Below are 71,683 nucleotides of genomic sequence, written 5' to 3' on the forward strand. Positions count from 1 at the left end.
AAATACAATTTATTCGTATACTAAAATATCTTTCTAGGTAAAAATAGTTTCTTGTAACTCAATTTATCAACATTTATCAACGCATAACCTTTTTTTTAATAGTCGTCAATACATATTTTTTCTCTTGAGATATCTACAAAAACCATTGTGATGAATAATACAAAAAATATATATCATATGCACGTGTCCATTAAATATCAACAATAAATAAACAACTTACACAAAGCATATCACCTACACTAGTTTTAAGTACAAACACGTATAACATATACAAAAACATGCAATCTACACATGAAATTTAACATCAACAATTATATAAAGTATACAAAAAATACATATGTTTTACACGTGGACATTAAATTTTAAGAAAAATATACAACCTATACAAAAATATATAATTTACACTTGTATCTTTGCATTAAAAACATATAATGTACACAAAAACATCTAACAAAAATATGAATTTAAACATCAACAGGTATATATAAGTTACACAAATGCATATAATTTACACATATGTGTTTTAAAATAAAACCTTCAAATGTTTTTGTTAATATTAAATACACATGTGTAGGTTATATACAATTTTAATTTTGAAAGACAAGTGTATGTTTATGTTTTTGTGTCGTTGTATATTTGTATAGATACTTAATGTACACATGTGTAGTTATATGTATTTTTCGTTACTATAAAATAAGATTGTATTTGTGTAGGATAAATTAATTGAAAAAAAAATATAGCAAATTTCAAAAAACTATATAATAAGATTCAAATCCATACTAAAAGAAATTCTAGTGTATGAATAAGTTGTACTTGTGTAAGATAAATTAATTGAAAAAATTTAGTTTTTGATGGCTATGAAAATAATTTCATGTTGATGGATATTGAGTTAAAAGAAATTATAGTGTATGAATAAGTTGTATTTTTGTAGGATAAAATAATCAAGAGAGAAGAAAAAGTAAGTTACAAAAATAGAAGATTTTTTTTATATTTTTTAAATTATATTTAGTTTGACTGATTATGTTAATTGAAAAAAGAAATTAATGGTTTTATTAGTTATATTAACCGAAGAAAACAATATATTTAATGTTATAATTAAAATATATACATTTGTTTTTAAACAATTAAAACTTATAATTAAATTTTTGGTTCATATTGATTTCTCGCGTTAAGATGACTTCTCGCCTGAAACATCCCATAATCACTCATTTAATTTTAATATTAAATTTTAAAACATAAAATGACATAAAAGTAACATAGTTGTATTCTCTCTCTTGACTTTCGATAGCGAAAAGATATGAAGAGGATTAGGGTTTTGATGATTTTTAAATCACACAATTGTATCACACAAAACGAGCATGGGTCATGTACGAGATCAACTTGTTTTTTCATATGGGTTAAAGGGCGGGAAAACACCTCCTAGAGTGGATAATATAATGACATGTGACATAAATATTAGAATAAATATATAAGTGCACCATAACTGCCAAAGGCAACCCATGCACGTGATGATCGTTTTGGACGGCTTGACGATTTTAAACCAAACTGTGAACACACCTATCCTAATACCCTACTCAATTAAAGATTAGAGAAGATTAATATTGACCTAACCCTTCATTTCTTTCAGTTCTCCCAGTATCGTCTCCTTAATCAACATTTATAGGGAATTTGTTAATTCATATTCATCGATTTATATTTGCACACTTTTGCTATTCTCAACCCAATATATAGGATGTTATACTATTGTGGGTTTTTAAAGGTTTTTTCATATAGATTTATCTCTTATTGGCCAATGTTGATAGTAATGTTCATACGTTCCCATTTTAACTTTCAAACTATTGTTGATAATAACGTTGAAACCTTTTAATTTGTGCTTAGTTATTTAGTTATAAATGTTCCGCATTAGGTTTCTTAATTTCATATGAGATTTCAAACTTAATGATGTACGAAAAAAATCCAGCAGCATGTCGAAAACACCTAAAAATGGTATGCTTATGCTATGCACAGTGCTTATCTTGGGCGTCGCTTTAATTTCTAAGCACCTTGCACCTAGGCCCAAGGCTCAACTTTGCGCCTTGAGCGGGCCTTTGATTTGACAACTATGAATTGCACACATGTATTAGCTGACTACAAGCCGAGGCATGCAACATGTACCCGATGAGTTGCTCTATAACAAAATATAATTCATTTAAAACCAGAAGTTACGTATCTCTTGTCAGTTTTACATAAAAATCTTTTATCATGTTTAGTCCTTTTTAATTATTTTACTTCTATGGGCGTCGCTTTATGCTGAGAATAGAAGAATATCGCCAATATAGACCAGTGCATTACTGAGGATTGACTCAAAATTGTGATGGTGCATTTTTTGGGAAACAAATGGTGCATTTTTTGCCCGAACAACATTACTTTCCATTGGTGATGATTTGGAATGCAGAATGTTGTTTTGTGTTATCCTTACACCGTAATGCTCCAGCGCGCAAGTTACGTTATCAAAATACTAGTGTGATTATATTATATCTATTAAAAAACATACATATTCCAATTTTAAGAGCCAATGCAATAAAAAAAGGTAGAATTCATGTCATTTTATAAATCATTTCAAGTAGTAATATCATGATAAAATGTTTCTAAGACTTATTTAATAAACACATAAGATACATTACCAGCCATATAGTTTGGTCAAACTTTCCGGATTAAGACTACTCCCCAAATAGAATCCATCTTCTTTAACTAACCAAAAGCATCTTCGTGATTTGAAAACTTTCCATTTCGAGCAATATTCATCACTTGTATCTATATCGAAAACATTAAAAAATGCTTTCTTTGAATTCCAATAAAAGTGGGCATAAAATACAGTTTTGAGCGTCTCGCAAAAGCCCCAATTTTCATTGTTGTTTAGCGCAATTGTATGATTTCCAAGATCATCGTCACCAGATTGTACATGCACGGTGATAGGATCTTTTATTCCGTTGTAGATATAAATGGTCCAGTAACTGAAAAAGCATACCGTTTTTGTTGTATCGGATATCAAGGTTGTTGTTTGATTGTTTGTTATCGAAGATGCATTAGTTGTGATTATTAGAAGATATAAGAACAAGCAAAACAAACTCTCCATAACTATTGTTGGTTTTGTATTGGTATTTAAGCATATGGAAAGTGGAAACATTTCAATTAAATAGATAAAAAAAAAACAGTTACTTAATTCATATAGAATAAAAATACTTCAAAAATGGTTTCAAAGATAAACATATATCTTTGTTATGAAACTCTTAATTAAATACAGTTAAATGAATATGTTATACTCCCATAAGTATCAAATTCATTACATAGACTGTTTCAATCTCTATGTCAATCAGTGACAGACCCATGAATTTTCGTTAATGGGCTCACCTTTTTTCGGTTTTCAAATTTCTCAAAACTGACTATTAAAACTTTTGGTCCCGTCAGGTCGGATCAAGTTATAAACACAATACAATACGATATCATAACAAAATATAACAAGAAAACACACAAATTCTAGAATGTTGATAACTTTATTTTATGTAGTTCTTTCATTAGACCTAATTATCAAATTTTAGTAAATCTAAATCACAAATTCTAGAATGGTATTCATAGAACACACGATTTTAATCTAAGAATCAACTATTCAAGTATAAAAAATACAAAATAAACAAAAGGTTTAAGCCTTTTAGAGTTTTATGTTTACCTTTTAGGATTTGTCGAAGGATTGAGATAGAATTAGAACTTTTGAAGGATTATTGGAGATGAACAAATGATACAGTGGTCGCCAGATCTATGGTGACAAAGGATGGAAGAAGAGGATGACGGTAAGATTTTGGGGAAGGCTTGAAGAAAAGAGGCCGATGGATATTTTTTAAGGATAAAACCTTAGTAAAAGTGAGAAAGAAAAAAAAAGAAAAAAAAAACGTAGAAGAAAAATGTAACAAGGGAGATTCGAACCCGGGTTCTTTCAGAATAGATGGACAAAGGAAGTTATAAGGTATGATTTACTACTAGACCAACTCTTAACTTGATAATATGGGTTCACCTCTAAAACTCTTATGGCCTCACTAAAAAATTTTCTATATCGTCTCTATGAAATTTTCAAAAACCGTTGGGTGCCCGTGCACCCGAGGGTTCCTTAGTGGGTCCGCCGATGATGCCAATACATTGTATACGTAAAGTAAACCCGATATACATGAATGAAATGATCTTCCTCTTTATTCTCTCTATAAAACTATAAAACGTGAGTGCTGAAACTCGAGCGTTGGTAGGACCTGAGCGTTATGGTGTTGAGTCATCGTGATTAATTCAGTTGGTATCTAATATGTTCGTTACGGTATAAAAAACATTCAAAGAGAAAAGGAAAACAAGAAAAATACATTCATCTTGCAAAAAACTATAAAACAATAAAAAAAATCAGTGGCGTCACATATTTGTCATTTGACTATTTTTTTGTTTTTTTTAAATCAATAAATTCCAACATAGGACACGTGTCCCTGCACTACGTTGCGACGTACGCAACGTATGTAGATCAACTGCGCCAAAGGTATTGAATCGATGCCTATATATTTTGGATTAGATAACTCGTTGGCAGTCCACAACGACATTCTTTAAGTCGATTGCAAGCTCTTGCATCATGTTATATATCATTCATATGTTTTCTTTTACATAATCATTTTCACCTCAAGTTCAATATTCTCCTCTTTGCCGTATAATTATTGATGTGTAAACCAGTTTCAAGGTTTCTACAACCCTTCGGTTTTGATATTTTGCAACTCGGTTTGTAAGTCTTGGAGATGTAGTAACACTCGGTTTCAAATGCTTGAAGCTTAGGACCACTCGGTTTTAAGTTTTCAAAGGTTCATACTTCATATCCACGTACTCGATCAGTATTAAGTTTTTTTTCTAGTTGTAGGACCACTCGGTCTCAAATTTTTGTAGTTGTATGAACACTTAGTTTCAAGTTTCTAAACTGTAGGACCGCTCAGTTTTTATACTCGTGTAAGTGTGTAACTCCCGATTTGTGTGTAGCCATCTGCCTTCGTTCATCATCAAGCTTCGGTTTTATAATCTTCGGGTCGATTCCAGATTAGATTTCGTTTGAGGCAACACCAGAACCGAAACCAACAGCTAAAACCTTTGTACTCTTCTTTGGTCAACAAGTAACTAGAGCACTCGGTTTTCTACAATATTATATATCCTTGATATTGTGTTAATTGATGGTCGAGTGTAAATCATGCATCTTCGGACTTCGATAACAAACACTCTAATAGCAACTCCGATATTTAACACAACAAAAAAAAGTCTGTTTTTTCAGTTACTATAGTCTAGAGTGTTTTTATCTGCAATAGAATTAAAGACCCTATCACCGTTCTTGTACAATCTTGTGACAATGATCTAAGAAATTGTTGGAATACCGTATGCCCGAGACACATAATTAGGTTAATGTGGCTAGTTGTGTTTGATCCAAGTCGGGTCATACCCAATAACGAGTTAGACACACACCAATTATGTATTTGTTAAGATAAGATCTATGAGACAAATACAGAACACGATACATTCAGAAAATCGGGTTTCTGAATACTTACTTGAAAGTGTTAAATAAATTAATTGGTTAATTTATTTATTCAAATAATTATTATTGGAATGATTATTTAACTATGTGTTCTTTTATAAAATGGTTTATAAAAGATGGGGTGTTTATATATTTTATAAAGTATAAAATAAATAAAATAAAAATATATATATATATATATATATGGGGCCGGTTTTGGGTGGGCCCCACACCCCAAGATTTTGGTCAATATTTTGTCATGGGTTTGGTAAAGGTTGAGTATTGGTTACTTGACTAAAAGACCTAACACCAAAATGATTTGATTGAAAGATTTTTATAAAGATCAAGATCAAGACACTTTCAAGTAACTTTTTAGAAAGCCACTTTTCCTTCTTTCTTTCTTTGTTCTTGGGTTCGGCCGAGAATTCAAGAAAGGAGGTTCGGGTCTCGGTTATTCGTGTTCAAGCTCCCTAACATAGCTCGGTGTGTGTTGGAGGCTCGGGGTATATTCCGTTTGAGGATTTTTCCTTTGAAAGTCTAGCATCAACATCATCATCTTCTTCAACATCAACTACACTCTTAAAGGTTTAAGAATGTAAGTTTTACAAGCTTTGATAGTTTAGTTTTTCCCGTATTATTTGATCCTTTGTCTCGGGTTTCTAATCTTAAGATTAATGGTAATCTTGAAACAAGAATAAAGGGTTATTCATAGATTAACATACATATGAACTTGTAATGTATATATTTGGATATATGTACATAAAGTTCAAAGATAATCACGCTTCCGCCTTAATTGTGACTAGTTAAATGGTTAACTAAGTTTAAAATATCCATAGAAACTCAACAAATGGCATCAAGAGCCGGGATACGGGAAACTAGGCTTCGGGTTTTCGGTTTTATTTTTTTCCCTTGAAAGATTTTATACAAAAAAAAATTAACATGCATAATTTTTTTTGTATTTAATCTTATTATATTTTTTGGCTTTGTTCAAAAAAAAAAAAAATAAAAAAAAAAATAAAAACCGAGTGAAATGGGCCGAAGCCCATTTTGGATGAATGGGCCGAAGCCCATAAGACTTTTCATTGGGCCGAAGCCCATGTGTTTTGACATGTGGGCCGAAGCCCATAATCATGTTATTGGGTCAAGCCCAAATGGGTTGGGCTAGGCCCGATAAGGTCGAGGGTTTTTGGAACGGGTTCCTAAGACATAACGGGTTATGTTTGTTAAAACTAGACCGAGCCGTAGACCAAATGGATGTTTGTTGTGATTGTTATTAATTATTCAAAGTTTCGGTTTGTAATAATTAATTAGGGGCAGTTTTGTATTTATTTATTCATATGGGTATGTAATAAATAGTTTATTTGTAATATCTTTATTTTATAGAAAAAATGTATTAGGACATTTGTTTTGTAAATTTAAAGAAGATTGCAAAATTGGAAGTTTGGGCCTTATTGGGCCGGGTATGGTGATAATGGGTCTCACAAGCCCATTAAGGGGATTCAAGCCCAAAAGGACCTAAGCCCACCCATTGAGCCCAAATGGAAGCTTATGGAAGCTAAGGCCCAAGTTCAAGCCCAATGGATCACAACGGGGTTGAAGAAGATGCTCGAAGCATTTGGATGCGGGATCGAGTGGGAGCTACAACATCCATGTGTCATGTGTCCCTTAGGATCGGACCTAAGACACACACTTGTTTCGGCTAACAAGTGTGGTCTAACTTAGTGGCTCGTGTCTAGTATAATTGTGTATGCTTGTTAATTGATTGTTTGATTATGTGGTTGCTAGATATTAGGATATCAACTTCGTCACATAGAATTAATTAACAAAGCATAAAACGGGTTCTAATAATTATCGGTAATTACGTGACACGTAGTTTAATAAAATGGATTTATTAACTAGCCGTCTCACGCCCATAATAAAATGGTTTTATTATAAATTAGAATTTTGAAAATGGTTTCAAAATATCATGTTACTAAATGCATGTTAGAACATGATTTAAAGTTTTATAACTAGAATTATTAAAACCAAAAATCCCTTTTTTAAAATTAAGGATAACAAGTCAAACACCATCCTTTTGTATAACGCTTAACATATTAGTAAGCTCTTAGTGGGAAAAAGGTCACCTAACCGCGTAGAGTAAATTAATATGTTGAGGTAATATTGGCATATAAATGGGAAAAAGGTCACCTAACCGTTTGTATGTTAATATTACAAGTTGATACAAGTAGGACGACTTAAATTAGAACCATGTGAAGAGGGTCACCCAAGCATGGGGTCTAATAGGTGTTGATGGGATAAACATGCCGACACGAAATATGATTTCGAACCGGTCCCATAAACTCTAGAAGTTGCAAAAGGGTTTGCAATTGTTATGAATAACTACCTTGATAAACCGACAATGGGAAAAAGGTCACCTAACCGGAGTCGGGTTTATCGTTGGATTCTAGATTTTAATTATTAATTATATTTGGTATATATAAAAGGGTATTAATAATTAAAAAGGTAAAACACTAAAATGAACTTAATTAAAATTCTGCAGATGGCCGCACACGTCGACGACAACATAATCCCTAACGTCCAAAATGTATCTCTCCGATCTATTCTCGCTAAAGACCGTCTTAACCACAATAACTTTTCGGATTGGTTCCGAAATTTAAGGATTGTTCTAAAACAAGAAAAATTATATCATGTTTTGGAAACACATATCCCCAATGAACCGGAAGAGGGAAGTGAGGTCGAATATATGAATTGGGTCCAACACACGGAAGATTCCATTCAAGTGTCATGCCTCATGTTGGCGACTATGGTTCCCGAAATCCAAAAGGATTTCGAAAACCATAATGCGTACGACATGATTACTCAACTTAAGGAAATGTTCCTTAAGCAATCAAGAGTTGAAAGGTTCGAAACGGTTCGAGCCTTGCATGCATGTAGAATGGATGATAATCAACCAGTTTCAACTTATGTACTTAAGATGAAAAGTTACATTGATCGTCTCGCCAAGCTCAACTGTCCCATCTCAAAAGAGTTAGCAACGGATTTGATCCTTAACTCTCTGTCGAAAAGGTTCGACACTTTCGTGTTAAATTATAACATGAACGGGTGGGACAAAAACATTGGAGAACTTCACTCAATGCTTAAAACAGCCGAGGCGAGCATGGGTAAAAGGGTTTTACCCGTGTTTGCGATCAATGAAGGTAGATCCAAGAATCGATCTCAACCCAATCCTAAGGCTAAGGTAGCAAAAAGAAAGGGTCCTCCTGTGCATCTTAAGGGTAAGGGCAAATCACCGGTTATGGCAAAGAAACAAAAGGTTGTGGAACCGAGGGGTCATAAGGATGATCCTTGTTTTGGTTGTGGGGAGACCGGACATTGGAAACGCAATTGCCCGGTCTACCTAAAAGAGCTAAGAGACAAGAGGAATGCGGGGCATGCCTCGGGTAATGTCTTTATGATTAATATTGAGCTAAATCTTATTTCTTCTAACACATGGGTATTGGATACCGGATGTGGAACTCATATTTGCAATTGGTTGCAGGGGTTCAAAAGGAATGAAGACTTAAAGAAGGGCGAAGTGAGTCTTTTCATGGGCAACGGTGCAAGGGTGCACGTGGTCGCTAGAGGAGACTTCACTTTATCGCTTCCAAGTGGTTTGGAAGTTGTTTTGAGAAATGTTTTGTATGCTCCTAGTTTGACTAGGAACATTATTTCTGTGCACCTTCTTAGACAATGTAACTTTGACTTTAAATTTGTAAAATCAGAAATGCATGTATCATCTAATGGTATCTTTTATTTTAAAGCTGTACCAAACAACGGTATTTATGAATTGGTTCATGACAATACCTCAAATAGCTCATTATATCAAACTTCCACTAAAAGACTCAAAAAGGATTTGAGTGATTCCTACATTTGGCATTGTCGTCTTGGACACATAAACAAGAATCGTGTAAATACTCTCCAAAAGAATGGTCTTTTGAAAACAAATGAGTTAGGTTCGTTTGATGAGTGTGAATCTTGTATTCAAGGCAAGATGACCAAAGAACCTTTTAAAGGTACAAATGAAAGGGCTAAGGACTTGTTAGGTATCATACATACGGATGTATGCGGACCTCTCAAGCCCACTAGTAGGAATAGTGAAAGGTACTTCATTACCTTTACCGACGATTTTAGTCGATATGGGTATGTGTATCTAATGAAACACAAAAATGAAGCATTTGAAATGTTCAAGGAATTTCAAAATGAAGTACAAAATCAGCTCGACCGAACAATCAAGGTACTCCGCTCCGATAGAGGAGGCGAATACCTAAGTGATGCTTTTCAATGTCATCTTAGAGATTGTGGAATTATTTCACAATTCACTCCTCCTGGAACTCCTCAACATAACGGAGTATCCGAGAGGAGGAATAGAACACTGTTGGACATGGTTCGATCAATGATGGCACGAAGCTCACTACCGCCATCATTTTGGGGATATGCGCTACTTACAGCGGCTCGTATTTTGAATATGGCCCCTACCAAAAAGGTGGATCGAATACCCTATGAAGTGTGGCATGGAAAGGTTCCATCTTTTTCATATTTAAGGGTATGGGGATGCATAATTTATGTTAAACGTGACACCCCAAATAAGCTTGAGGCTCGATCCATCAGGTGTATCTTCATAGGATACCCAAAGGATGATATAGGATATATATTCTATGATCCTAGTGAACAAAAGGTGTTTGTTTCACGCAAAGGATACTTCTTAGAAACTAAGTTCCTTATGGAAGGACCTAGTGAAAAGAGAGTGGAACTTGAAGAGGTTCAAGAATCACTGGATGATACACAGTTGGTCGATACTAGTTTTCAACACGAGGATGTTGAAGGTGATCAAATGGTTGATCATACACACGTTGCTCGCAGATCTAGTAGGATTAGTCGACCTCCCAAGAAATATGGATTTCTCGTGGATGATTGCTACTTGGTCGATTCGGATGAACCAATCTCCTACAAAGATGCTATGTCACAACCTGATTGTGACAAGTGGCTTGAAGCCATGAGCGCCGAGATGCAATCCATGCAGGATAACCAAGTTTGGGAATTGGTTGATCGTCCACTTAACTCCAAACTGGTTGGATGCAAGTGGGTCTTCAAGAAGAAGACCGATATGCATGGAAATTTAGATACTTACAAAGCACGACTTGTAGCAAAAGGTTTCACGCAAACTCAAGGGATTGATTATGATGAAACCTTCTCGCCGGTCGCGATGCTTAAGTCGATCAGGATATTATTTGCCATTGCAGCTCATTTTGATTATGAGATATGGCAGATGGATGTCAAGACCGCTTTTCTTAATGGATATCTTGAGGAAGATGTCCATATGGTTCAGCCTGAAGGTTTTGTCGATCCATCTAATCCTGACAAAGTATGTAAGTTAAGGAAATCAATCTACGGGTTGAAACAAGCATCACGGATGTGGAATCATCGTTTCAATGAAGAAATCAAAGCGTTTGGTTTCGTCTAAAACGGTGATGAGGCGTGTGTGTATAAATGGGCTAGTGGGAGTATAATCATGTTCCTTATTTTGTATGTCGATGATATACTTTTATTTGGAAATGATATACCAAATATGGAAAGCGTTAAAGCGTGGTTAAGTAGTCGTTTCTCAATTAAGGATCTTGGAGAAGCGACATATATCTTGGGAATAAAGGTCTATAGGGATAGACAAAGGAAATTGATCGGACTCAATCAAAGTGCATACATTGATAAAATCCTGAAAAGGTTCAGGATGGAAAACTCTAAGAAAGGTTTGGTACCTATTCCTAGAGGAACCGTGTTAAGCTCATCCCAAAGTCCTAGCTCTAAGGAAGAGCAGGATAGGATGAAGCATGTTCCTTATGCTTCGGCAATAGGATCTATTATGTATGCAATGATGTGCACTAGACCGGACGTCTCGTATGCTTTGAGCATAACGAGTAGATACCAGCACAACCCAGGTGACAGTCATTGGATGGCTGTCAAGAATATATTAAAATACCTTAGAAGGACTAAGGATATGTTTTTAATATATGGGTCTGGTGAGGAGGAACTCGTCGTAAAGGGTTACGTGGATGCGAGTTTCCAAACTGACCGAGATGATTCTCGGTCACAGTCGGGATATGTCTTCATTTTGAATGGAGGCGCTGTCTCTTGGAAGAGTTCGAAGCAGGATGTTGTCGCGTTATCCACTACAGAATCTGAGTACATCGCCGCTTCAATGGCAGCCCAAGAGGCTGCATGGATGAAAAAGTTCATCATGGATCTAGGGATTATCTCTACCATTCAGGAGCCCCTAGAGATATTCTGTGACAATGAGGGTGCTATTGCACAGATCAAGGAGCCTCGTGCTCATCAGAAAACGAGGCACATTGAGCGCAGATTCAACTACATAAGGGATGAAGTTGAAAAAGGAAAGATATGTATTCATAAAGTTCATACCGATCAAAATATTGCGGATCCACTCACGAAGCTCCTCGATAGGCCAAAGCATGAGGGTCATGTTTGTGCATTAGGACTTCGGTATTCTAGTGAGTGGATTTAATCTGTATTTAGTGTTTGTATAAGAATGAATGTAATGGGTATCTCATGAAAATTAATTATGTTTTAATTATTCAATGAGTTATGTTCTATATTTGCATGTTTAATCCATGAATAACTTATGTTGTTCTAAACGTCCGTAGTCGATCATACTTGTGGGAACAAGTATGAAGGTAAGACTATTATGAACCCGGATTGGTTGATATTCATGTGATGAATATAGGGCATAGGTTTGCCACCAAGGTTCATAGATATTTGTGGGATACAAATGTTGGACATGATCCGCTCTCAATGATCACTGCATGGAGTTAGTGCAACTGATCATAAGTAATCCTTGAGTAAAGGCGAGTATCATTGTGTCCTTTGACCTGAGATGCATATTGGATCTGGTTTTTCATCAAGTCTGATATCTTGACTCTCTTCTTTGTTATTTCGGTAACACGATGACGTGTAAGAAAGAGCTCAGATATCATATGAGATGTCAACGAGGATGTATGCAGTCAAGATGGAATTTGTTCCTCTTATGTGTTGAGAGTTTAGATGTCTAAGGCCTGTTAAGTTAAATCATTGAGAGAATGATCACTCTGTGTCTCTTCGATTTGACAGGACATCTGGTAACAAAGGGATATAATGATAAGACTTACCTATATCATATCAAGTATGGACTTGAAGGGGATGATGTTATTGAATGGCACTTAGTCAAACACACTAGGGGTGGTGACCTGTTGTTAGGCGGTATTCACCATTAGCATTAACTTCTTATGAGTCACGTGCAAGTGGGAGATTGTTGGAATACCGTATGCCCGAGACACATAATTAGGTTAATGTGGCTAGTTGTGTTTGATCCAAGTCGGGTCATACCCAATAACGAGTTAGACACACACCAATTATGTATTTATTAAGATAAGATCTATGAGACAAATACAGAACACGATACATTCAGAAAATCGGGTTTCTGAATACTTACTTGAAAGTGTTAAATAAATTAATTGGTTAATTTATTTATTCAAATAATTATTATTGGAATGATTATTTAACTATGTGCTCTTTTATAAAATGGTTTATAAAAGATGGGGTGTTTATATATTTTATAAAGTATAAAATAAAAAAAAAAAAAAATAAATAAATATATATATATGGGGCCGGTTTTGGGTGGGCCCCACACCCCAAGATTTTGGTCAATATTTTGTCATGGGTTTGGTAAAGGTTGAGTATTGGTTACTTGACTAAAAGACCTAACACCAAAATGATTTGATTGAAAGATTTTTATAAAGATCAAGATCAAGACACTTTCAAGTAACTTTTTAGAAAACCACTTTTCCTTCTTTCTTTCTTTGTTCTTGGGTTCGGCCGAGAATTCAAGAAAGGAGGTTCGGGTCTCGGTTATTCGTGTTCAAGCTCCCTAACATAGCTCGGTGTGTGTTGGAGGCTCGGGGTATATTCCGTTTGAGGATTTTTCCTTTGAAAGTCTAGCATCAACATCATCATCTTCTTCAACATCAACTACACTCTTAAAGTTTTAAGAATGTAAGTTTTACAAGCTTTGATAGTTTAGTTTTTCCCGTATTATTTGATCCTTTGTCTCGGGTTTCTAATCTTAAGATTAATGGTAATCTTGAAACAAGAATAAAGGGTTATTCATAGATTAACATACATATGAACTTGTAATGTATATATTTGGATATATGTACATAAAGTTCAAAGATAATCACGCTTCCGCCTTAATTGTGACTAGTTAAATGGTTAACTAAGTTTAAAATATCCATAGAAACTCAACAGAAATCACACGCTTGCATTAAACGAAAATGAAAACTGGAGTTAATTTTTGTGGCATGTTCCGTACTTTATTTTTTGCTCATTTTTATATGAACTCAAAGACGGCATTTGATGTTTTCGATGGTTATACAAGCGCAAATTATTGCACTTGATGGAAATATTGCAAACCACCACGAAGATGTTTTTGGTTAGTTAAAGAAGATGGATTTTATGTCGGGAAGCATATCTTAATTCGAACAGTTTGACCAAACTATATGATTGGTAATGTATTTTAAGTGTTTGTCAAAAAAGTCTTGATCGAAAACTTAAATCCAGATTATGCTATTTGAATTAACTAATGAAATGAAATGAAATGAAATGAACTCTACCCTTTCTATTGCTATTTGGTTCTTAAAAGTGGAATGTGTATTTTTTTAAGGATATAATATAGTTGGACTATTTTTTTATGTAGTAACCACTAACTAATAAATGTCACCCGTTCGATGCGACTGGTACAAAATTTGGCTTAGTTGCGGTTTTGATATAGTATTTAGTCACTCTTGAACCGTGAAACCACCAGCCGGTAACAAACTTCGTCCAAGACGCCCATCTCCTCCAACACACTCTCGCCTAGTCATTATCTGGCAAATCCAAACACAAAATTAGCCCCAAATCTAGGGTTTTATATATACTAATATACAGTAGACTTTTGTGAGTAATTGAAACTTCACAATTAGTATAATGATAACAGTTTTGTACAAAATTTAATTTTTTAATTTCCTCTTACCATTCTTGATATATAAATTATTATGTGAACTAATCAACTTTTTGTCTATTTATATGCTCAAATGCCCTAACAATAGTTATCACAACCATGACTAGCTTATTTTTCCTGTTCTTTTGTCTTGTTATCACAACCAATGCATCTTCGGTTACAAATACTACGATAACATCTATAGTTACCCCGGTAGCACCTACAGCCAACGCAACTAAATTGAAATTTTGTTTTTACAATTACTGGCAGATTTATATCTACAATGGAATCAACGATCCTATTTCAGTTCATGTACAATCAGGTGACGATGATCTTGGATTTCATAGACTTGCATTTAACGATAACCAAAATTGGGGCTTTTGTGAGGCTATCTCATTCAGGACACAATTTTATGCGTATTTCTATTGGAATTCAAAAACAGCATTTTTTGATGTTTTCTATGGGAGAACAACCGGTAGATACTGCTCACCGTGGAAATTTGGCAAAACACGACATTGCGCCTGGTTAGTTAAAGAAGATGATTTTTATCTGGGATACTCACTTGACACATTTCCAATAGGATGGGTCAAATTACATGATTGGTAATGTCTTTGATGCTTTTGTAATAATCTTGAAAACTAAGTCAATATTATTATATTGTCTTAAGTAAATGTTCTTTAGTAAAATTACACATACTATCGCCAAAAGGTTTTCAGCTTAGCGATATCAATGTATGTAGTACGTTCTTCCATAGTAGTCGAGGGTTAAAGTCCTTAACTCCTTATAGAACAAAGTTGTTCTAAAGAAAAAAAAAACATATACACTATCATTTTATGACGTCGTAAATAATACGATACATTTTTTCTTTTTACTGATGCTTTTATTTAGATATATATACCATTTGGTGATTTAGAGGAAATTGGTGTGATTTTATTTTGTTTTGTTTTTTGTGCCACTGCCCCTATAACTGGTCTAGCGCTTTTGCTTGTTTTGTATTAATATATTGGATTGTTGGGTTGGTAACTTGTGTAATACACTGAATGAATAATAATGCATTTTAAATAAAAAAATGGGTTAAATTGGGTATGCGTTAAAACTTTAATTGAATTCAATAACATTTCAAATATAAATATCTAATTCAATAGCTAGTCAAAAGTTGTTTACTAAAGTGAAAGTCAACTATGTAACTTTCGCATTAATGATAAATTTGAAAATTAATCTGTTAGGCTATGTGTAATGGAGGGGCTACAATTGGGGGCGAATTGTAACACGTGGCAGTCAGCATGGAGTGAAAATTTGTTTTTGGGGTGTAATGGTGTAGGGGCTACAAGTTAGGCCCACAGTGTGTTTTTTATTATTTTCTTTTTATAATTAAACTAATTAAATAAAAACCAATTTATTTAAATAATTAAATAAAAATGCATTAAAATTAAAAAGAAATACAAAAAAAAACATAACTAAAAAAAACACATAACTAAAAATATTAAAAAACATAACTAAAGAAAAAAAAACATAACTAAAAAAGAAACTAATATCCGTAATATTTGCGCATTTTTTCACGTCGGCGTTGCATCAATAATGCGACATCCTCGTGAAACCCCTCCGCTTTGAGGGATTCGTAGTCGTCTTTCATTTGTTTTAATTCGAACGTCTGGTTCAGCTTTTCTTGTTGTTTGTTGGATGCTCGAATGTCGGCTCTAATTACGGTGGCATTTGTTTCCAAACGACCGACCAACTCGTTTATTTAAACGGGCTCCGTATTGAATCGTGTTGACGACGAACCTTCCCCCTTATTTTTCCTCGATCTCCCGCGTGGTCGAGACAACTCCTCTACCTCATCTTCGTCGGGTATATTCAAATCATCGGAGTTGGTAGTTCGGTTGGTTCGGGTTGTTTCTAAGATTCATTTTGTTTATTTTTTGTAAGAAATTGCGTATGATTTGTGTATAAAATGGATATAAAATGGAGAAGAAGAGTGTATGTTTATATATATATATATATATTGTTTAATTTTTTATTTTTTTTAAATTTGACCGTTTCACAACGGTTTTCAACAGGCGACAAATATACCTCGCCCCCGCCCATTTTCGCCCAATTATCGTCGGGGGGGAGGGGGGGTTCCACCCAAAAAATCGCCCCTTTTCGTCCACTATTCCCGCCCACTACACTTAGCCTTATGATTTAACTATATTTGCTACAATATTAACTTTTATAATATGTTACGGTTTAACTATTTACTACAATATTATTTTTTTATTGGAAAAATCCAATATTAAGTGTCCTTATTTAATGCCACGTAATATCTTTTGGCATGTTGTTATTTATCATCTTGCTGACTTTATACATGCGCTAACCGGAGGGTTTTAATCCTTGCGCAACTGGTGTTAAAAGGCATTAGGGAAGAAGGTTGGACCGGAAAACCAAGCGTTATGCCTTTTGGGAGAAAATCTCTAGGGTTCACACTAGCATCGGCCACAAGCCGACCTACGACCACCCAGTCATAACGTAAATTGTCACCATTCTAAAAAGAATAATAAAAAAAGAGGTGAACTTGAAATTTAAAAGAAACAAGTTTGGTCATGGGCCTTGAAGGTATAAATTGAAAGGGGAGGGGGGATGGAGACCATTCTCCATTTTTACAACATAAAAAACACACATGAGCTCTCATCTCTCTTAATAAAACAAATCAAGATTTCCTTTTTAATACAAATTCAAGAAAGGATTTCAAATACGTTTACATCCCATCAAAACAAGAAGAAAACGTAAAGGGATCAACACCAAACAACTTCGGATCTAACTCATTTAAGATACATTTTCATTAAAAATGTCTACTAAACGAGATTGTTTATGAGTGAAAGTTTGTAGTATTATAGATTGGGTCATGATGATTGATAAAGTGGCAAAATTTTTTGTGACAACACTAATTTTCAATTTGTTAATATTATATTTTAATATAAAAATGACGAGAATCGAATGTGACATCATTGTAACAGCTTCCGGAAGCATACAATAAAACACGACACGACTTACCTTAAACATTAAGTTATCAAATTCAAAAATAATAAACTTTATGTATCAAACAACTCGAATTATTTGAGGTAATTATACGAGACATGATATTTAAATTCAACAAGTTCGTTCGAATACGCTGTTTACTACTGTGGTATTGTTAAAGATAAACTATAATATTTCGCAGCACCTACTATTATTTAGAACATGAACGTCAATTACTAAAATATTCTGATGAGCGACACGTTTAAAATAAAATGAATTAGGAACCGAACGTTAAACACGCGAATACCTTATCCTCTTGCAACCACACTTTGCCACAAAACCTTAAAGAGATGAAGAGAACGCAACCGCTACCCCCCCCCCCCACCTACGACCACCACCACCAAAACCGGACGACGGCGACTTTAGGGTCCGGTCTACTTTCCTCATTTTCAAATCTATGTTTTGTGATGCTTTTCCGGTTGATTTGGTCAACCCTTTTCGAAACAGAAAACAAATCCTGTGGTTACCTTTGTAACGAGATAAAAAGTAGTTTCATATATATAAAGTGCACACTCATTTAAAATTTTAATTGTTTATACTTAACTATAAAATTTTTCTACTTAAGATCAAAAATTTTTATCGCCCGACCAAATTTCTTTTCTCACGATTTTCATAGACGCCCTTGTCTGAGACATGTGCAAACAAAAATTGAAAATGCAAAACGTGCCAAACACATGTAACTAAACGTGTTTTTAAGCAAAAGGATTTTGCCATGACATAAATGCATCGAAAGTTATTGTTGACTGAAAAATGCTTTGCTGGCAACCATGTATCCCCATTTCGGCCACCGCTTGGCAGCCCTCTCTCTTTCCCTTTGTAAGAGTTTTATGTGAAAAGTGAATTCCAAAACTATTATGTTACATATATTATTATGTACACTAGTAGGCGGCCCGCGTATTACAGGTTTTCTTAAGAGTTAAATCTGAATCAGCTGGTCTTAACCATTAATTATTTTAGGATAGTATTATTGTTTAAATAATAATATATAGTTATACTTATTAGTGGTTACATTAAATAATCTACTAAAATAAATATGCATTAGTTAATATAATGAATTAAATAATGTATACTAATTATTAATAATTATAAAAGTTAATTTTACCTTTTAAAATTGCTCAAAAGGAATGCATCAAATGTTGTGCTACTGGTATATGAATATAAACTTGTAAAGAAATGTCCTTAACATACGATTGTAAATTGTATTATAAAAGTACGAACAAAGTTAGAACCAATTACAAGAGAATAGTAAGCTCAAAAAATGAAGGAAAAAAAAGTGCCCTTGATCTAAATAGTTTAATATCTAAGATTAAATAGATGATATTTTTGTAATTAATCATCTCTATTATATCTTATTTATAATTAAATAATATTTTTATATCGTTATCATTGCATTTTCTTTCTCATTCATATTTTTATATCTCACAACCACGTTTAAAAAATATTAAAAAAATTATAGATTATGAACAGTGTCTTATCAAATTTACTGAAAACACTATTTCTTATCTTATCAACTCACAACTATTTCAGAAAATATAAAAAAGTCACTCACATAAATATAAAGTACCTACGTGAATAGTAGGAAAGTTAATTAAGGTTAGAGATTCTGGTCTTCTGTTGACTTCTGTTCATTTATCATTACCGTTTTTTTTTAATTCAGATAACTTATAGTCTTATACATCATTAATTTTTTTAAAAATATATATACCACAAAATCAGGCATTATTTTCTCTTTAATACATGTATAATATTCATATATTTTTATATATACAATTAAGTTATGAAAGTGCACGTAAGATCTTGTTTGTGCACAATCACTAGCTTGGTGTGGTGATAAAGCTATATGAACTTCAACTAAAATGATATAAATAGGTATTAAAAAAACCAACATTGTCCAAGTACCGATGTTATGCCATTTTTTCATAGTCATATAATATTATGTTTTGTCTAAATCTGATTTTCTTTTTTATTACGAAAAAAAGAGGATACCATCAAAGCAACATTGTGAATTGCGATGTTACCGAAATGTTATTTATGAAAAATACTACCGTTAGTGTTAATTGTTTCTTAATCAAATATTCTATTACGTCATTAGAAAAAAGGAAAACTGGATTTAAATAATCTCACCTTTAATGGGTTGACTAATAATAATCCTGCCTCTGGTATTTCCCGCTGGCAGTCTCACTTTTTCACTGTTTTTTGTTTTATAAACCAGCGTTAAAAAAACTTAACGGGGTTAAGTTTTTCCTGATGTGGCTTGTGAGTTGGCAGTCTCATAATCCTACATGGCTTTTCCCTTTTAATCCTAAAATGCAATTACTATATTAATCCTAAAAAAACGGGTTGCAGGGGATTCGAACCTGCGCCTCCAGCCCCGCAGTCAAGACCCACATGCATAAGCCAACTGATCTAAGTGATCCTTTGATAAAAATCCAGAAACAGAACCTATATAACCAGACATTCGCAACCCATAGAGTATTATGAACCCTAGATCATCAATCGGCCAGTTCGTTATTTGATTGGCCGATTGAAATTAGGGCTATTAAAGAGTGAATGACGACGAACACAAAGGTATAATTAGTTACCTATAAAGATAATTGGAAGAGGGTTAATTTGATCCCGGCAGTGACGGCGGAAAGGGCTCAAGAACATGCATCAAAACATCAATGATAATATATTCATTATAGGGTAACTGTAGGTGATGTATGTGAGGTTCTTTCTGAAAGTTTAATTGAATTATTATGAACAATATAAAGTATATTGATTAACAGGTTACGTCGGTTCATTCAAACGAGTAATACGAATCAATAATTGATCTCATTCCATGTTTATGGTGTCGGTGGGCTCGTTATGGCATGCATAAGGATATGCAAGATTCAATTTCTAAGTTTAGGACGAGAATTATGGTGCAAGCTAGTGATTTGGGTATCCGGGTCTAATTGGGTCGCGGGTTTGGGTCAGATCCAAGTTAATAAATCTGGATAATAGGATTTAATATAATAAAATATAGTAATTGCATTTTAATCCAAAGGGAAAAGCCATGTAGGATTATGACACTGCCAACTCACCAGCCAAATCAGCAAAAACTTAACCCCGTTAAGTTTTTTTAACGCTGGTTTATAAAACAAAAAAACATTGAAAAGGTGGGACTACCAGCGAGAAATACCGGAGGTGAGATTATTATTGGCCAACCCATTAAAGGTGGGAATATTTAAATCCAATTTTCCTAGAAAAAATAGGGGGAAAGTTTAAGATAAAAGGTTTAACAACGTGTACACTGTCAATACGACTAACTAAATTTATCTGGACAATATGTTTTAAAAAAACTCATAGTCTCATACTAATTATACATGCATATCTTTCAGAATTTGAACTCTCCATCTTACGAGGAAAGATGAACACCTTTATCCGGACAATTAATTAATGGGAAATAAGATTATTTTAATAATTATTAATTATATTTCCATAACATTGTGAAAGATTAATCAATTAATTTTTAGATGGTAGAAAGATTAATTTGTATTATATGATTTACATCACTTCATTTAATTAACATTTTAAATATATCACATTATTAATAACTATTAAATACTAATTAATGATTAACAGTTTTGTACAAAAATTGATTTTTTTTCTCCTACAATTCTTGATATATTTATTATTTTATCTTTTATATAAATTAATCAACTTTTAGTCTACATATACACCTCATTACCCAAACAATAGTAATCAACTTATCACAACCATGAATAGCCTATTTTTCTTTTTCTTTTGTCTTGCTATCACAACAAATGCATCTCCAATTACAAACACTCCAATAGCATCTGAAGTTAGCCCATTAGTAGTATCTCAAGATACCGAGCCAAACATCAAAGTTTGTTTTTACAGTTATTGGTATATGTATATCTACAACGGAATCAATGATATTGTTACTGTTCGTGTACAATCAGGTGACAATGATCTTGGATATCACAGACTTGCATTGAACGATAATGAAAACTGGGGCTTTTGTGAGGCTATCACGCTCCGTACAAAATTTTTTGCGCACTTTTATTGGAATTCAAAATCAATTTCTTTTGATGTTTTCGATGATGCAACAAATAAGAAATATTGCACACCGTGGAGATTTCGCAAATCGCGAATATGTGTTTGGGTAGTTAAAGAAGATGGTTTTTACCTTGGGCAAGATTTTAACTCATTTCCATTAGGATTTATCAAATTACATGATTGGTAATGCATGTCTTCCATGTTATTGTTAAAATAATCTTGAAAAATAAAGACAATATTATTGTTTAAAGTAAATGTCATTTAGTAAATATACATACACTATCATCAAAGCCCTTAGAGCCTTTCCAATCCGTTTACTATTGATATCCATATAATTACATTAAAAATCACTACGTTTTCTTTCTCTTTTAATTAAATAATAGTATTTTTTTATACTTTTATCTTTATCTTTTCTCTCTTATACACTCACAACCACTTTTAGAAATATTAAAAATTCATACGACGTGAACAACGTAAACCTAAGTTTAACTTTCTCATTATGTGTTCACTAGTAACTTCATCTTTACTTCATTAGTAACACAAATAATTGTATGAGCAGCAAGGTACTATTTCTATAGCAAAAACTTGCATCAGTTAGTTTTTCGTCGGGTCAGACATAATATGAGCTTATAGCCTTATACTACCAAATAAGTTACAAAAACTGTTTTTCTTCGTCCGGTCATATGTATTTCAACAAAACCGATAGTTTGAGACATTCATTCTACTTCAACATATGAAACACTATATAGTGTCTGTTAACTCCATCCCTTTGGTCTCAAATGGAAGAAACACAACACTTAGACATAACAAAAGTAATATAACCTCAAACAGAATCACCGGCAGCGTTTGGTGGCACCCGCTACCCATCCCAACTGCTATCAACGGGCACACCATACCCCCGATTTTGCCCATTGATGTTGCTATTCCAACTCCTGTTGCTCTTAAGTTTGTAGGATACACCTGTGCACATATAATAAAAACTTAATATTATGATTGGAGTAAATTAGTATTAACTATTTACTATTAACTAATAAACATTAATATAGGACATACATGCATACCTCTGGAGCATATATACAGACAACAACAAAACTTGCTGAAACGAACATGCGAGCTCCAAACAAAAAGATGGTGGTCATCACTTCATTTTGATGAACGATTAATGGAAGTAATAGAGCGAACCCTGCAACTAACATGATCTCCATGGAGATCTTACGACCAACTCGGTCCAATATAAAAGCTGCTAGACCGAGCCCAAGAAGCTCTGCCAAGCTAGTGACAAACACGTTTACATACAAACTCGTATCCTTGATGTTGTCCGAGTGTAAAGTAGGCAAGTCGCATTCACTTTGCGACATGCTTAATTGTGAGGTTAACAATATAATGCCATAATATGAAAATGTGATGCCAAAGAACAAGAACCATACGGGAAGCGTTGTTTTGATCAGCTTTGGTGATAAAAGCATGCGTATGGATGACAAGTTTGTTCTAGAACTGTTGGTTTTGGTTCTCGAGGAAGAGATAAGTAATACGGTACTTTCTAAGGATTCGTCCTCGTTGGTTATATAATCAGAAACGAGTCGGCCAACCGGGAGTTCTTTTTGGTTGAGTGCAGCTCCGTTCACGAGAATCTGTTGTGCCTCGGCTAACCGTCCTTGTGTTAAAAGGTATCTTGGAGACTCGGGCACAAGACGGTAAAACAGTAGTGTAACGAGAGATGGAACCGCAGATAGTCCAAGGAGCAACCTCCAACCATATGTAGGCATGATCCACTGCAATAGAATGGGTCGGGGCAGGTTGACCCGTTAGAGATAAAAAGATGTTTCTTATTTAATCCGTTAGAGATAAAATATTTTCTTTTTAACCTGAATTAAATGGGTTGAAGGTGTTTACCCATGCGAGCTAAGCCTCCATTATCGTTCCAAGTGACCAAAAACATGTAAAAACAACCATCCAAGCCCCTCTATTTGGAAGAGGAACAAACTCGAGAAACCATGATGCAAACACATGCGCACACCCTAAACCGACACCAACCAAACATCGAAGAATCAGCAACGATATATAATTAGGTGCGAAAGCACTCAAAATCCCAGCTATGCTTGTTACTAAAGCAGCACCAAGAAACCCCCTCCTAAAACACCAAAACAATATTATTATCCATTAACTAACAGAAATAACTAACAAGGGCAATATGGTCAATAATAATATTATTAAAGAAACTTACTTTCTGCCATAAGTATCAGATACAACTCCACATGAATATGCACCAACAAGCATTCCAGCAAAAGCCACAGTTGATATCATACTTTCTTGATTCGCCGAAAGACCCCACTCGGGTTGAATGGCGGGTCCAACAAACGACAGAAGCATCATCTCCATGGCTTCTGCAACCCAACCCAGACCCGAATAAGCAAGTACAACTACTTGGAACCTTCCGAACCCGATTGCGCATAGTGCTTCATCCAGTGTATACTGATCTCTCATCTTGTAACAACTGAAAACTCGCAGTTGACTTGATCGATTGATTGAATCAAATTTCACGTTAAAGACAAAATGTTAAATGTGTGGACTAAGAAACTAAGAATAGTTGTAACTAAATCATGTTTCACGTTAAATATTAAATATTTTATGTTGGTTTTGTGACTTTATCTAATGGTGGGATCATATCATATTCTTTTAAAAATATTATATTGTATCATATTATGTGGTATCTTGTTGTATTATAACATACAAATAATACTTCATGACTGTGACTGTGAAATCGATCAAAAACCAACATTCAATGGATTTGGTAGCTTTGGAAACTTGAAGTTGACTTTTGTGAAGGTCTTCACAAAAGCTCTTCGACATCTTTTATCTAATTGCCCCCACTTAAGCGCTTCACTCTGGTAAATTCTCACTTGAATATCCATTCTCATGAGCTTTTGAAACTTATCTAAATATTTTTAAGTTGTTGCAGCTTGTGATAGTCTTTAAATTATCTTTGCATTATTACTAGTTACACTAATTGAATAAGCAGCTAAGAAATAGCTTCTTGGCGATAACAAATAGCCATCGTTAATAAGTTGATCTTTCAATTTTGAGACATTCATTCTACTTCAACAGGTGAATCTATATTGTCTGTTAACTCCCTCCCTTTGGTCTCAAATGGAAGAAGCACAACACTCAGACATGACAAAAGTAATATAACCTCAAACAGAATAACCGGCAGCGTTTGGTGGCAACCACTACCCATCCCAACTGCTATCAACGGACACACCATGCCTCCGATTCTGCCCATTGCTGTCGCTATTCCAACTGCTGTCTCCTATGGGGTAGAGGTAAGGCTGTCTACATCTTACCCTCCTCAGACCCTACTATAGCTTTGCTATTGGTGGGATATACTGAGTACGATGATATATACAATTTTTATTGGATTAAAGTAGTTTTAACTTTTAACTATTAACTGTTAACTAATAAACATTAACATAAGACATATATACCTCTGGAGCATAGATACAGACAACATCGAAACTTGCAGAAACGAACATGCGAGCTCCAAACAAAAAGACGGTGGTCATCACTTCATTCTGATGAACGACTAATGGAAGTAATAGAGCGAACCCTGCAACTAACATGATTTCCATGGAGATCTTACGACCAACTCGGTCCAATATAAAAGCTGCTAAACCAAGCCCAGGAAGCTCTGCAAAGCTAGTGATGAACACGTTTACATACAAACTCGGATCCTTAATATTGTCCGAGTGTACGGTAGGCGAGTCACATTCACTTTGCCCCAAGCTTAATTGTGAAGTCAACAATATGCCATAATATGAAAATGTGTTGCCAAAGTACAAGAACCATACGAGAAGCGTTGTTTTGATCAGCTTTGGTGATAAAAGCATGCGTATGGACGGGGAGTTTGCTTTAGAACTAGCTGGTTTAGTTGTTGAAGAGAGTAACACGGTACTTTCTAAGGACTCGTCTTCATTGGTTACATGATCAGAAACAAGTCGACCAACTGGGAGTTCTTTTTGGTTGAGTGCAGCTCCGTTCACGAGAATCTGTTGGGCCTCGTCTAACTGTCCTTGTGTTAAAAGGTATCTTGGAGACTCGGGTACAAGACGGTAAAACAGTAGTGACACGATAGATGGAACCGCGGATAGTCCAAGGAGCAACCTCCAACCATATGTAGGCATGATCCACTGCAATGAAATCAACTCATAAATCATATGGTGGGCTTACTGGTTTCTTGTAAGGGTCAAAACGGGTCAGGTCAGGTTGGCCCGTTAGAGATAAAAGTAACCTAAATCAAATGGGCTTTCTTGTCCTTGCGCATGTGAAAACGAGTCGGGTCAGGTTAAACCGTTATAAAAACTTTTTTTAATCAATATTTTAGAGGTAAATGGTATTTTATTTTTATATAACCCATTAGAGATAAAAGTAACCAGAATCAAATGGGGTTTCTTGTACAGGTGAAATCGGGTCAGTCAGGTTGACCCGTTAGAAATAATGGATTTTTTATTCGACCCGATTGAGATGAAAGTAACCTAAATCAAATGGGGTTTCTTCTACAGGTGAAAACAGGTCACGTCAGGTTAACGCATTAGAGATTAAAAAAATAAATATTTAACCCGTTAGAGATAAAAGTACCCTGAATCAAATGGCATCTTGAAAAAGTCAAAACGAGTCGGTCAGGTGACCCGTTAGAGATTTAAAAACGAAAAATTCGACCAGTTAAAGATAACTATATCCTGAATCAAATGAAGTTTCTTGTACAGATCAAAATGGGTCGGGCCGACCCGCTAGAGATAAAATTATTTTCTTTTTAACCCGAATCAAATGGTTTAAACTTTAAACTTTGAAGGTGTTCAGTTGTTTACCCATGCAAGTGAAGCCTCCATTACCGTACCAAGCGTCCAAAAACACGAAAAAACAATCATCCAAGCCCCTCTATTTGGAACCGGAACAAACTCAAGAACCATGATGTAAACACATGCCCACACCCTAACCCGACACCAACCAGGCATCGTAGAATCAACAACGATATATAATTAGGCGCGAAAGCACTCAAAATCCCAGTAATACTTGTTACTATAGCAGCCAAAAGAAACCCCTCCTAAAACACCAAAACAATATTATTATCCATTAACTAACAGAAATAACTACCAAGGGCAATATGGTCAATAATAATATTATTAAAGAAACTTACTTTCTGCCATAAGTATCAGATACAACTCCACATGAATATGCACCAACAAGCATGCCAGCAAAAGCCACAGTTGATATCATACTTTCTTGATTCGCCGAAAGACCCCACTCGGGTTGAATGCCGGGTCCCACGAACGACAGAAGCATCATCTCCATGGCTTCTGCGACCCAACCCAAACCCGAATAAGCAAGCACAACTACTTGGAACCTTCCGAACCCGATTGCGCATAGCGCTTCATCCAGTGTGTAGCTAAACAACACCTGGTATCTCATCTGGTCAATGAATTGATTGTTTGATGCATAAAATGATTGATTAGTTTTGCGTTGACTTGACTTGATAATCAGTTTATTGATTGATTGATGAAACACAAGTGGAATACTTGTAACGAACCATAATTACCTGAATAGATATTTTATGTTGATGGTGGGACCCACCGGTGTGTATGAATGAAACGGTTTTGTTTTTATTTAGGCAGCACAATTCAATTATACTTGTAAGTTACTTGTAGTAACTAGTAAAGTTTAACCCACGTGCTGTGACAGGCCCACCGTTAACAGCGTCTAGCTCATATTCATAGTATAGTTAACGGCTTAACGGCCTTATTTTATTTTAGTTTAAATGTCCACCCTAAAAAACCTCAAGCTGAGGAAATTATGAAGAAAGGAAAACAAAATTTAGTGTAGCAACAAGGTTGTTTCTAATATATATAATAATTAGGACAATACTTTTATATCAAACCAACCGATACCGGAACCTATACTCGTCCACGGCACCACGCTGATGCCAAGACTGTTAAGTGTAGTGGACGCTGCCCATTGCCAGCCACGTCACCTTCATGGTGGAAAGCAAAGGAGGAAGGCACAATTGCAACAGTGCCGAAGAGGGTGGATAAAAGGTAATGATGGGGCACAATTTTTTTCAACCAATCACATTCACTTATTAAAAATTGAAAAAAGAATAAAAAAAGTTAAATAACTTGGTTTATACCAACAGATTCAAAATCCAAATAGTTTACAAAAATATAATTTAGATGACCAAACATAAGTCACAAGTAAACTGCATCACATATAATCTATCAGACAAAACAACAGATAAACAATAGTCGAGATAACCCAATAGTCGAGATAACCTTATGCAGACTCGTTAACTAACCGTTTCTTTTTGTTAACGGACCCGCTTAAAGATGCTTTCATCTTCTTCCACTCCTTTATAGACTCCTCGGTCCTCATAAACGAGCACGTTTCATCAGATTCTAACTTCCCGAGGGATAAAAGCTTCTTTTTATCTGGAATGTTCTTCGCAGGTGGTAAAGCAGCTTCCGGTACAAGCTTCTTTTTATCTATAATGTTCTTCACAGGTGGTAAAGGAGCTTCCTTTCTCACAACCGGGATCTGATTATCAAGATTCTTGTTTGGCGATTGTGAATCGAATGTATCCGCTTGTTGATCATGTTTTCCGAAATCATTATTGGGAATAATATGTGAAATGCTAAAAGAAGTATGACTTGCAGTGCTGATTAATTGTGTCCATGAAGATTTATGCCTCCAAAATTCACCTCTAGCTGTTTTAATCAAATCTTCATCATTTTTCACATGTGAATCCTTATTTGGTTCCTTTATATCTTGATCATTTTCTTGTTTTTCCAAGATGGAATCAAGATCATCAGTTTTAGGCTCTTCTTCTTTTTGGTCAACTGTATTATCGGCTTTTTGTTCCTCTTCTTTTTGCTCACAATCGTCTACAACAATGTCGGGGGTATCGTTTGCAACAATGTCGGGAATATCGTTTTCGGTGGTAGCTTCACCTACTTCTGATTCGATCCTGGGCCCAGGCCCATCAGCCTCTAACTTCTTATTTTTATCACTGTGAAATTCCTCTTCTTTTCTTTGAGGAATAGATGCAATGAACTCAGAAATATTGAACGATGTTTCGCGTTTCTGACCAAGCAGATCTTTCCATGTGGACTTTAATGACCTTAAAGAATTATTTCCAGATTGTTTTGTAACCAACTCTACTTTATTTTTGTTTTTTTCTGGAGTAACCAAACGGGTCCGAGAGTTTCTAGAAGTTTCTTCTGAGTGTGATGATTTTCTCTTCTTAGTGAGCGGCAGGGTTTCCTTTTGAGGATTGTCGTTCACACTATTTGGTTTCTTGGTAGAAGTATTTAGCTTCTTAGGTACTTGAACCTGAGCACCAAACAAGTATAGGACAAAATACAATAGTTTTAATCCTGAAACGGGTCGTCTTGAAAGATCAGACTTTACCCTATTATTATTTCAAAACATTAAAGCACACCAAGAACCATACACAATACCATACCCAAAAAATAATTTATTGTGATCTGCGATCGGATCAAGTAGAGTTCTGGGCCAACTGAATATGTAGCTATATACTAAAAGAAAAGACGGAAAAATATTCGGGTCGGGCTAGTTGGCCACTTTAACAATCTATCTTTTGTATTCAACACGTTCAAATTTTTTTTTTTAAAAAAAAAGAAAAAAGAAAACACACACAAAATTGAACTTGACAAAACGTGGTGATGGGTCGGCAAGGCCAGGATCAATAGTTAGGGTTTAGTAAGCTTTGAGCGTTTGTAACACTTTGGATGACTTTTGGCCTAATTTTGCTTATTTGACCTATTTTTTCTATTCTACCTTAGTTTTAAAATCCAAGTAGTTCGACTTGTTTCAGATATAAATAACACCTAAGTTGGCAAATCTTTTATGCAGATGGGAACTTTCAACTCATACTAAACTAAAAAGAAATTAAAAAACGAATAACACTAACCGATTGTAACCAATACCTTATTTGCCATCATAGCTTTCACTTCACCTAACAAATCCATGCTGTCATTTTTCCTATTAGCCACATTAATAATCAGATTATCCTCATCCGTTAGATGATCTTCCTCATCAGTTTCACCAGCAATCTCTTCATCTTTTCCATTTGTCGATTCAGAGACCTCAACTACTTGCTTAGGCGGATTTGCCCTTTGAAATATCTTATTCATCACTGAGTTCATAATATTCAGTTCTTGCTCATTGATTCCATAGGTTTCATTGTCAATTTCAGAAAACGGTTTTTTATTTGGCGGTGGAAAATCAGCCGAGTGTTCCTCGCAATCGCAGAAATGAGTTGGAACAGCGGGAACTTGAATCTGCTGAAAGCTGTATTTGTGCTTTCCAATTCCAACTTGGGCCAATGATTTTACCTATAAAAAAGAATTAACAAAATAAATAAAGTGGAATCAAGACAGTATGTTTATAGAGAGTGTAAAATGTAAGTATAAAGATTACCTTTCCTAGTTTGGGGAAGAATAAGTTTATCTGTGGCTTATCTGCAGGGGTCGGTTTCTTTGGTTTTTCTGAAGTATCATGATTTATTGCTGCATCAGCATCAGAATTATCAGATGCTTTGCTGGCACGTTCAGATTCTTCTTGCCACTCACGCTTCAGTTTAACAAGATAATGTTCTTTAGCCTTCTCAAGCCTTAACTTCCCTCCTTTCCACATGCATCCATTATACTGTAAATTTTGAGTGTTAAAAGTAGGCATTAAAATTTATTGTATCAGTATGCTCACATATGATTAGAAAATAACTAAAAAGCTTTAGAAAAAAATTACAACTCACAGCAACTTACTAATGGCCTATAAATTGCATTGTAAATTAAAGTAAAGAAATATCATGATGTCATAAGAACCGCAAAATCAAGACAATAAAAAGGGCAAACCATAACAGAAAAAAATGGGGGAATCTAATTACCAAAAAACCAGTATTCACAAGTGTATCTAAATGCCTATACCAATATGTTTAAATGACATGGTGATTATTCATTTTAATCTTAAACATATGTTATTATTAAAGAACCTTTTTTTTTGTGATACATACACTTATAATGCAATTACAAAAAATCGATAAAATAGAAACGTCGTAACCTGATGTATACTTCTGAGTTGTGGGCCTGTGGCCACTTTCATCATTTACAAATTTAAAGCTTTACAACGTTCAAGGATGTTAAAACTTAAAACGGTATACCGGTTACTGTAACTTTGATTAGTTTAGCAGTCTGCTCGTTTTCGTTTATTGCATTAAATTAAAGAGTACAACACAACACTTCAATCTCCCTAATTTTGCTGAAACTTGATCTACCAAACACAGCTGCAAATATAGAGGTAGTATAATATGCTCAATATAAATTTATCACAGTCCACTTATTATAAGCCCTAGGTCAATTGCAATGAAAAAAATGTATCCTAATTAACATTCAAACAAATAATAATAATAATAATAATAATAATAATAAATAATAATAATAGATGAACCGTGCTGAAGAGCTTTGGAAGAGATTTATCGGAAGAAGGAAGGAAATCGAGGTAAGCGAAGCTGCGGCCTTTGGTGCGAACAACATCGACGGAGACTACATCGCCTAACGCCGAGAACGTTTTCCGGAGATCATCCTCCGTCACTCCGGCGCCTAGTCCGCCGACGTGTATCCGTGTTTTCTCTACGGTTACTTCTCCGTCTCCGTCCATTAAAGCAGCTTGAAGGTAATGACTTAGGTTAGATTTATGGGCCGGGTCGGTTGACCTTCACCCAAATGTATACCCTTCATTATTCAAACTTTTCATGTTTCGTGTATAATCGAGTATTTGACCGGGTTTTGACGGAAGTTTTTTGGGTTTCAAGGGTCAGGTTTTGACCGAATAGAGGTGGAAACGATTTTGCCATTAGTTGGTCGGGTACAGGTCCAGGAGGAACCCAATACTAGGTTATACCCGTAAGTAGGGTACGAGTAGGAACTGGTTCAGGATTGGATACACCGGGTTGGCTCCAAAACCGGGGTATTTTGTGCACCTCTTGTATTTATATCCGCTCTAATTTGGAAAATTCGGATCGTAAGATTTTGTTCGGTTCACATTCTGTGACTTTTCCGGTCAAAAGCGTTTTTCCAGCAGCCTGCAATTAACGACGTTAGCATTTTGTTAGTCGCGGAATGTTGAGAACAAATATGATAAAAGGTTAGACCGTTATCAACCGGTTTATTAGTTAGAACCAGCATCTACTAAAAAATGATAGTTGGAATTAATAAAAACCAATACTCTTATAAAATACATATAAAAATATTTATAATATATTTAATTTATAAATATTTATAATACTAAACAAGCAGAGCATATGTAAAACTCGAGCTTGAAAACATAAACACGAGCCGAAGTTAAGCTTTAGAAATATAGCTCAAATCAAGTCGCACTCAATCTCTAACTATGTATATGTAAAACGAGCTGAGCTCAAACCTAATCGAGTTTCGGGCTCGGCTTTCATTACAATTAAAAAGATTAATGAAAAACTGCTTACCGGAGAACCGAAATCGCACGACTCCACTAGTAATAACAACAGCTAACCAGTAACCAAGTACTCCATCACCGTCAATTCCTAACAGTAACTATGCAAAGCTGGTTTTCCGGCGGCAGTGCCGGAGATAATAATCCTAATTCACTACCGAAGTCATTATCAGCTCCATCTTCATCACTGTTATCGGACTGGAACTCGTATGCTGCTACAAAGGATTCCGATGCAGGATCTAGTTTCGTCGGCTCGTTCGATATCGAATCGGCTGTTAGGTCTGCAAACGACACCGTTTCTGGCACCTTTAACGTGTAAGTCACTAGTTGAGTTAGTTGTTTAGGGTTTAGCTATTTGATTTTGTGATCTGTTTGAATGTTTATGAATATGTTGTGAGTTTATGCATTGTGATGTTAGAGTTAGGTTCATAATTGGGGAAAATACATTTTATAGGTGTGATCTAAGGTATCTAGGCTGATTATCCTATGGATTGGATCGGTGCCGGTATTGATAATGCCGAAGCCGAATGGTATTGATCCAAAACGAGCAGAACTATATACGAATACTGGACCGGTTTGTTTGGTTCGGTACCGGTACCGTTGTAGTACTGAAACTGAATGGTACTGATACCGAAAACATGAGAAAGAGTACCGGTACGGGCACCGATTGCGTTTGGTCGGTACTTGTTTGGTATGGCACCAGTATACGGTAAAAAAATGTTATCTCTGGTTTATCGGGGATGTTATATGCAAACACCACCCCTATGATGTTTGTACATGCCTATACAACTCCTACAGGCCTGTTTGACTTGTATAGGCACTGCATGACTAACAAGGGTACAAAGGAACAGAGAAACAACTTTTTGCAGCCTATATGACGAGTCGTATAGGGAGCTCGTATAACTATATAGGGTCTATACAACCTTTATAGAATCAATTTGCAGTATAAGTGTCTATACAAACTGTATAGGCCTATACGAGCCGTATAGTTCTATGCTGGTCATATAGAACTATACGAGGCACCAACAACATAATCTGAAACATACCGACACAAACTGATACAATTTTGGTCCTATACGAGGAGTTGTATAGGCCTCAAGTGGTGTTTGGATAACCAAGGTGGTGTTTGTATAACGCATGCCGGTTATCCTAAATTGAATTTATTGCTGTAAACATTGACAAATCTTTTATTGAATATTGTTTGTTTGGCTCTTGTTTAGGGTGACAAGGGGAGTGAGTAACATACCGGGGAATTTGCAGTCAGCCACCAGTAACATCCCTTCAGGAAAATCACTCATGTATTTTGGGCTTCTTCTTGCATCTGGAGTGTTCTTCGTGTTCATAGCATTTACAGTTTTCTTACCTGTAATAGTAATCGTACCTCAAAAGTTTGCTTTATGTTTCACCGTTGGATGTGGGTTTATAATCGGCTCGTTCTTCATGCTCAAAGGCCCAAAGAATCAGTTTCTGCATATGACTTCAACAGAGGCAATCGTTAACAGTTTTTGTTTAACAGTTTTCAAATTAAATTAGAGGTGACAGTTTGTGTTATAGGTTCTAAGTTGTAACATATTATTATCATGTTGCAGAGACTTCCTTTCACTTTGGGATTCATAGGGAGCATGGTTGGTACCATTTATGTGTCGATGGTGCTTCATAGCTATATCCTTTCTGTGTTCTTTGCTGTAATTCAGGTAAGACAGATCTTGTTCATTGACCCAAAAGTTGACCATGGCTTCTTTTGATCGGATCTGACGTTATTTCTTTATGTATGATAGGTTCTTGCACTTGCTTACTACTGTATTTCGTACTTTCCTGGTGGATCGGCGGGGATGAGGTTTTTAACGTCTTCTTTGACTTCTTCGGTTATGAAATGCTTCGGCCGGTGACCATTGACTGCATCTTCACTTCTACTATACACTTCAACCGAATTTTTTTATGAGATGAGTTTAAATTTTCTTTTAAGGATTTAGCTTCTGGTGACACTCGATTGGGAATTGATTGATCAAAGTATGTAAGATATGGATGGAGCATTACTTCCATTTTTTGTTTGATATAGGATGAGTAAGAAGATTTGTATGATATGATGTTCATCAGTTCATGTGTCTCCCTTTTAGCTTGACTTATTATATTTGTTTCTTGATAAGATTTCAGTTTAAAAAGTTGTAACAAAATATGTCAAAGAGAAGCAACAAAAAGGAAAATTTCGTAGTATGGAAACAATCACACCTCATCATTTGGCTTCACAAGCACTCTCATTACATATTTTAACATCTAGAAATTATGGATCTAGATAAACAAGTCAAGATACGGACAAAGCCAAAGCAAATATACACTTCTCACTAAAAGCACCTAATGTTTATCCTACGTCTTCAAGAACTTGTAACCTCGCTCATGTCCTTGAAGAGGTGCATGTATACCGCTGTTGTCCTCGTCTATCTCATCTTCACATGTCTAAACCATCTCAATACTAGCTCTCTTGAATCAATGGTCTCCATGCTTCAGTGCATCATACAAATGTCATTTGTCTCTTCTTCACATGTCCAAACCATCTCAATTCATTTATCGTCTCCATAATTCATGCCACCCCAAATTTACCCGAAAGACAACATATCTAATTCCATCTAGCATTGCATGAGCACACATCCTTCTTAGCATCTACGTCTCTGCTAGGTGTGTAAACGAGCCCGAGCTCACTCGTTTTGACCTGGGAGAGCTCGAGCTCAACTCATTTCAAGCTATTTTTATAAAGCTCGAGCTCGGCCCGTAAGTTGTTTTTTCAAACTCGGGCTCAACTCGTTAATCATTTATTAATTAATTTATATATATTGAGAAAAAAAGAAGCTTAAACAAACCTAAGCTCAACAACCTTGTATAGCACCTTAAAGGAGCCAAAGCTCAACTCGCAACTTGACTATGCAAAGTATATGTAAAACTTAAATATACACAATGCTCATAAAAGCTCAACAAGCCTAAACTAGCTTCTCATATAGTACCAGAACTCGATCTCAATAACTTCATAACTAAATGAATTTTATTTCTTACCCCTATTCTCTACCACTCCATCTTCTCATTTGAGTCTACCATATCGTTGTAGAAGACGTGTCATTTTATTTAAATTAAAAAACAGTTTTTACTTGAAATTATTATCTGTTTGTCGGTTTGTAATAAATATAGAAAATATAAATAATTAAATATTAGTTGCTTATATGTACCGAATAAGTTTGAATTTGGGAAATTATTAGGACGAAAGCTAACAATTTGTTCAACTCCATCGCTAATCAATCGGTTTATAATAATAATAATAATAAAAATAATAATACTCCGGCAACAGTATGCCTCCGAAGAAGGAATTATGCCGGAACTTCCAGCGTGGATAGTACGCCTTTAGTTTATTATTATTATTATTATTATTATTATTATTATTATTATTATTATTATTCAATTCAATTTATTCATCTCATTGATATGTTTAGTTTAGGGTTTAACATTATTAATAATATATTTACACGCACATTGTTACTTCGTCTTTGTAGCTACGAATTACTACTGTGTATTCAGATTATACATTCGCAAAATTCATTTAATTAGGTTTGTTTTGTATAATGAAATTAATCATCTTTAATGATGTAATTAGTAAAAATAAGACTCCTCTAACCGGTTCCCAACCCTAATCCAGTCCGGTCAGTTCCGGTTTGTTATCGGTTTTTGGTTTACAGTCAGGTTAAGTGGTTTCAGTGGTGAGAATTACAAACTGGTCTCAAACCTACGGTTTCTATCGGTTCCAAATCGATTTGTTTTTTGTTCGGGTCGTGTTGCAGGTTCGGTTCTGTCAACAAAAGTCAAAACTACTTTGTGATCGGTTTTGGTTCGGGTTGAAACTGGTTATGATTGGTTTTGACCAGTTTATGATCGGTTTTTCGACCGGTTTTCGTTTTGGTTAAATTGTTTCGGTGGTGAGAGTTACAAACTGGTCCCGAACTCTATCGGTTCCTGTAAAACCGGTTCCAAACAGATTCGGTTTCAAGTTCGGGTCGTAGCCTGTAGGTTTGGTTAACCGGTATCTTTGGTGGTGAGAATTACAAACCGCTCTCGAACCTACGGCTTCTATTGGTTCCAAACAGATTTGGGTATTTTTTTTTCGGGTCGGGTCGTAGGTTTGGTTAACCGGTATCTGTGTGCGCCTCTACTGCAGATTATTATTTATCAGTTTTTTTGTTTGTTAAATGGTTATTTATTTCTTGTTTCTTGAGTTTTGTAAACTGTTAGTAATTTCCGTTCTTGAAACTTGAAAGTTGAAACATTTGATTTTGTCTTCCAGCTGCCAATACGGTGAACGATGCAGATTTCTTCATGCTAATCAACAGCAAGCAAAACCAAATTCAAATCCTTTTGGATTTGGCACACAAAACGCATCTCAACCGCAAAAGCCCAACCCGTTTGGATTCGGCGGTGGCACACAAAACACTACTCAACCGCAAAAGCCCAACCCGTTTGGATTTGGTGTTCAGAATAACTCCAATTCTAATCAATTCAAGGTTCGTACTTCATTGTGAATCCTAAACTTTACACTTCTGTTTATGCTTATGTTTCGTACGTTGTTTTTCCTTTTGTTGGTGAGTTTTTAATTTGTTATGTTAATCAGCCTGGTGAAAACAAGTGGAGCCGATTTGCTCCAAATAGTGGTACCCAGACTCAGTCAGCTCCGCAAAAACAAGATGCCCACGTGTAAGAATATAATCAATTATTTGCATAGTTTTATTCATTTATATATGATATATCGTGAGAACTGATTTTATGTGATTTTGATGTTATACAGTTGCACAGACTCAGCGTCTTGTAAGCGCCAATTTAGTGAAGATTTTCAGCACGAGAAACCGCTTTGGAAACTTACATGTTATGGACACTGCAAATAGTATGCTCTTCCACATCTTTCATATCAGTATTATTATATTATCGGTAAATTTGAATCTGAGTTTGTTTACCATTACAAATTACAAAGTTTTTGTTTCTGGTTGTATGAATAATATTTTCTTTATGATGCCAGTTAAGGGTAAAAGAAAGTTACCAATTTACCCCTTTTAACCTATTTCTAGACTGTTTACTCCCATTTCACAAAATGTCGTTTAGTCAATCGTTTAATTTCTTAACCAGTTATAATTTTCCCAACACTCAAATATCTTATTATTACACACAATATTTGTTTTCTGTAAGATGATATACAACTCGAAATATAAGATTATTAATGACATATACTTTATAAACATTGCTTCATATATATAACATAAACTGGAAAACTTTTTTTTTTACTTTAGTGGCCCGTGTGATATTATCGGTGATGTTAGCTATGAAGAATTACAAGCTTCTGCTTATGAAGATGCTAAACGTGGGACCAACATTCAGTCAATTGTAAGTTCATTAAGAATCACCAGCCCTGTTTACCAATTAATGAAGTTTGGCATGGCAATTAATGAAGCTAATATTTATGCAGGTTGAGAAAGAGAGGAGTTTATTAAATGCTAAATTGATCGAATTTGAAAACCTACTTAGAAACCCTTATACACCTCAATCAAATTTGAATCTTAATACCCAAAATACCCTTTCTGCAACTAACACAAATATATTCCCTCAACCAACTTCAAATCTTAATACCCAAAATACCTTTCCTGGAACTAATACAAATATATTTACTCAACCCGTTCAAAACAATGCCCCTCCTGCGGTTTCAAGTTTCAACCAGTTGAATTCAACCATCTATACTGGTTTCCAGATGAGGCAAGATTTCTTTTTTATAAATGGGATTTATGCATTTTCTTTTAGCAACGTGTCACACTTAATTTTGTTTTTTATCTATACTTTTCAGTGCGCCTGCTTCAAATAACGCGTTTGCTCAAGTAAATCAGTTTCAAGCTCCTACTCAGAAGAACAGTTTTGGATTTGGAAATCAAGGTGTGATTTTGATATTCATCATTTATGCAATTTCTTTTTGTTTTAGGTTTTCATGTTTTAGTTATCGTGTGGTGATTTGTAGGTCAACTTGGCGTTCAACCTTCAACACAGTTATTTAGTAACCTGGCCCAAGCCACTACACCTACCTTTCCCAATGCTTTTCCTACTGCAACTTCACCAAATCTTAATTTATCAAGTCAACAGCCGTCTATGCCAAATGTTGTTCCTGCATCAATTCCCAGTGTTCAAAATACGTAAGCACAGCCTGCTTTATTACAACAGATTATCTGATTTTGATTATCAAAAAAGATAATAATATTCTGTTCCTGCTTTTTTGTGCAGGCAAAATATTCAGCATTCAAGTAATAGTGAAGATAACAGTATATGGTTAAAAGATGAATGGAGAGCAGGGGAGGTAAGCAGTTGAAGTTTTCATCCATTTAAAATAGCCAAACCATTGACCATTGACCAAAAACCAAAATAGACATGGGAAGTCTCTGATACTTGGAGGCTTCCGAAGGTGACACGTAGGGGAAACGTCTGGGATGTAGGGGCTTTTTCTGGTAGCCGGACCCACAAACAGACTGTGATGACACATGGCATATTTTTTATAAGGGGAAAGTCTGCTCCCTTGACGTTTTGTCTTAAACGTCTAGGAATAGAGGAAATGTATGAAAGCGTTCAAACTCATACGTAAGCGTCTAAAAAGATCAGCAAATAAGTGGTCCGTTTTTGGGCCTGGCTATAAGATAAAGGCCCTAAAGGCTAAAGCCTAAACGTTTCACCCATGTGTCAACTTCTAATGCCTAAACGTTTTCGTTGACCAGTAAATGGTTATTTTGGTCCTTTTTTTTTAAATCTTAGCTGAGTGATTTAGAAACTCGAATAGTCATCGTCATCTTTTTTCTATTTGATTTTACCTTTGCAGATTCCTGAGGAAGCACCTCCAGCAGGGGTGATCTTTTAGGTTAAGTGCTGGATTTCTAGGACACAATGATTGTTTGTTTTTCTCATAGATTTACCATATTGTTGATCTGTTATTTTGACCAAATTTTGATTTTTTTTAGTCGGTCGATTTCTGTAAAATGTATACCTTAAGTAAAACGATTATATATTGAGTTGTTAGATCACTTCTATTATGTGATTCATAGTTACAATTCAATCAGTGAAGCTCAACTTTTATTTTCATAATCAACATAAATTTTGATTTGTTACACTTGATTTGTATTCAAATTCACTCACATGGAAAATACATTTTTGCATAAAAACATGTGTATATATAATAAGGGTTTGGATCAAATACAAATGAAATTAAGGTGCTAATTGTGAGAATCAAATAGCGTAATTATATTTACAAGTAGAGTAATTATATGATCACATCATTATTCTACTTGTATATATATTTACGCTACTTGATTCTCACAATTAGCATGTTAATTTCATTTGTACGTTAACGTTTCTCACATAACAAAACTATGATAATATCAACTTCTAGTAACAAACACATAAATGCTACACCATCTAGTAACATAAGTTGTTTTAAGAATTCCAATATAGACTCACGAATACGCCATTGTTAGATAATTCATTCGGAGGCGTTTGTATGTGGCGGCGTTTGAATTTTCAATAAAGAAAAAGGTGCGGGTCCGCCCACACTTACTGAATCAGTATCAAAGTTTTGAGTTTCAGAATCGGTACGGTATCGGTATTTTACCGAAATTTGACCTTCAATACCGGTACCAAGAATTGGTGATTTTCGGGATCGGTATTTTCGTACTGAAACCGGTACAGTACCGTGCTCATCCCTACACTATATCACCTCCACCACCCACACATTGCCCTCTCACCACCACCACCACCCGCCACCATCATCAACTGGCCACCACCACCTAATAGTTCCGCCCACCACCATCACCATCACCATCAACTAGCCACTACAAGCTACCAGTGCCGCCCACCACTAACCATCGCTTCTGACCATCACTACCATCGCCCTGCCACCACCACCTATCCACCCATCGCCACCAGCATCGCTCCCGGTTCTCGCCCATCGTCCACCACCGCCACAATTACTGCTCGCAACACACCACCACCACTTGCCGCCATTCACTACCATTTTTATTTTATTCCGACTTTTCCTAACCCATGAAACAACACAAAGTAATAATTCATTATGTTTCTATATAGTAACCAAACATTTCAATATAGAATGATAATCATAAATTTCATTACCTCGTTCATTCTATTCCGTCACTCGTTCAATTACCCCATACCAAACACACTCTTATATTATTATTTTCTTGGATAATTTATATCCTTAATTGTATTAGACTGCAATGACCAAAGTAGGGGTGTTTGGTAACAAGGTGATCCTTTCCAAAAGTAGTACAGTTTGATCACAAACTTACGTGGCGAAAGATAGAGCCACGTAAGCCAAAGCACTGCGTAACCTATCCGATCAATCAAAACAAAACCAATACCCACAAACAACAGGGTTTTGCCTCACTTCACTTCATCACTTCCATTATTATTGTTATTATTATTATTATTATTGCACCCATCCAATTGAACCCAAATTCAAAACCCACCTCTAGATTCAAGTATAATGTAAAGAAATAATCTAATCGAGAGTTAAAAAATCGGTGTTGATTGGTTAAGAGAGTACTACTGTACTGATGTTTAGAAGACATAATATTACTGCAAGGATTTTTGATCGTCAGATTCATACTCCACCTCCTGGTACCTCTGTATGTTCTATACAATTGTTTCTTGATTTCGGTTTAATTACTTAATATTATTATTATTAATTGATAAAGCATTGATTTTGGTTATCAATTTAGGTTATTTGGTATGGGTTTTGGGGGGAAAAGGTATTACCTTTTAGTTGGAGATGAATGTTAAAATTTAGGGGTGTAATTGTGTCGGATTGGCGGGTTGGACCCGCTTAAATCATTTCGTGTTTCGGGTCGACCTGTTTAATGTTCATTTGTGAATCGAATATCACGTGTTAGTAACAAATTAGCTCAAATGAAAGTTTTTTTTAACTGGTGTTTGTTTTTGCACTTTTTGATTCTTTATCTTTTCATTCTCAATTTAAATTTTCTTTAATTCCAAAAAAAATAAAATATTACATTCTTGGTTTTATGTACTTTGCTCGAGATTAGAAGACGCGAATGAAAGGATTGGAGAATGGTTACTTTAGAACTAATGAATAAAGTTTTTGGAAGTTAGGATGTGATTAAGATTTGTGCTTAAGAGGGAAAATTAATTGATACTAAAAAAATCAACTTTTAATTTCAACACTTTTAAACGTGTCGTATTCGGGTTGGCCTATTTTGTAAAACGGGTTATGTCAGCCGGCCCTAAATCTGTTTTTTTCGTTTTGTGTTCGGGTTGTGTTTAAGATCGTATCAGAAATTGCCGCTCCTATCTTTAATAAATACAGCTTTCACATGACACGTTATAATACTTTCATATTGATAGTTCAAAGTTAGTATTTTGAAGGATGGATATGCCTGTAATCTTTTATAATTGTGAAAAAAATAGTATTTATAGTGTTTAGATGTTATTTTTGTGCAATTCTAGCCGATGAAGAAAATTACCAACTTTAGATTTATGATTTGAAATTGATTATCGTATATCGTAGTGATAGTAATCATTTTTAAATGCAATTTTCTTGTATGAATGAACTTCAACTCACCAAACCTATTAATATTGTGTCTATAGGTTCATCGCGCGAGAAGATTTTATGAAAACATAGTTCCAAGTTCTACAATATACGACGTCGAATGTCCTGATCATTCATTTCGCAAGTTCACTGAAGATGGAAAATATCTAATAAGTTTCAGTAGAAACCACCAAGAATTAATCGTCTACAGACAGACATGGTTATCGTTTTCATGCAAACAAGAAGAATGTGATAGCCAAGATTTACCACAAAAGGCAAAGAAATTTGAGAGCTTTTTCACTCAACTGTACTCGGTCCCGCTTGCGTCTGCAAACGAGCTCATATGTAAAGACTTCTTTCTTTATGCAGAAAGTAACCAATTTGGACTGTTTGCAACTTCAACTGCTCAAATCTATGATGCACCTGCTACCGGTGGTGCTATTCAAGGGGTTCCTTCTATTGAAAAGATAACGTTTCATCTATTAAGGTATGTTATTATGTAGGCCTGTAAACGAACTGAGTGTTCAGTGAACCATTTGTGAACTGTTCGGTGGGAAGTTGGTTTATGTTCGTTTAGTAGTTTATAAATGAAGGACCATGAACATATGTTTTTTGTCTGTTTGGTTACACGAACTAACATGAACCATGACTCGTTCGCTCTTTTATGTTCATTACTTCATTTACGTTCAGTAATGTTCGTTAGTTTACATTTGTTTTTAAGTTCGTTTGTTTACATATTCAATTAAATTTCTTAGGCCCGTTTACTTTAGACGGTGTTCGCTAAGTTATGCCTGTTCATCTATTTTCAGTTATGAGCGCTTGTTTACGTTAGTTTATACTTTACACTATTAACAAACAAACACGAACACACTCATTTTATTAATGAACGAACACAAGCAAGAAAACCTCAATCGTCTAATTGTTCGTGTTCAATCGTTTGTTCAGTTAAAGTTAATTGAACGAACACGACTATGCCCTGTTCGTGTTTATTTACAGGCCTAGTTTTATGCAGTCAAAATCCGCTTTGTGTGATTCCCAACCCTTTTTACCTGTTTCTTTTCTAACTATTAATTTACCAAACGGGCCTTTAGAGAGAGAACATAACCTGGATTTACCATTAATAGTGTATACTATTATAGTAGCATTTAACTGAAATGGTAATTTTTTTGTTTGTATGTGTTTATAGATTGGAAGATGGAGTTGTACTTGATGAACGGGTTTTCTGCAATGATTACATCAATTTAGCACACAGCATGGGTGTTTTCTTATTTGATGATTTACTTGCTATCGTTTCTCTTCGGTATCAACGTATTCACATACTTCAGATTCGGGGTTCCGGGAGTCTCGTTGACTTAAGGGCAATTGGAGAATTTTGTCGTGAAGACGATGAACTTTTTCTAAACTCTAGTACACAGGCAAGTGCTGACAAAAGAGTTCCACAACATCTGCTCACAAATAATATAGTGAATGCTCCTCATACTGAACAACCTGCTCAAGAAAGCCCGTTTCTAAGTGGTATAAAGCAAAGATTGCTTTCTTTTATAGTGCGTGGGATCCAAAACGAAGAAAAAGACGAAATTATGGTCGGTTTTGCGCGATAAAACTTTTTTTAATCTTTAGTTTATACATTTTTTTTCACTTGATGTGCATATTTATTGCTTTAATGCTAGTTTGGTTAATTGTTGGTTTTCAGAGAATCCAAACCCTTAAAAAGAAGTTCTATTTTCACTTTCAAGATTATGTCGATTTGATTATATGGAAGGTGTGTTCTGAATTGATTAATTCCTTTTATGCGCTTTTGTAAAATCATGATAAAGCAAGCATCTTTATTTTTCATTTTTGTTTAGGTGCAATTTCTCGACCGACATCACTTGTTAATCAAGTTTGGGAGTGTTGATGGAGCAGTAAGTATTCTGTTAATTATTAAAAGAGAATTCATATAACATTGTTACATAGCATGTTTTAAGTTACAAATATTTATGAAAAGTTTATTCATATAGGTGTCACGAAACGCTGATAGCCACCCTGCATTCTTTGCTGTATACAACATGGAATCAACAGAAATTATTGCATTTTATCAGGTATTTATTTAAAGTGTAATTTTTTTTATATATATTTTGTATAACAAGTTAACTAATCGGACTTCTAATATCTTGCAGATGTCATCAGATGAGCTGTATCTGTTGTTCGAACAGTATTGTGATCATTTTCATATACCGTCTAAAAGTTCCCCGTATATGAATTTTATATCATCTCATTCCAACAATGTTCATGCTCTAGAGCAACTAAAAAGCAGTAAAAATAAAGCTACAAGGTTTTCCGTTGGTAAAATACTGTTCTTTGACTTTTCTGGTCAAACATTATTTATTTTTCTATGATTGATCTTTTATTGTTGGTTTGAAATTATGCAGTTTATTAAGAAAGTGCTGGTCTCTTTACCATTTAACTGTCAGTCTCAGAGTCCTTCGCCTTATTTTGATCAGTCTCTATTTAGATTTGATGAAAAGGTGCATTTTTTATACTACCTATGACTTTATAATGTGTTATTTCATTATTTTTTTTAGTAATGACTAATTACGATATTATCTGGTTGCAGCTTATTTCTGCAGCTGACCGACATCGACAGTCAACGGATCATCCAATCAAGTTTATTTTAAGGAGGCCTCCACATACCCTGAAATTCAAAATCAAGCCAGGTAAGCTTATTTGAATTTTCGCTTCATTCCAATAAAAAAGGTCAGCTTTGACTTTTGGTTACTAAATTCAAACCAGTAGAAGACTTTGTTATAAATTGAAAAAAGAAGCTTTCTTCATGTAACGTTTCTCAAGAGGTTTGTTATAGTTGCAACAAAAAGAGCTTTATGAATCCTTGTTGATTTTGTAGTTGAACAGTGTTATCATTCTGTGTAGAATCTAGAACAAGAAGATTATTTGGTTACAAATTAAAATCCCAGTGCTTTTAGATTTATAATCTTAGTAAGTCTGATATAGTTTCAAGAAAAAGAACTTACCGAATCATAAATTATAAATTCGAAAGCCTGTTTGACTGCAAAAGTCAAACCTTATGCGTTTTGGTCAAGATGACTTTATTACAATTTTCTTTTAATGTACTTTTCTAATAAGTTTGAAACTGTTGCATAAAAAAAACTTTTTATGAATCCTTGTCAATTTTAAGTTTGAAAATTAGTTTGTTTGACCTTAAAGTCAAACCTCACCCTGTCTAGATCAAGGGATGACTGTTACAAATGTAAAACCTACAACTTTCTTTCATTAGTTTTTTGTGAATTTTGATATATTTCGTCAAAAAGAACTTGATTAATCGTCGATTCCTCGTCAATTTCAAATTTGTAAATTATGTTTGACTAAAAAGTCAAACGTTACATTTTAAAATTAAAAAAAAGATAATTTTACCGACAATTTTCTTTTTATATACATCTTTAAACAAGTTCGGTACAGTTCATCAAAATAAATGTTATGAATCTTTATCATCAATTTAAAGTTGAAATGCATGTTTGACCTCAGAAGTCAAAAATTTCAATGTTTAGATCAAGATTGCAATGATTTTGAGCTAACAGTTATATTTCTTTACCAGGACCCGAAGCTGGCGTTACAGATTGCAGGACAAAGAGAATATCGTCATTTCTTTTTCACCCAATTTTGCCCCTCGCCCTTTCGGTCCAGCAGACTCTATTTTTGCAGCCTGCTGTTGTAAACATACATTTCCGCAGATAAACATAAGCCCACACCCGGGATCATAAAATGTGTAAACAACCATGAAAATGGTGGTTGTCGATGATGCATTTGACTGCCAATATTCATAAATGATAAACCCGTGTTTAGGAAAAACATATTTTTGACCAGTTTTATGTTATATAAGTTTCTTATTGTATAATTTTCAACATATAGCTGATATTAGTTAGATTGACTTGCTAGTGTGGTCATAAATGTCATGTTATTTAGACCCAACCATGTAATTGTTTTTATTTTTATTTATATTTTTATTACTGTTTGTTTACTGTTATTCCTATTACCATGCACTTTGGTTGAATGATTTTTTCGTGTAAAATTTACTGTTTAAACAAGTTTACGGATAATATCATAAAAAAGCCAATATAATTTTTTTAAAAGAATAAGTCAATCAACATAATTTTGGCACATAAAATCCCTACGCATGTAAGAAAAAAACATGAAAAACCCGCTCAATCCAGAATTATTAAAATCTAATTTTGGCATATAAAAGCCCCTACGCATGTAAAAAAAACATGAAAAACCCGCTCAATTCTGTTTTGCTATATTAAAATTGTTATGCATGTTTAGAATGCATGTAGTTTGAATTTTTTAATTTTTGTCAAAATATGCATTTAGTATCATTTACTCTTTCGCAATTTTTTTTAGAAAAAAAAAATCATATTTTGACATATATAACGATAACGAGTTATTCTAAATATTTTTTCACAAGTACACGCGTTAACAGAAGTGTATAGATTTTTTTAAGGATACTAGTTAAAGAATTTAATATAAGTTAATAATAAGAATTTAAAAGTTCTTTTCACTTTTTCCACAACCAATTCTAGCAACTATCCATCCAAGTACATATTGGAGCTTATATATGATCAAAATTAATTTTAAATAATTACATCTACCAAACTAACTATCCAATTTTTTTTTTTTTTTAAAAAAAATCTCATAAACTACACCTTGGGCCCACCACTACTTCCTTGACACGTGGCACTCTCCCACTGCTTGATCAACTCAGCATACCCTTGAGCTGAACTTAGAGCAAACTCAGTTAATGAACTCACAGCAACTGTCATTCCTGCACACAACACTTTGATAGCAACTTCTCCCATTTTCTCTGCAGTCTCTTCCTGCCACCCACTCTCCACCATCTCCATCCCCGAACCGCCACTAAACCGTCTCGACGACCCAACCCCTGAGCCACCACCACCTTCTTTCATTTGCTGCACATACAAAGAACCAACCCCGGCTGCAAAAAAGTCTAGCCCGTCCAACACCGGGCCCTCACTAACCGAGTCCAACAGCCGGGCCCATTGGATGCACACGCCAAACATCGGTGGGGCCCCAGCCGACCTTCGGGGAGAAAATGGGAATTTTGTTGTGTTATTCGAGTTTGACCCGATGCAGCGTAGCAGCCAGCCCGTTATGGCGTGAATGTAGGACTTTTGAGGGTTGACCCATGACTCGAAACAAGATTTCCAGTTTTGTAACTCGTATTCAAGATTTGAAGCCGACTGGGCTAGCCGGTGTGGCTCGGTGGGGTGCATTGATGTGTACTTTCTCGGTCTAGACGGTGTCCCGGCTAGTAATATCTTGGCTTCATCGAGTGTTCGTTTTTGCGTTTGATGACACTCCGCCATTACTTTCCACATTCTTGATAATCTTGAAAAAAATGGCATCTTTGTCAATTCATAATGAAAATTATCAACAAAAAGCAAGTAAAAATGAAGTTGTGAAATGACGAATATACCCTTGGATGAGTTCAAGAAGCTGTGGTTGAAGTTCTTGATCCCTTAATGTTTCGATCCTTTTTGATACCGCTTCAACCGAGTGAATCGAAACCTTGATTTGTGTTTGTAAATCTCTAATGGCGGTTCTCGTTTTATGAACCGAAGAATGATCGTCCCCTTTAGCATCATGGTTCCTAAGTTGAGCACATTTCTTATCGTACGCGATACGGATTTTTTCACCAGCCTACATAAATTAGCCAAAACAAAGTTATAGTTACCACCATTCACTAAAAAACCATGAATGTAGGTAAGCTAGTCGAAACGGGCTGGTGGGTTCGGGTAAAAATGGGCGGGCTGGGTCAGGTAACTGGTCAAAACAGGTTTGGATCAAACACGGTCAGGGCCAAAACGTGCAGATCAGGTCAGGTAACGGTTCAAAACAGATTTAGGTCATATTGTATCCGGGTGAAAACAGGCGGGTCGGGTCAGGTAATGGGTCATACTGTATCCGGGCCAAAACAGTCGGGTCGGATAATGGGTCGACTGGGTTCTGATAAAAACGGGCTTTTTAAAAGTAGCATACCTTCACTTCCTGATATAATTTCTTCTCCCACGCGTATAGTTTATCGAGAGTCGACTGATGACCATTGTGAAACATACACGAGTCATCCGACTGATCACTGCTGCTAGCATAACCTTCTTCCTTTGAGGAATTCACCAAGAATCTTGCCGAGTTTGACCGAGAAGACGATGCAGACCTCAACAATGCTACCGGATTCAAAATCTTCATAGCTGCGTATACAAAAATAATATTACACTTGAATACCATCTAGACATAATATAATTATATAACAAAAAGAAACAAAACTCGAACCTGTGAGTTCATGTGATGTTGACACGTACTGAGCCCGATTAGCATCTAGCAAAACCGAAAGCTCTTTCGCTGAATCCGAAATAATCTGAAACTGAGCTTCAAGATCTTTAATAACTTCCGACATGCTCGTGGGCCTTCGGTTCACATACACCGTGAACCCGGGCCCTGGCCCGCCTTCACTTTTCCTCTTTTCTTGATTCAAACCACCCTCCACATTCCCATTATTCACAACTTTCCCTGAACTCTCCCCTTTCATAACCTCAAGATTTTTAACATTACTCTTCACCGGCGGCGATTCTAACTCATGCTCGCTTTCGATCTCACTTCCGTCCCCACTATCCGTCTCGAACGCATCCTCGTCGTCATCATCATCGTTATCGTTAACATGATCATGATCATTTTCATCAATGACTGATATGTCATCTTCATGATCACAATCCAAATGCTCGGTTTCGGTTTCTTCTTCAAGCTCAGGAATCCCTTCTTCTTCTTCTCTAACTTGTTGTAACCCATTAACATCGTCATCGAACTCGCTGGTTCTTGCATTGTACCCGTAATAATCCAACGAAGAAAACGGGTTCCATAAGAAGTCCCATTGGGATGATCTTTGAGGGGAAGGTGGAGGTATATTCGGCCGGTTGTAACTAAATATAGACGCCTGCGATTGCGATTGTGAATGCATACCGAAGAAACTATCAGCTGCGTAATAGTAAGCTGGCGAATGGTTGTTGTATGACTCCACTCTGGCAACCTCGGGTGGGTCAGGCGGCATTTCTTCGACGAATACCGACGCATTTCCGCCGGATCTAAGGTAGTTGACTTTCGGTTGGTCAATGGTGAATGAGTTGGGGGAAATTGTGATGAATCTTGGGGTGTTTTTTTTGGCTGACTTTTGGTTAGTTGACTTTTGGTTAGTCAATGATGGGAATGGTGGTGTGGTGAATGAATTTAATGAGAACCCGCCGGGTTCGTCATCGTCAACGTAGTCTTTAAGGGCTGCTGAGACTCGTTTAAGTGATTGGAGATAAGCTTTGTGACCCGAAGCAAATTTGGTGCGATGTTCAACGGCTTTCTTGATGAAGTTTTTACGGTCTTTACAAAGTTGCACGGCTTCTTCGTCGTCTAGTTTTGATGAAGAACATCCCATTTCTTGGTTTCACAAGTTTTTGTGATTCATAAGGGTCTTGAGCTCAGGCCTGTTTTGTTGAACACAAATGAATCAGAATTGCAAATGTACACAAAAAATGTTGACTTTTTCAGAGTCAAATAAATAATTTTATGTTTTGTTTTTAAGAGTTCTTTATAACTAAATTAAAATCTAGTGAAAAATATATAATAACATATGCTAAGAGTGTGAGACATTACATATGCACTCACAGGTTTGGTGAACTAAAATTTGACTTTTAAAAGTCAAATTTTAGAATAATCTATTGGGAATGCTATAGGTAACTTACATATACTAGTTTTAAAAAAACAGTTGAAAGTTGAAACTGAGTTTAACCTAACCAAGCTAAAATGGCTGGTTAGACCGGGCTAGGAATAATATGGTTTGGTTTACGGTTGGAAAAACCAAGTTTCACAGTTAGGGTCAGCGAAGATATTAAGTCAAAAGTTTAAAAAATAAATTAATAAAATTTTAGTTATAATATATACATAAAAATAAATTAAAATTTGAGTTATAATATATACATAAACCCTATAAAAATAAATTAAAATTTTAATTTATTTTTATTCACATTTCATCATAAACCATTTAATACATAAAAGGTAAAACGGTGTTTTTTTAAAGCCTATCACTTACTGAACTTTCGAAGATTTAATGACACGACTCTGTGTTAAAGAAAAAGGCCGAAACTTCTAAAAAGGCAAAACTGGACCATTTTGGTCTGTTTGGCCGGTTCGGTTTAGTTTTCCCACAAACCATAGTTAACGGTTCAGCCTAGAACTTCTGTTAAAACCGGCATAGCTGCCGTTAACGTAAATGATGTAAAATTAAAAGTTAAGCTCATAGATGATAAAAATGATAACAATAATGGGATTAATTTGGGAAACTAATTAAGAGGATAATAACTACAAAATTTCTCTTTTTAGTGTTAAATATACAAAAGAGGATAAAGGTCCAGTACAAGCTGCAGCCTTGCAGAGTTCATCACATGGGTTAAAAAATACATAATAAAATTTTTTACCAAATAAATACTATAAAAATATATGTAACTAATTACAAAATTGGATGAAGAAAGATAAAGGGAATTATTAGAACCTTGGGAAACTCCAAGTAAAATAAAAAATAATAATAAAAAAAAAAACTAAAAAAAGCTTCTTCTTGACTAAACCAAATTGCCAGAATAACACAATATTAATAAAAATAAAAAAATAAAAAAAATAGCATTGATTTAGGGAAGAAGTATGAGGTATAATTAAACAATTCATTTAACAAGAAATAATCAAATTAAATAAAATACTTAACTTTAAAACATTATTTTTGTTATGTTATAAAGATGTAAACTTGGCCAATAAAGTCAAATAATTGACTATCAAAATCTAGAATTGTAGTAACAATAAATTGATTATTTAGCCTTAAAAATCACAATAAAAATAAAAACTGGAAGTGCATTCAACTAATACTTATACAAATAATAAACAAATCAGGATAAAATATTAAAACCTTCATGCAGTAACATCAAGAAACAATAACAAACATACATAAAAAGCTGAGAATATTATTATTATCATTATTATTATTACCTGTTTTGTTAAGATATCAATGGTGGAACAAGATCAGCTTCAAGAACACACACACACAGTTCACAAGAGAGAGAGAAAAACATTGTTTCAAGAACACATAATAAAACACAAACACACACACACACACACTTGTTGTTTTGGTGTGTTAAGAGAGAGAAAGTGCAACGGTCAAAACTGTGCTTAGAGTGGGAACATAATGTAATAAAAACCACAGCATTAAAGAATATTAAAGCTACAAAATTAATGGGAACATTATTTCCAGGCTTAATATTTGCTACATTTATGACAAGGTACAGACTTTAATGCGTTTATTACACTTTATGAATGCATGGTTTTTTTTATTATTATTATTTTAAAACATTTGCCTTTATAAAAAGGTTTTATGTTTGGAGGCCTGAATATAAAGGAAAGAATCATATGAAAGAGATTGGCAAATCCAACTCAGTGAAATTCCCATTTTGTCCCTTCCTTTTGACTTAATTAAATAGTTTAAGCTTGCTCGAAATCGACTTGTTTGTAAGCAATTTGAACCCGAGCCAAGGTAAGCTCGCTCGTTTTGTAAATTATCATTCTGGGTTCTATTAAAATCGTTTTTTTCATCTTTTTTTATTTCGTTAAAAGTGTAAGAAAGAGCCTTAGTCAGTCATTGATCAAGTGTAATGAAGGGTTATGATGAGAATTGTGTCATGTGTGCTTCATTTTCAAGCCAGATCGGTTTTCAATCCAACAAGTAATCAGTCGATTCAAATGGAGAATGGTCATAGAAGGCTTAACTGGATCGGTTCTCAATCCAACCAGTTCAACTAGACCGCCTGGTCTGATTTTTAAGACAAACAACTTGGTAAAGCGAAATGTTATATAACAATAAACTAATTTGGTATTAACTACATATTTGATCATTTGTGAGTGAGACTTGTTATTTTAAACAAAGACAAATTTAATTTCAATAATCCAAATAAGATATATTGACCAATAATAATTCATACGGACAATTTGATCTATGACACTTTTAGCATTTTCACTCTAACAAAAAAAGTTGTTAGAGTTTGGTTTGTTTATTGCTGTACAATAACAAAAAAAAGTAATTTTATCTGTTTGTTATTGTACAATAACAAAAAAGTAACTTGGTCTGTTGTAGAGTATTTGTGAAGAATGAGATACCATAAAATTATACAAAGTTACTTTACGTTAAAATGAGACTATCTTAGCTAAGGAAATGAAAAATAACGTCAACAATCAAATTATAAGTATGGCTTATTATCATTTAATGAGTCATATTTTGTATTATTAAAATCTAACTTAGTTAAAAATGATTTAAAATAGGATAATAAACATATAAATAGTTTAGTAACCAATTTCAAACAGTAACGATGTTTGATTGTTAGAAAAATTAGAAAATTTGTTCTTGCTTTCAAAGACACATATGAAAACTAACATAAAAAGAACATGAGAACACGAAGTGGCATCAATTGATTTGATAGGTTTTTTTCATCAATTTTGTTTACGCTGTAAATAAAGTACATACGTGTTTGTGAGTCTCTCTTTTTTTCGTTTTTAATAATATTTGAAGAGGTAGGTCCCAGCAGAGCCCAGTTGGTCCCGCAAGACTCACCTTGAACAGGGACGTCTGCGCAAAGGCCATCTGCTCCCGCAGGACCCACCATGCTCAGAGAACCTTACGCGCAGTACGCAAGCTGTACACGCAGGGAAAGCCTCCCAATGGTGAAGTACCCCGCCTGTTCCCGCAGTTGCGGATACAAGCCATCAGGGAAGGCTACCCGCAGACAGCAGGGCTACACGCACAAGACAATAGCTACTTCAGTAGTCACATGAAGGAATGAGCAAGGCGGGAACAATCCCGCCAAAATGAGCCAGTCCGTATGATTCTGAAAGATCTTTTGTACTATACCTACCAAGGTATGGATAGGACAGACAATCTGACCAGAACAGCCCATGAGCCAATCACAGGGTGACAGCTCACCGACAACAGTACGAGGAGGAGCACCCTCTAGTACTGTTTGTCACTATTAGCCGCTGCCTACTCACCAACTCTTACTGAGGGGCATGCGCAGCCTACAGTTGGTAGAATAGTGTTACTGTTGGCCGTAACCTATTCACCAACCAGCATGGCCTGCGTATAATCCACAGTAGGTGGGACGTGCATAATCTACAGTTGGTGGAATAGTGCAGCCGACTTTGTTACTGTTGGCCGTAACCTATCCACCAACCAGTATGGCCTGTGCATAGTCCACTGTTGGTAGAACAGGAATACTATTCAGCCGGCTGTACCTTCTAGGAAACCTACCTTCGGCTATAAATACTCCAACATCTTGGAATGGTAAGATCATCTGATATCTCAATCTTATCTAGCAATCTCTTAATATACACTTATATTCAGAGCAATCTAGTCTGATTCTCACGCCGGAGGGTGGTCACAAGGAGGAACCCCCCCTTCTCAGTGACGAGCTTACGGTGTTTGTTTTGCAGGTCCCCTGAAGAACAACCGTCTCTGTTGGACCTCATTCTCGTGGGAAACATTACTTAACCCCCAGATTATCTATAATCTGTCCAGGGTTCACTTAGTGTTTCTTCATTGGCGCCATCCGTGCATAAAAGCTAGAACTAATTTAGTTTTTTCAAATTTTCTGAAGAAATGGTTAACGTTACTCCGGTCCAAAGGCCAGTAACCGACCAAGAAACCCCGGTAACAACCCCAGCAACTGGGGGGAACACCGGTGGTTATACAATACTTACGAACACTACCCCGACTACCCAAGCCGGGGCAAGTGCAGTAAATATTCCACTGGGGTTCACCGATACCCAGCTGGAAAAACGAACGAGGGTCCCTCGCCAAACACTAGATCAAGTGAAGGCGTGGGCCGAAGCACGTCAGAAAGAGTTCCAAGCTGAATTGGACGAACGCTTGTGTTCAGTTCAACAGGCTGACGAATTCGGCAGTACTCGCCAACACCTCATTATGAACAGCGAGGGCGAGTACTCAGACGACGAGAGGGAGGAGTCCGATACCGACGCAAACCCTCGCCATAAGGCGAAAGGGAAGCGTAAGGAAACGGACTCCCAGCCAAAAAGGGATTTTGGGGAAGGCTTTAAACCAACAAATGCAGAGAGAAACCCGCGTGACTTCTCCAAAACCTTTAGACCAACTGCTACGAATGCAGGAAAGTCAAAATTTGCAAGGGACATTGCGGAAGCAATCGCCCCGTGAAGTGCCAAACAAATGTCCAACATTGGCACTTATGATGGTCTATCCGACCCAGACGACCATTTGAACAGGTTCATTGCGGGGGCTACCGTCAGTAACTGGACGGAACCCACGTGGTGTTACATGTTCCAGATGACTCTGGTCGGAGCAGCCAGGGCATGGTTCGATCGTTTACCGGTCCACCACATATATGACTGGGCGGACTTTCAGAACAAGTTCAGCCAGCACTTCAGCCAGCAGAGGAAGTATACTGAAGAGCAGTGGACGATCCTCAACTGCGTTAGAGAGGAGGATGAATATTTACTAGACTTCATCACCCGCTTCAACTCCAAGAAGCTGAGTCTGGGCAACATAAGTGAAGATCTTGTTCGCGCCGCTTTCATCCAGGGCGCCGAGTACCCAGAGCTTATCCGCACATTGACGGGTAAGGACGGCATGCCATCCACATGGGATGCCATCATGACGGCAGCCAAGCGCTTTGCCGAGACGGAGAAGCAGCTGGGAAGAGATCTTCCCCAGAGTACACACCTCTACACGCAGAGGACAAGGGAGAACAACGTTAGGACCGCCCGGCAGAACAAAAAGAGGCGGCTAGGTATTTGGCAGTCAAGGGTAAACTTTGACACCTCATCCAGCTCTCGCCCTCTTGTTGGCGGAAGGGACAACACACACCCTTCAAACCGAAAACACCGGTGGACGCCACTCACCAAGAGCGTCACGGAGATATTTGCCACGGAAAAATTGCCATGGCCAAAAGCCCCATTGATCCGGCAGAAACCTAATGCGGATCAAAGCAAATCCTGTGATTTCCACGGGACAAAGGGTCATGGTACTGAAGAGTGCACATCCTTGAAGGATATTGTTGAGACATTTGTCAAGGATGGAAGACTTGCACATCTCGTGGCATCAATCAAGAAGGGAGGAAGGAATGACAACCAGTACAGAGGTAACGGACGAAAGCCCGTCGACATCAGCATCAACATGGTTCATGGCAAGGTCAGAGGAAGAAAAAGACGAGTGACAGAACCATGCGCGTGGAAGGAAGCTGAGGTGCGCTTCCCGCGAGTGCCAGGAGGCCCCAGCAAAGAAGGCCCCATCGTCATCAAAAGCCAGCTGGGGCATTACATCACTTCCCGCACTCTTGCTGACAACGGCGCTTCGTCGACAGTGATGTACAGGCAGTTCTTTGACAAGCTGGATGATGAAGACAAAGAACGCTTGGAAACGGTCTACGCTTCAATGGAAGGGTTTGACGGCAGTACAGAAACCCCCCTGGGTATCCTATCTTTCCCCGTTACTCTTACCGATGGGAATCATTCACGCACAGAAGACGTGGATTTTGTCGTGATGAGAAAGCCACACCACACGTACGACATCCTATTCGGAAGAGACGGGATGGCAAGATTCAACGCCGTGGTATCTTCAGTCCACGGCATGATGGGATGGCCAACAGCTGAGGGTGTAGCGATGATCACTGGCATTCCCCAGGTATGCATCGCATCTGTCTCATCTAAACCCAAACCGAAAATGGCTAAACCAACCATCACCGAACCGGAAAAATGGGCCTTCAATGGCAAATACCCCGACCAGGCCGTTACCATTGGACCAACAATCGTTGATCCCACCCGCACCCTACTCAAACGCTTACTGCAGAAAAACGCTGACATCTTTGCGTGGGCACCAGCTGACATGACTGGTGTACCCCGAAGTAAGGCGGAGCATAAGCTCAAGTGCGATCCGGCTGTTACGCCAGTTGTACAAAAGGGCAGAGTAATGGGGCCTGAACAAACTAACGCGTGTAGAACCCAAGTCAAGGAACTCCTTGAAGCAGGCATCGTACGCGTTAGTAGATATCAAACATGGGTTGCAAATCCCGTAATGGTACCGAAGAATGACAAACAATGGCGCATGTGCATAGATTTCAAAGATTTGAACAAAGCATGCCCCAAAGATTGTTATCCGTTACCAGAAATTGATCTTAAGGTGGATTCGTTGGCACCATTTCGCCTTAAATGCTTCTTGGATGCGTATAAGGGGTACCATCAAATCCACATGGCCGTAGATGACCAGGACAAAACCGCATTTCGGACGCCCGATGGTACATTTTGTTATAAAATGATGCCATTCGGACTTAAGAATGCAGGGTCCACGTACCAACGACTAATGGACAAAGAGTTTCATGCCCAAATCGGGATAAACTTGGAAGTCTATATGGATGATTTGGTCATCAAAAGCCCCGAGCCAGAAGCGATGTTGAAAGACATTGAAGAAACTTTCAACACGCTCAGAAAGATAAACATGAAGCTCAACCCGAGCAAGTGTTCATTTGGGATGGAAGAAGGGAAGTTCTTGGGAGTCATTGTTACTAAAGATGGCTTCAGAGCGAACCCTGAAAAGGTCGAAGCCATTGTTAAAATGGAATCACCTACCACCATCAAACAGGCTCAGACACTGAATGGACGACTAGTCGCACTTAATCGCTTTTTGGCAAACCATGCGGATAAGTCGTTTCCTTTCGTGTCAACATTGAGAAACTGCTTAAAGAAAACGCACTTCCGCTAGACACCAGAAGCGGAAGCAGCTTTTCAGGAGATTCGGTCACGCCTGATCGAACTCCCAACACTCACAGCACCACAAGCGGGAGAGGAGTTAATCCTATACCTTTCCGCAACAGATAGAGCAACTGGGGCAGTCCTGCTAATAGAACGAAAAGGCATCCAGATGCCAATCTATTTTGTTAGCCGTGTACTAACAGACGTAGAAACCCGGTACTCTACCCTCGAAAAATTGGTCTTAGCACTTATACACGCTTCACGCAGGTTAAGACGATATTTCCAGGGCCACCCAATCACCATTCTCACCAACTTCAAACTCTCAAACGTTCTAGGCAAACCCGAATTATCGGGACGTCTAGCCAAATGGGCAATTGAATTGGGAGAATATGCAATTAAGTACAAGCCAAGACCAGCCATAAAAGGCCAGGTCTTGGCCGATTTTATTGCAGAAGTCCCCGCTTCGCGGGAGAAAGAGTGCCAGGAGGAGGCTCAACCCTCCCCAGCACAGGACATCAATGATGTCTGGCGACTCTACACTGATGGAGCAGCCAGTAACGAGGGTTCAGGCGCAGGGTTAAAATTAACCAACCCAGCAGGCCAAGAATATACTTACGCTATTCGGTTGGATTTTCCAAGTACGAATAACGAAGCCGAATATGAAGCATTCTTGGCCGGATTGAGAATTGCGCGTAAGATGGGAGTGAAAAACTTGGAAGCCCACGTGGATTCCATGCTGGTGGCCAACCAAATAAATGGGACGTACACGGCTGTGAATGACACAATGGCCCTGTACCTCGCCCAGGCAAAAACCCTTATGCGTGATTTTAATGATTGTAAAGTCATACACGTCAAGCGCAGCGAAAACAAATCTGCGGATGCGTTAAGCAAGCTTGCATCACTAGCCTTCACCCACTTGGGAAAGGACATCCGCATTGAACTCCTCGAAGCACCATCAGTCCCGCACAAGGAAATTTGTGTCATCCAAACCGGTACAGAAACATGGATGACACCAATAATAAATTACCTTGCAGCAGGAACACTACCAGAGTCAAAAACACAGGCAAGAAAACTACGCTGTAAAGCACTGAATTATCAACTTGTCAATGACATCCTTTACAGACGTAACTTTCTTGGCCCACTCTTAAGATGCGTGGACAACCAAGATGCTGACTACCTCCTAAGGGAAGTACACGAAGGCATCTGTGGAGTACACGCAGGTCCACGCGCTGTTGTAGCCAAGCTAAACAACGCGGGATACTTTTGGCCGGGGATGCATACGGATGCACTGGCATACATCAGAAAATGCAGGTCTTGCCAGCTTTACGCACCCAACACGCACCGCCCGAAGAATGAACTGGTTCCAGTCACTTCTTCATGGCCATTTCAGAAGTGGGCCATCGATGTGACAGGCCCATTTCCTACAGCAGCAGGAAATGTTCAGTTCCTAGTGGTAGCCATCGACTACTTCACCAAGTGGATAGAAGCAAAACCTTTAGCCCAAACAACCGCGAAACATATCAAAAAATTTATTTGGGAATTTATTATTTGTCGTTTTGGACTTCCACAGAATTTGGTGAGCGATAACGGCACCAACTTTGCTGACAAGAAGCTACAACAGTGGCTAAAAGAACTTCAAATCACCCACACCTTTACCTCAGTGGCACACCCGCAAGGTAATGGTGAGGTGTAAAGAGCAAATAAGAGCATTGTCGAAGGCATCAAGAAGAGACTATCGGAACACAGATCCGGCTGGGTGGACGAGCTTCCGCACGTCCTTTGGGCAAACAGAACGCTGAAGAAGGCCAGTACGGGAGAAACCCCATTCAGCCTCACTTATGGCACTGAAGCCATGGTCCCGGTCGAAATTGGTCTACCCTCACCAAGGGTCTTGAGTCAGCCAGAAGACAATGATGCGGAAAGACGGTTGGATCTTATGCTAACCGAGGAACGCAGAGACTTAGCCGCAGTGCGTGAAGAGAACTACAAACGACAAATGCAAAAGTACTACAACACGCGGGTAAAACTCTGCAACTTCAATATAGGAGACTACATACTGCGTAACAACGAGGCTTCAAACCAAGAGCGCCCGGGAAAGCTGGCCCCGGTCTGGGAAGGGCCATACATTATCAAAGAAGTCCTGGGAAAGGGCGCATACCGGCTCGAAAGGCTCGATGGCACTCCCATCCCAAGAACATGGAATGGAGCTCAATTACGCAAATGTTATATGTAGATCAATTCCAAAACTTGTAAAGAAAAGGCCTAGAGCCACTTCTAATGGAAATGATTCTCCTTTCATAATGTGTTTACCTTTATATTTATGAACTTCCCACTGGTGCCGGTATTTACCGCATAAACGGGAAGAAGTAAGTCGTTACGTGTGGAAGGCGGCAAAACCCGCATAAACACAACGTTAAAAATAAGGGAAACCTACACGCAGGTCAGATGTAAGTAAAGTTTAGCCATCCTTGTAAGTGCAAGTGACGGTCTTACCCGCACAATCACGAACAAGGAAGCAAAACTTCAACCTATCATCTACCACGTTCAAAGGTTATCCTAAAAAAAAAAAAAAAAAAAAAGATGAGGAAAACCTACACGCAGGACAGATATGGGTAAAGTTTAGCCATCCTACTAAGTGCAAGTGACGGTCATACCCGCACAATCACGGAAGAGGAAGCAAAACTTCACACCTATCTACCACGTTCAAAGGTTAACTTATTCTAAACACTTGGAAAATTGCTAATTTAAACTAAAGTATGTAAGTCATATAACGTTTATAAAGCAAGGAATCCGATGAATCAAGCGGTCTTAGCCGCACAAAGATTTCAATGAATCAAGCGGTCTTAGCCGCACAAAGATTTACATTTCATAAATATTCGTTACAAGAATGGCCGGGTAACTACCCGCCTACAAGAGTAAATCTATACAAACTAAATCTATCCTAGCAGCGGGAAGGGATCTTCAGGATCAGGCTTCAGGGCCACTTCCACTTGGACCAGCGCCGTCAGTAGAGCGTGGCTGTTCAAGGAAAGCCTTAAGGATAGGCAGCCCATCATCAGCAGCAGCAATTTCATTCACCTTCTCCACCACCGGATGCGGGAAGGCGGCGTATTGATTTACTGCTTGGTCATATATGGCTTCAGTATCTACATTGTACAAAGGGAAGTTGGATGGCGGGACGCCTTTCTCAACAAACCCTAGACCAAGCAGGAAGCCGACCCGTTCCCCATCCTCGTGAGAAGCGTTGAGGGCTGCGCTCATTGCATCGTCGTAAGATGTCTCTGAGAAGACCCGATGCACAACCTACATAAGAAAATATACAAGTGTCAACACCCTATTTACAAAGAAAAGCGTGAAGACATGAAGATAGACTTACCTGAGACAACGCTTCTCGAAGAAGCCATTCCTTGGCAACCAGAGCTTCTTGAAGGGCGGCTTGAGCTTGGGTGCAGGCGCGTTCGGCTTCGCTTTTGTTAAGGTTGGCAAGTAGAACTTCCTTTGCGGCAGCCTCTTCGACGCCCTTAAGCTTCCGCTCGGTATGGTCAAGCACGCCCCTCTGGTCCAAGATCTCCTGGAGCTTCTTGGCATCTTCCATCGCCAAGGCATCATGAGCACGTTGGAGAGCCTCTAATTTGGCCTTGAGCTCCTCATTCTCCACGCGTAAAGGCTCAGCAACGGCTTCAGCCTTGGTGGCCCTCTCGGTTGCGTTCCTCGCAGTCTCCTTAGCCAGCCGAAGCTGTTCGTTAACAGCTTGGGCAGCCTTGGAGCGGGCCTCGAGTCGCGCTTGAACCTCAACCTCGAGGGCCTTGAAGGCCTTCTCCTTCTCCGCAGCAGCTGCGGACAGCTTTTGGTTCTCCTCCCGAAGAGCCCGCGCTTGAGATACTTCCTTGGCGCGAGCTGCTTTCAACTTGTCGTTTTCACGACAAAGCAGCTCGACGCGCGGCTGCATCCGGGCTTGGAGAACCCGAAGCTCGTTGGTTAGCCTACCCTCCTGGTAGCTAGCCATGGCTTCCCCCAACGCACCATGGGGAGCAGCGTGGCGAGCCCATTCCACGCACTCCACAGGGGTACGAAGGGTTGTTCCTCGACGTATGTTCCCTCGCGGAACATACACTTCATTGGAATCCGACACTGCAGAAAACAAAAAGGCAGTTAGGAAAAGATGATAAAAAATATATGTAGAAAAATGGGCCAAAAGAACCCTACGCACCTGTAGGGTCAATTACAGGCCGATAGCCGCCGAACCCATCACCTGAACCCAATGGAAATCCATCCAAGAGGTCAGGCAGATGGGAAGGTGGCGGAGAGATGCGAGAAGCCCCACGCGTACCTGATTGTCCGGCCGTCGTTGCCGATGACGGGGGCATGGTAGCAGCCGCCGTGGTCGCCGCCGCGGTCGCTGCCGCAGAATCCGCGGCAACAGTAACCGCCGGCTCTGTGAAGGATGCTGTAAAAATCGCCCTCACAGCCGGCGGCGACGTCATCTCGGCTGGAACAGTCGGCTCAAAGGAGTGAGCAACTGAACCAGCGGAAGCAGGCGCAGGCGCCTGGGTCGACGCCTCAGGTAGGCTGACCAAGCCTACCGTCATTGGCGGAGAGGTAATACTCGGCCCCTGACCCTGGAATGCGCCAACATCCACGCCTGCGTAAAGAAGAAAAGTGTTAAAAGACTTAAGGATTAAACTACGAAGATAAAAGCTAAGAGAGTTGTACTTACGGGTTTTCTTGAGCTTGAACGTACGGACGGGCGGGGACGAACCCGATGGAGCCGGTCTCTTGATGCCGGTCACCGTCGTCGTCATTGGTTCTCCGGAGGTAACAGTCGTAGCCTCCGGAACAGTGGTCTTCTCACCACCGGGGTTCCCCGCCACCTCTTCACTATCTGACTCAGTGTCAGATAGGAGCACTGGATCGGCTGTGGAGGCCGCCTTCTCCTTCCCTTTCCCGCCGGTAGCCCTCTTCTTCCGCACTAACGGAGGACCATCTGCGGATTCCTCAGAAGAAGACAGGATGTCAGGAATTCCATCAGCGGGTACAGCACTGAGGGGTGGAGGAGATAATAACGCCTTACCTGGCCGCCGGTGGCTCAGGATCTCGTGGCCCAGCGGATAGACCTCCACAAACCGATCCGCTGTTTGCTCCAGGATGGGCAACTCGTTCTCGTCAAGAGCTCGAGTACCCACCCGCACGGGACCGTCAGCTTCCCGCGGGTACAGGAGCGACTCCAAATCGTTCCCCTCTGAAAGAAAAGAAACAGTTAGAAGACAAACTCATATCAGAAAGAAAGACAAGACATACCATAAGGAGTAGAGTTCAAACCGTATTCGAGAAGGATGGGAACCTGAGACGCCTCCTTCCATACCCGGCTCATCCCCAGCATCACCATCCCGGACTCCGCAAACCGGTAAACTGGAGATTGGACCTGGGATATCTTCGCAAACCATTCCGCCTCCTGGTAGTTGGTGGCGTGGTGGCTCAGAATTGCTTGGCCATTTTTAAACTTCATGGCAATGGGGATGGCGCGGGCAGAAATGTAGAAGAACTCCCGCTTCCACGATCGGAGACTGCGCTCGGTCGCGCAAATCTTCAAACCCTTGATCCGGGTTGTCAGGGTGTACCACCCCTGGATGCACCTCCAAGTATAGAAGGTCATCAGGCGGTCCACATAGGGCTCAATGCCCAGAATCCGGCACACCCACTCGAAATGGCGAATCTTGGCGATCGCCATGGGGTGCAACTCGGTCAGATGAACACCGTGCCTCTCAAGGACACGGTAAACAAACTTTGTCAATGGGAACCTAAGATTCCCATAGACAAAGAATGCTGCATAAACCCCGATCTTGCCTCTGGGGGCATCGTACACGGTCTGATGGGGTTCAGGAAACTCAGGCTCGAAAGGATCGAGCATGAACTTCCTAACAACATACCGGTACTGATCGCCGGGCAGAGCACACTGGCACTCACCAGCAGTACTCTTATCATCGGCCGAAGACTCAAGATCACGAGAAGACATTTTGCAGAAAGAAAGCGATTTCGGGAAAATGCTTGCCTGAAAAGGGGAGTATTTGCCGGAAATCGCTAAGAAGAAGAAGAGAAGGGTGAAGGTGTGGATTGCAAAGAGCCCTCTCCCCCTTTATATACTAATCGCAATTAATGCGATGAATTTAATGCGGAGGAGAGAGAAATCGAAGGTGCAATGAAACTATGACACGTGGCAAAAAGCAGGCTGGCAACAGCTGTTGACAGGACGCGTACCATTAATTTCGCGGCCACGCGCCCGAAAAATCGCGCCCACGCGCCTGAAAAAGCGTCTGGAATGACCATGTACTGTCACGTCACCATAACTTCCTGCACGTCCTGACACAGTCAGAAGAAACCGTCGCACGACGTTTCAGATGTTTGGACTGTTCCTATCTTTCCACCAACTCTTCGAATTTCGAAATTCAAAATTCAAAAAAGATTCAAAAGTAAGCGGGAAAATACCCCTTAACTTGGCAACCAAGTAACCATAAGACGGATGCGGGTACAGTGTTAAGGCAAAACCCTTCACATACCTAGCACCCGCAGGGAATTGAAGCCAAGAATAACTTGGCAACCAAGTAACCATAAGACGGATGCGGGTACAGTGTTAAGGCAAAACCCTTCACATACCTAGCACCCGCAGGGAATTGAAGCCAAGAATACCCCGGCAACAAAGTAACTATAAGACGGGTGCGGGTACAGTGTTAAGGCAAAACCCTTCACATACCTAGCACCCGCAGGGAATTGACGCCAGGGGTACCTTGAAAGTAAAGTAACCGTAAGACGAGCGCGGGTACAGTGTTAAGGCAAAACCCTTCACATACCTAGCGCTCCGCAGGGAATTGAAACCAAGAAGGATCTTCTGGGCAATGCTTGCGGAAACGGAAATAACATCCCCGCATAGCGGGAACGTCGAGAACTACATTGTTTGAGGCTCCAGGATGGAATTGGTGGTTTTAACATAATTGATCACTATGTTCAAAACTACCAAAACCTCAGGGAGAATCCACACAAGTGGGACTCAACGCTCCTGACTTGCGAGGAGGTTACATACCTACCCGCATCATACCCAAAGATCAAGCAAAAAAATCGGGAATTTTTGCAAGTGACATTAGGAAACCCGCGGGAAGAATCCCCACGGAGAACCTTAAAACTAAAAACCTTTTTCAAAACCCCTTGCTTAAAGTCCAAAAGTTCACCTCATTTTATTAAACATTCATGAGAAGAACATTGGACTGAGGGGACTTGAAGAGGTAGGTCCCAGCAGAGCCCAGTTGGTCCCGCAAGACTCACCTTGAACAGGGACGTCTGCGCAAAGGCCATCTGCTCCCGCAGGACCCACCATGCTCAGAGAACCTTACGCGCAGTACGCAAGCTGTACACGCAGGGAAAGCCTCCCAATGGTGAAGTACCCCGCCTGTTCCCGCAGTTGCGGATACAAGCCATCAGGGAAGGCTACCCGCAGACAGCAGGGCTACACGCACAAGACAATAGCTACTTCAGTAGTCACATGAAGGAATGAGCAAGGCGGGAACAATCCCGCCAAAATGAGCCAGTCCGTATGATTCTGAAAGATCTTTTATACTATACCTACCAAGGTATGGATAGGACAGACAATCTGACCAGAACAGCCCATGAGCCAATCACAGGGTGACAGCTCACCGACAACAGTACGAGGAGGAGCACCCTCTAGTACTGTTTGTCACTATTAGCCGCTGTCTACTCACCAACTCTTACTGAGGGGCATGCGCAGCCTACAGTTGGTAGAATAGTGTTACTGTTGGTCGTAATCTATTCACCAACCAGCATGGCCTGCGTATAATCCACAGTATGTGGGACGTGCATAATTTACAGTTGGTGGAATAGTGCAGCCGACTTTGTTACTGTTGGCCGTAACCTATCCACCAACCAGTATGGCCTGTGCATAGTCCACTGTTGGTAGAACAGGAATACTATTCAGCCGGCTGTACCTTCTAGGAAACCTACCTTCGGCTATAAATACTCCAACATCTTGGAATGGTAAGATCATCTGTTATCTCAATCTTATCTAGCAATCTCTTAATATACACTTATATTCAGAGCAATCTAGTCTGATTCTCACGCCGGAGGGTGGTCACAAGGAGGAACCCCCCCTTCTCAGTGACGAGCTTACGGTGTTTGTTTTGCAGGTCCCCTGAAGAACAACCGTCTCTGTTGGACCTCATTCTCGTGGGAAACATTACTTAACCCCCAGATTATCTATAATTTGTCCAGGGTTCACTTAGTGTTTCTTCAATATTGGTCTTTCGAAAAAATTGTCGATGGTTCCTAACGTTTCAATCTGTTACACATCAACACTAATAGTGATTTCCAACCGCAAACCAACCGTTATATTAACATACTATCTGATAATAAGTAAACGTATTTAACGATCGATAGCGGGCGCTGGAATGGAATTCTGTTATTATTTTGTTTTGTTTTTATCACTTTTGTAAGTTACATAAATATATAGTCTTTGTAGTTATACAAAATAACCTTTAACATAATTAGTCCTTCAAATATAAAAATGGCTTTTATCTAGCAGAACTAACGGTGTTAGTATAAAATACTGAAACGTTAAGAAACTGAAACCGCATATGCTAAAACCTAAAAAATGTTCTTGGACTAAAAGTGGGATAATTCGCAAACCACATACAAAAATGGTAACCAATTCAAATAAACATAACACTTAAAATAAATTTTAGATGAATATACTTGATATTGTGATTTATAAAAAGTTAAATATAATGCTATAAAAGTTTCTAAAAATATATATATATTGTTGAGTTAAAAACACCATTCAAAAGCTAAACTCCTTCAAACTCATTTTCAAGTTCTACATACTCCCATTTTGCTATGAGTACCTTTTCTTTCTTTGTATATATGTAAAAATTTATGATAGTTACAAACATCTCTTTATTTTATTTCACTAAAGGATAATGCAAGATTGCAAGCACAAGATGATGATATATGGAAAATGATGTAACAAAATATTTTAGATAAGAAGATGATGCATCATAATATGAAAGACAAGAATATGTTACACATGATGAATACAAGTCATCAAAAAAGAAATTGTTATAATGCATAGTTATACAAATGGTGCATCAAAGGCTACTTTAAAAAAATAAAATCTCATTCAACAATTTCATCAAACACCTTTTATAACTTCTATATAATCATATATATGACCTAAAAGCTTCAAGGGGATAGCTTTGAACAAGAAAATATAATTATGTATGTTTTAATATGTTGAAACCAGATTAATAATTTTCTTTCGGTTCTCATTTTTACGGATATACATACAAAATCACAATCTTGTGCGCGCCTATACAAACCCGTAGCATGCAAAAATAAACTCGTCAACGTACAAACTCAGTCTCATGATGGTTTATAGTGAAACTAAAAGGTGACTTGGTCGTTCAAAGTGTGTACTTAATGAAGCAATAAGTGGGACTTATGAGTGCAATATCGTAATAAGTTGATGTACAAGGGTCATTTTGTAAAAATAATCAGAAAGCAATAGGGAAGAATTTGGGTAAAGCAAAATAAGTTGGGCATAAAGCAAAAGTGAAACAAAAACTAGACAGGGCCCCATGAGACCCCATTACATCCATGCATCGTCACGAGCCCTAAACTTTTATAATATGCTTACCAATTTCATTTTTAACAAACATAAATACGAATAAATTACACGTAAGGGTCATGTGTGTTATATATGTATTATGGATTGGGTGTAGTATTATGTATTACTGATAGGGTCAACATGTTAGTATGGTACTAAGATATGATATATATATGCTCTATTATATATTGGTAGCATCTGGTTTTAAAAGAAAAATTGGAGTGAGCTGTAATTTTCGTCCTTGTGGTTTGTCTAAATCTATGGTTTAAGTCAAATAGTTTCAAATTTGCAATTTTCGTTCATGTGGTTTCATTTCACTTGCAATTAAACCCGAATTCACTAATCCTGTTAAGTCTAGTCGTTAAACCCACCAGCGTGCCCTTCAAGTGAGGGGCAATTTTGTCATTTTTTTCTTCAAATACACCTCAGCCCCTTATGTAAGGGAGCTTGTGAATTATGACTGAGTTTATTTAGGGAGAAAAGGGACAAAATTGTCCCTCACGTGAGGGGTATGCTGATGGGTCTAACGACTAGACTTAACAAGGTTAATGAATTCGGATTTAATTGCAAGTGAAATGAAAACACAATGATGAAAATCGTAAATTTGAAACTATTGGACTAAAGCGCATATTTGGATATGGACGAAAACCGCAGTTTACTCGAAAAATTGTGTGAACTATATTTTAGGTGGATAGACCAAGTAATCGGTCATTTTATGTATGTTGCCTTTCAAATCTTAGGTATAACACGTAAAAATGGTCGTTAATTTATGTCACCAAAAAAATTGTTGTGGATCAAATCGTTCATACCCCATAGGAAGGTTTATGTCATCACAACTGACAGTCTAACATATACTAATAGTAGAAAGCTATTTGCGGCAAAATTACAACCAAAAAAATAGACATAAATAGCTAATTTGATATTAGTGTTTGAAACCATGCATGGTTTGATTTGATGTTATAAATTAAGCTACTAATTTTTCTTAGTTAAGAAGATAAATGGTTATGTGATGACAAAAAGATACTCATCAATGGATAACCTTTTTTGAAAGGGTGAGTATAAGTTAACAAAACTTTTCCTGAAGGTATGATAAGTCTCCACTATTTTGTTTAAAAAAACTAAAAGAAATATTTCACATTACAATATATATATATGCTCATGAAACCACCAAGCAAATGTAATATCTACGTGTTTTCATTGGAATCCAATTATTCCAAAGACATTTCGAGATTGACCAACTCATTTATATGGCTAAACGCCTAAACTTAGGGCATCGGGACTACACGACACCCAAAAAAAAAATAGCTAAATATCAAAACAATAACCTTTTTTATTATATCTGATTTAGGTAGTGTTTTTTTTTTGAATAGTTGCTACATAAAAACACGGCAGACCGCCGCAAAGAACTACAACAAACAACGACCAAATTACATGAGATTAAAGGAACACCAATTTACTCAAGAGACCCGTTTAAGTTTCGGTCTATTACAATACCAGAGGAACCCCAAGACCTTTACATCCCCAATAATTTCTTCTAAAATAACTGGTTTGTTCTCAAAGATCAACTCGTTCCTAGCTTTTCAAATTCTCCAATAAGCAATGAAAATAATACCTTGAAACACTTCTTGTTTCACCTGAGACAAAGCAGCAATGTTGTGAAACTCCACCAAATCTCTAATGGAGAAGCCAAAGAACCGATGAACTTTGCACCACGACGAAACCCAACTCCACACCATGTCCGCCACACCGCAACCAGCAAACAGGTGATCAAGCGTCTCCTTAGCTAAACCACAAAGCCGACAAATATCTGAGTCCACCATGATGTTCCTATTTTGAAGAGTCTCCAAAGTGGGGATACGATTCAAAACGGCTCTCCAAATGAAAATTTGGCATTTCCTCGGAACCCATTTTGACCGATCAAGCACGTATCTGTTACTCACATCCCGATCCTTCACAATTAATCTTCTCACAGCAGCCACTGAAAAATCTTTTCCAATGTCCCCTCTCCAAACCCATCGATCAGCTCCTCCAGAGCCGAGAGCCACACCCAACAGGCCAAAAAGCTCCTCCCAGTTCTATTAGCTTCTCCTCGGAAGTCGGTTGTCTGACTTTAAATTAAATATATATATATATATATCTGACTTTTAGGTGGTGTGAAATATAAAATGTTGCATTTAAGTATGTATGCTATATAAAGTCTATGTAGTGCATTCTCTATTTACCTATCAAAAATAAATACATGACGTGTACAAATAAACTCAATTAATGCAATAACTCTGGAAATTAAATGTAAAACAGATCAGAAACATAAATACAATTTTATAATTATGCAACCAATTCCCTTTTAACAGTTATATATAAAATTTACCTTTTATTTAATATACAATTAGTTTTAATGACAAAGTACCATTCAAGCTGTAATAATAGGTTATTTTAAAAACAAGTATTCTTTAAAGAAAATGGTGTATCCAGTGCACTAGGCTCCTACGTTTGCGTAGGGTTTAGGGAGAGGCTGGATCACTTCACGATTTTTGATGTATGAGCTTCACCCTACACTTTTTTTTTTCTTTTTGTGCAAGAGGTTGTTTTCACGGTTGAATTTGTGAAAGATATGCAAAGATTTATTTTTAAACATATGCACTATTTATTAAATGAATTAAAATGTGGCTCTTTGGTATGATAACTTATTTAATATTATGGATGGGAGCTATAATTCTACACCTAACTCAACCCACTCCCCAAAAACGAGGCAATGAGACTTCAATTTCTACTACATTTGATGATGCATCAAGTGGCTAGCTAGAAAGTATATGCATAATAATTTTTTTAAATAAATATAAATTCTGACAAATACAGGATTTTTGGTTAGTGAAGATAAAAAGGATTAGTTAAATATGCGGTTCTTTAATAGAAAAATTAATATAATTTTCCTAAAATGGATTATTTGAAGAGAGATAAAATGAAAAATAGCATACTAATCTTTAATATTCTCAAAATTGATCAAGAAATTTAGACTGAAGTGACACTTTGGGTAACGTTGCGACGAGATTTCTCGATAAATTAAAATCTGACACGTGTAAAGAATTTGGCAAATCCGGCCAAGAAGTTTAAAAAGTTATGGGAGCTGTCCATATTATTTCTTTAAATCTTCATATCAAAAGTAGTTTTCCCATTCGGTATTTTATGTTTTCTACCTGGTCCATACAAATTATTAAATTTTTGAAAAATGTGTCTTTTGAAATCTGTCTGCCAATATACATTTTAAGAAACATTTGTTTGAAGAAGTCGAGATTTTTATGTTTCCTATATGATCCGTACAAATGTTATGTTGTTATAAGATATATGTTTAATCTTCATCTCCATTTCCAATTTTCATTTCTCTTCATAACAATTTGATCTTTTGAGCCTTGAATCCTTGATAACATAGGTTGGGCCTTAAGTCTTTTCCTTTATAAATAACACTAATGGGCTGGAAATCTATACTAAATCTGCCTCCGAATTCATACATTTGCGTTTTTAAAGTGATTTTACACATATAAACTATAACCATATAAATTAAAAGCATGGTTAAAGACACATTAGTTTCGAAAAATTAAGTTAAATGTCTCGTTATAAGAATCATTATCTTTCTAGATTATCAAATGTGTCGATCATAAAGACGATTTTAATAATATGAAACAAGGTATGAAACTTATTAAACGACCATGTTGATCAAAGACTAAACAAGACATCACCTGATACGATTTATGGTTATATAGCCGGAATTGCATTAGACTTTCACGGAATATCGAATATTTAAATTTACATTGGAAATTAAAATCGTAAATTTTATATGAAAAATTAGTTTGTATTATAGAAAATTTCTCATTAAACTCAAAACGATTACAATATAGTGATAAACAAATGGGCAACAAGCTACACCGCAACCCTTTTTTGAATGACAAAGTTAATCCTAATAAAAACAAAGCTTTAGGATTTAGGAGCTGAATAAGTATTGTATGTGGGTTGGGCTGCCGTTACTACCAAACATGGATTCTTGGTTAGAGGTGCACAAATCGGGTATTATGAAAAACCGGGTTCGGGTATGAAACCGGGTTCAGGTATGATCGGGTATTAACAATAATCGGGTCGGGTTCGGGTATTGGCTTGAAAAACCATACCCTGTGTACCGGGTTCGGGTAGGGTATTGAACCGGGTCTTCAATACCCGGGTATTTGAAGACCCTATTTTCGGGTATTGAAAAAAAACCGTTTTATGGGTTTTGAATACCATATTTTCCGTGTATTAAAAAAACCCATTTTCTACAGTTTTCGTCTATTAACGGGTCTGCTTCATTTTTTTTATCCTAACTCCATTTTTTTGCATACAAACTTCATAGTTCATTTAAACATACATAAACAACTAAACAATGATACAAAAAACATATACTTTATGTGTTTTCAGTTGTTGTTTGGTATATCAAAAGGTGTTGATCTAAACAAGTATTTATATCATATACGTGCTCCAAAAAAGATCATTTGGAGAACGACTATAGATCTTTGGACAGCCACACAAAAACATGTGCACAAACACTAATATCTTAGCATGCAAAAAATCTTGTTCGGGTATGCAAAAAACCCGGGTTTCGGGTATAACTAGAACCGGGTTTCGGGTATAGTTTAAACCGGATTTCGGGTTTCGGGTATACCTAGAACCGGGTTTCGGGTATTATCAGGTTTAGATCGGGTACGGGTTCAGGTTCGGGTTTCAACATTGAAATTCATACCCTATCCGTACCCTACGGGTAGGGTCGGGTTCGGGTATTAAAAACCCGGGTTTTAGAAACACCGGTTCCGAGTTTTTTTTTCGGGTCCGGTTCCAGGTTCGGGTTTTTTGTGCACCTCTATTCTTGGTTGTTGACGTAGTGGGCCATAAAATAGTAAAATATATCTTTGTAGATCTATAATAATTTTATGATTACGATTTGATAACATATATGTGTAATCCATTGTCAGATATTGCAACGTACAAAAAAGCACATGAATAATGTAAATGACATCAAGATTTTATTCTTAAGAACTTCCCTTTATGTTATACGCCTTCTACATGTGCGGAAATTCTAACATTGTCCAATAGGAGTTTAAATGAGTCGATATGACATGAATAAATATATGGGCCTATTAGGGCTAATGAATCTCGACACATTTATTCGAAACCTATCAACCCGTCAACCTGCTAAGCTGTTCACACCACTTGTACACTTGTAGACAAGTATCATCTCAAACTTTATCCAGACATATATACTTGTAAATC

At 37.2% G+C, this 71,683-nt stretch overlaps 5 protein-coding genes and 2 pseudogenes across 7 annotated transcripts; 3 read left to right on the forward strand and 4 right to left on the reverse strand.

Annotated features, from left to right (window-relative positions):
- Window positions 1-22,457: 22,457 nt before the first annotated feature.
- LOC143568275 (organic cation/carnitine transporter 7-like) lies at window positions 22,458-24,200 on the reverse strand (annotated as a pseudogene). Its single transcript, XR_013141554.1, has 4 exons — window positions 23,941-24,200; window positions 23,610-23,847; window positions 22,778-23,488; window positions 22,458-22,676 (listed from the first exon to the last, which is right to left on the reverse strand). The product of XR_013141554.1 is annotated as an organic cation/carnitine transporter 7-like (transcript).
- A 604-nt stretch (window positions 24,201-24,804) lies between these two features.
- LOC143568264 (organic cation/carnitine transporter 7-like) lies at window positions 24,805-27,181 on the reverse strand (annotated as a pseudogene). The gene is made up of 4 exons (XR_013141550.1): window positions 26,904-27,181; window positions 26,579-26,811; window positions 25,178-25,900; window positions 24,805-25,023 (listed from the first exon to the last, which is right to left on the reverse strand). The product of XR_013141550.1 is annotated as an organic cation/carnitine transporter 7-like (transcript).
- An 856-nt stretch (window positions 27,182-28,037) lies between these two features.
- LOC143568285 (protein REPRESSOR OF SILENCING 3-like) lies at window positions 28,038-31,439 on the reverse strand. The gene is made up of 4 exons (XM_077054476.1): window positions 31,230-31,439; window positions 30,204-30,431; window positions 29,711-30,118; window positions 28,038-29,093 (listed from the first exon to the last, which is right to left on the reverse strand). The coding sequence occupies exons 1-4, from the start codon at window positions 31,437-31,439 to the stop codon at window positions 28,038-28,040; spliced, it is 1,902 nt and encodes a 633-aa protein (XP_076910591.1).
- Window positions 31,440-32,339: 900 nt separating this feature from the next.
- LOC143566979 (protein transport protein sft2-like) lies at window positions 32,340-34,333 on the forward strand. The gene is made up of 4 exons (XM_077053520.1): window positions 32,340-32,564; window positions 33,470-33,737; window positions 33,839-33,943; window positions 34,028-34,333. Exons 1-4 carry the CDS (start codon window positions 32,353-32,355, stop codon window positions 34,136-34,138), a joined length of 696 nt encoding a protein of 231 aa, XP_076909635.1. The 5' UTR covers window positions 32,340-32,352; the 3' UTR covers window positions 34,139-34,333.
- A 1,251-nt stretch (window positions 34,334-35,584) lies between these two features.
- Window positions 35,585-39,367, forward strand: LOC143566989 (zinc finger CCCH domain-containing protein 46-like). The gene is made up of 10 exons (XM_077053526.1): window positions 35,585-35,628; window positions 36,571-36,787; window positions 36,895-36,977; window positions 37,069-37,164; window positions 37,565-37,658; window positions 37,741-38,024; window positions 38,113-38,198; window positions 38,281-38,452; window positions 38,541-38,613; window positions 39,127-39,367. Exons 1-10 carry the CDS (start codon window positions 35,585-35,587, stop codon window positions 39,163-39,165), a joined length of 1,188 nt encoding a protein of 395 aa, XP_076909641.1. The 3' UTR covers window positions 39,166-39,367.
- Window positions 39,368-40,835: 1,468 nt separating this feature from the next.
- On the forward strand, window positions 40,836-45,910 carry LOC143567000 (light-mediated development protein DET1-like). Its single transcript, XM_077053537.1, has 10 exons — window positions 40,836-40,945; window positions 41,925-42,352; window positions 43,052-43,448; window positions 43,559-43,627; window positions 43,713-43,769; window positions 43,866-43,946; window positions 44,025-44,186; window positions 44,277-44,372; window positions 44,462-44,561; window positions 45,458-45,910. Exons 1-10 carry the CDS (start codon window positions 40,874-40,876, stop codon window positions 45,595-45,597), a joined length of 1,602 nt encoding a protein of 533 aa, XP_076909652.1. The 5' UTR covers window positions 40,836-40,873; the 3' UTR covers window positions 45,598-45,910.
- A 519-nt stretch (window positions 45,911-46,429) lies between these two features.
- On the reverse strand, window positions 46,430-51,073 carry LOC143568293 (nitrate regulatory gene2 protein-like). The gene is made up of 5 exons (XM_077054483.1): window positions 50,953-51,073; window positions 48,208-49,403; window positions 47,917-48,125; window positions 47,354-47,577; window positions 46,430-47,265 (listed from the first exon to the last, which is right to left on the reverse strand). The coding sequence occupies exons 2-5, from the start codon at window positions 49,352-49,354 to the stop codon at window positions 46,557-46,559; spliced, it is 2,289 nt and encodes a 762-aa protein (XP_076910598.1). The 5' UTR covers window positions 49,355-49,403; window positions 50,953-51,073; the 3' UTR covers window positions 46,430-46,556.
- Between the last annotated feature and the right edge of the window lie 20,610 nt (window positions 51,074-71,683).

This window comes from Bidens hawaiensis, unplaced genomic scaffold (assembly GCF_021521415.1).
Source record: "Bidens hawaiensis isolate Kalapana, Puna unplaced genomic scaffold, B.hawaiensis_p1.1 tig00001236_1, whole genome shotgun sequence".
Taxonomy (NCBI): Eukaryota; Viridiplantae; Streptophyta; class Magnoliopsida; order Asterales; family Asteraceae; genus Bidens; species Bidens hawaiensis.

What these genes read in the sequence shown, in the direction of transcription:
- LOC143566989 (XM_077053526.1), top strand. Translation starts at nt 35,585, where the DNA reads ATGCCTCCGAAGAAGGAATTATGCCGGAACTTCCAGCGTGGATA. An exon ending in CAAAAACAAGATGCCCACGT is followed by an intron (nt 36,978 to 37,068) that starts GTAAGAATATAA and finishes GATGTTATACAG; the next exon opens with TTGCACAGACTCAGCGTCTT. An exon ending in GGACCAACATTCAGTCAATT is followed by an intron (nt 37,659 to 37,740) that starts GTAAGTTCATTA and finishes ATATTTATGCAG; the next exon opens with GTTGAGAAAGAGAGGAGTTT.
- LOC143568285 (XM_077054476.1), bottom strand. Translation starts at nt 31,439, where the DNA reads ATGGACGGAGACGGAGAAGTAACCGTAGAGAAAACACGGATACACGTC. An exon ending in TTCCAAAGCTCTTCAGCACG is followed by an intron (nt 30,432 to 31,229) that starts GTTCATCTATTA and finishes CAAAATTTACAG; the next exon opens with TATAATGGATGCATGTGGAA. An exon ending in TCTTCCCCAAACTAGGAAAG is followed by an intron (nt 30,119 to 30,203) that starts GTAATCTTTATA and finishes TCTTTTTTATAG; the next exon opens with GTAAAATCATTGGCCCAAGT.
- LOC143567000 (XM_077053537.1), top strand. Translation starts at nt 40,874, where the DNA reads ATGTTTAGAAGACATAATATTACTGCAAGGATTTTTGATCGTCAGATT. An exon ending in CTCCACCTCCTGGTACCTCT is followed by an intron (nt 40,946 to 41,924) that starts GTATGTTCTATA and finishes TTGTGTCTATAG; the next exon opens with GTTCATCGCGCGAGAAGATT. An exon ending in ATAAAGCTACAAGGTTTTCC is followed by an intron (nt 44,187 to 44,276) that starts GTTGGTAAAATA and finishes GAAATTATGCAG; the next exon opens with TTTATTAAGAAAGTGCTGGT.
- LOC143568293 (XM_077054483.1), bottom strand. Translation starts at nt 49,354, where the DNA reads ATGGGATGTTCTTCATCAAAACTAGACGACGAAGAAGCCGTGCAACTT. An exon ending in AACATCACATGAACTCACAG is followed by an intron (nt 48,126 to 48,207) that starts GTTCGAGTTTTG and finishes TTGTATACGCAG; the next exon opens with CTATGAAGATTTTGAATCCG. An exon ending in AATTATATCAGGAAGTGAAG is followed by an intron (nt 47,578 to 47,916) that starts GTATGCTACTTT and finishes TAATTTATGTAG; the next exon opens with GCTGGTGAAAAAATCCGTAT.
- LOC143566979 (XM_077053520.1), top strand. Translation starts at nt 32,353, where the DNA reads ATGCAAAGCTGGTTTTCCGGCGGCAGTGCCGGAGATAATAATCCTAAT. An exon ending in GTTTCTGGCACCTTTAACGT is followed by an intron (nt 32,565 to 33,469) that starts GTAAGTCACTAG and finishes GCTCTTGTTTAG; the next exon opens with GGTGACAAGGGGAGTGAGTA. An exon ending in TGTTCTTTGCTGTAATTCAG is followed by an intron (nt 33,944 to 34,027) that starts GTAAGACAGATC and finishes TATGTATGATAG; the next exon opens with GTTCTTGCACTTGCTTACTA.